The following is a 72,089-nucleotide window of genomic DNA, read 5'->3' on the forward strand; positions in this document are numbered from 1 at the left end:
TGCCAGCGCAAGAGCGTTTATACTTAAAGGCTTTGTTCTCATATTTAGTAATTTCTTCCATATTCCTGTCTGTGTACTAGTATATTTAAGTTCATAAGTTTTAAGTTTTTCCCTATCCTGATATTCGTTTTGGCCAAACCATTTAAAATTGTTTTCGAAATCGAACATTAAACATGTGAAAGTATAAAGTTTAAAACAAGCCGTCGTTCCAGCAGTTGAAGCGTGGTCTCACTTTAATGCATTGCATTCCAACCCGCAATTTATCAGGGTCAGTTCGCGGCCAGTAAAATAATCGTTATATAATATAGACGCTATCGCGTGAACTAGGTGAACTGGAATTTTCTTTATTCCAGAAATATGTTTAATGAAGAAATTCAGCGATATAATTATGGTATGTCAATAATAGATTCTAAATGATGTTTTCAACAATACCATGATAAATAATATTTTTGATTAATTTAACAAGAATTATTCCACCATATTGACTAATGTATTAAGCATGAGCGCGATTATCTCGATACTGTTAATAGTCGAATCAAATAGCAATGCCCGACAAACCACTAAAACATGTTTGTTCGAAGAACGCGCGTATAAATATTTAACATATGTACGGTTGACTCATATGTTTGAATTTAACTTCCATTCTTCTTTTGGTTTTTTGTTTTGTATCTATAGGTTTATGGCCAGCAATATGTGATAATGTAAAAAAAGTCGCGAACACTCCGCGTAACATCCCGTACTGAGTGTGATACAGCTAAGAACTGCCAGAAAAAGACATTCACTATCTTTGATCTCATTAATTGAACTCTTTACCTTTCACAAACACCAACCACAATCAATGCCGTATATCTTTTTTAAAATATATTTCTTGTTATATTATAAGTTCCATTTGCTACTCGAATGTCCATTGTTTAATAGTCTTAGAAAACAGTATATACACAGATATTATTGGAATCACACAAGTATGATCAAATGTAACGAATTCTTACAAACTGATAACGTCAAAACAATTAAAATCTTGTAACATTTTTAAGCAGCTTAAATGAGAATTGAATTAAATTATCAATAGTTTCTTTCCATATGTAACTGTCAATTTTAGTCATAGCAATAATATCTATATGCATACACATTCTTAGAACATTCAGGATTATTTGATACGACTCTACAAAATGCATATTATATATTACCTTACCTTAAATTAGTACGTACCAGTGAACTGTGCTATATATATTTTTATATAGATACATGATAAACATAGCTGTTTAATTTAAATATGCATGTCTATAGAGTTGACAATTATTTTATGATACGTTTTTAAATCTATATTGTTTAAATAGTATATTTGTATACCTGTATGCCAGTGATCATTGTTGATTATACTGTATAGTATATGAATGACGTATATTGATTATTGTGTTAGTTGTTTTGTTTTTATATGATCTAATAATTATTGACATATGGACCGGGTATGAGGAAATGGTCCTATTGCCCTATGCGACCGACGTAGCTCCAGACCAGCCTGTGCTATTCGAGGTCTCGTTTGCAGACAGCGTAGCTCCTAACCAGACTCCGCGAATGTACAGGCTTGTTTGGGACTATTCTGGCCGCGTATGACATACAACCCATTTTCGCATGGCGCAGGTCATATTGTTTAGTCTGTATTAGTGGGTTAATAACAATACAAATTCATTTATTTGGCTGTTTAAATGTGTTAAGTGTGATGAGGAAGACATTTTGTTAAATCAATTTAGAAAGTTATAATAATTTTTTGGTTTAGTCACGTTCACTCACAAAACTGCTGACAATACAATTTCATATGAAAGTTATCTTTCAGGCTCATTGTATTGTACAATGAATTCTTATGTTAACTCTTTTAGTGCTGGAACCGAATTTTGAAGGCCTTTGCAAACAGTTTGGATCCAGATGAGACACCACAGAACGTGGCGTCTTATCAGGATCCAAACTGTTTGCTATTCTGATAGTATTCTTGGAAAAAAATGAAGAAAATGCTAATTTTAGAAATTTTGTAGACGACATTTGAGCAGACGACAAATTTCCCAGCATGCAAAGGGTTAATGACAATTGCTTCAAATTTTCGACCAATCCGTATACAGGAGTTTTTTATTATTAAAATGTCAATCTTTTTCACTGTTAACAAAGAAATTAAATATTATCTTTATATTCACAATATTTTAATTCATAAAACAAACATTAATTGTACACAGCATTGAAAACGTGGGCGTTTTTAATTCCATTAAAAAACTGTAGTGCAGGTAAAACAGATCTTGATATGTGTACAAGCGTTTGGAAACGTTATTTGACAAATTGATTGAAGAATTTGCGCACCCGATGTGAATCTTTATTTTAAGAACATATTTAATAAACTGAAAGGTGTCAGTATGACAGAATGCGATGCAACTATATATTGTCGACTTCTAGTTGAGCAACCCTAAATAGAAGAGACCCCTTTCAATTAAATGCTTAGATATTAACCCATTTATGTCTAGCGTCTAGAAAAAAAGGCCTTGACAAACAGCTTAGATCCAGATGAGACGCCGCCTGATGCGGCGTCTCATCAGGGTCAGCGCTGTTTGCTTAAAGCAATTTCTGTAAGAAATATTCTAAATATAGAAATAAATATACTAGACATCCCTAATCTAGTTTTAGAAATAAATTGATCCAATTTAGAAGGATGGGAGAATCCACTAGGCATACACGGGTTAATATACGGATTGGATTATGTTTATTGCAATACACAAGCTGTCGTAGTGGTGTCTGTCACGGGCGTTTTGGTAGATGTGACAGTCAATGTGCACAATTTGCAAACATCTGTTTTATACAACAGTAAGTAAATGAAAAGAGTGTATTTCCCTATACGATTTCCAACCAACAACATGGATAAAATAAACATTGAGATACAATTCGGAGACGCACGACATAAAACGTATTCAACAATTGAGAAACATCTTATCCCGAAAAATGTCTATGACTGTGATATAGAATCAATTGGAATCTGTGATATATACTATTTGAATGAAAACGTTTCCATATTTGCAATAATATTTAATTTTATTAAGCCTCATGTTTGGTAATGTTATACATTTTTGTTAATATTGATTTAGTTGTCGGGTTGAGACAAAACGCTAGATACTTCACATGTTTTCTCTCAATCAAACATCAAAACATATGAGTGAACGTTAGATCATATAACAACTTGATCACTCTTTTCCGTATTTTTTATGGACCCCATTGGAAATAAGCTCTCAGCTTAATGGGTTGTCCATAGGTTAAATATAGCATTTCAATTGAAAACTAATTTGTACAACTGTTATAAAGATATAGATCTAACCTATATAAATATTCATATACTATTTGATTATAACAGCTGTCAGAATGAAATTGGTGTAACTATGTTTTTATGTATTGTGATATTGTTTTATACGTTTGACCTAGAATGTAAATAAATAAATACACAAGGCAAAAGACGGATTAGTTTAAACCTAATTAGTATAGCTCTTATTTGAAACGCTCTCGAGTCCGTTTCCTTGGCATAGAACCAGTACTTGGTGTCTGTTAGGGAGATCTAAAGAATGCGTCCAAAGTGGAGATCAAGCCGACCTTCCGGTCGCACCGAAATCGCACCTGACACGTTTTACACACACTCACGTCATCATAAATACAATTTGAAGAAATACAAGAACATGAAGTGTCGTGACGTCGAAAAGCTTATCAAAAAAAGACAGTCTTCTACTGATCAACCTATGTATGTAACTATAGAAGATACTTTATATGTTTTCAAAAAGGCTCACATAGCTACTGGGCATTGAGGGCAGAGACAGAATGCTGAAACATTTAAACGTGAAATACACCAACATAACCAAAGATTCAGTTGTACTATTCAAGGCATACTGTCAAATCTACCAAAAGAATAAAACAGGCTAAAAGACGAAAGGATGGAGGGGTCAAACCAATTCTTACTAGAGAATTCGACGCCCGTAGCCCGGTAAATCTGAAAGACATAAAGTCTTCCCAACAAGGTAAGCTCAAATGGATATGCTACTACTGCCAACCAAACGGCAACAAGAACTACCACCAACCAGCCCCCATCAACTTCTATCCCCAACCAGCCAACCCAAACTAGCACTGCAATTACCAGCCAGCCACTGCCACATATTAATGTTGTTATCAACCAGCCACTGTCACATATCACTGCTATCACTAATATGCTACTGCCACATATCACTGCTATTACCAACCAGACACTGTCACATATCACTGACACTGCAAACCAGCCACTGCCACATATCACTGCTATTACCAACTTGCCACTGCCACATATCACTGCTATTACCATCCAGCTACTGCCATCATATTACTGCTATTACCACATTGCTACTGCCACATATCACTGCTATTACCAACGATCCACTGCCACATATCACTGCTATTATCAAATCAGCCACTGCCACATATCACTGCTGTTACCAACCAGTCACTGTCACATATCACTGCTATTACCAACCAGTCACTGCCACATATCACTGCTGTTACCAACCAGTCACTGTCACATATCACTGCTATTACCAACCAGTCACTGCCACATATAACTGCTATTACCAACCAGCCACTGTCACATATCACTGCTTTTACCAACCAGTCATTGCCACATATCACTGCTGTTACCAACCTGCTATTGTCACATATCACTGCTATTACCAACCAGCAACTGTCACATACCACTGCTTCCTCCGACCGGCCACTGCCACATATCACTGCTATTACCAACCAGTCACTGCCACATATCACTGATCTTACCAATCATCCACTGTCACATATCACTGCTATTACCAATCATCCACTTTCACATATAATTGCTATTACAAACCAGTCACTGCCACATATCACTGATGTTACCAATCATCCATTACCACATATCACTGCTATTACCAACCAGCCACTGCCACATATCACTGCTATTACCAACCAGTCACTGCCACATATCACTGCTATTACCAACCAGTCATTGCCACATATCACTGATGTTACCAACCTGCTATTGCCACATATCACTGCTATTACCAACCAGCAACTGTCACATACCACTGCTTCTACCGACCAGCCACTGCCACATATCACTGCTATTACCAATCAGTCACTGTCACATATCACTGCTATTACCAATCATCCACTTTCACATATCACTGCTATTACCAACCAGTCACTGTCACATATCACTGATGTTACCAATCATCCACTGCCACATATCACTGCTATTACCAACCAGCCACTGCCACATATCACTGCTATTACCAACCAGTCACTGACACATATCACTGCTATTACCAACCAGCCACTGCCACATATCACTGCTACTACCGACCAGCCACTGTCACATATCACTGCTATTACCAACCTGCCACTGCCACATATCACTGCTATTACCAACCAGCAACTGCCACATATCACTGCTTATATCAACCAGCCACTGCCACATATCACTGCTATTACCAACCTGCCACTGCCACATATCACTGCTTATATCAACCAGCCACTGACACATATCACTGCTATTACCAACTAGCCGCTGCCACATATCACTGCTGTTATCAAACGTCCACTGCTACATATCAATGCCATTTCCAACCAGCCACTGCCACATATCACTGCTGTTATCAAACGTCCACTGCCACATATCAATGCCATTTCCAACCAGCCACTGCCACATAGTACTGCTGTTATCAAACATTCGCTGCCACATATCAATGCAATTACCAACCATCAACTGACACATATCACTGCTGTCACTAACCAGCAACTGCCACATATCACTGCTATAACCAACCTGCCACTGCCACATATCACTGATTTTACCAACCAGCCACTGCAACATATCACTGCTAGTACCAACCAGCCACTGCCACATATCACTGCTTCTATCAACCAGCCACTGCCACATATCACTGCTGTTATCAACCAGCCACTGCCTCATATCGCTGCAATTACCAACCAGCCATTGCCACAAATCGCTGCTATAAATAACCAGCCACTGCCACATATCACTGCTATTACCAAACAGCCATTGCCACATATCAGTGCTTCTATCAACCATCCACTGACACATATCACTGCAATTACGAACCAGTCAATGCCACTTATCACTGCTAGTACCAAACAGCGACTGCCACATATCAGTGCTTCTATTAACCAGCCACTGCCACATATCACAGCTGATATCAACCAGCCACTGTCAATTACTTCAACCAGCCACTGTCAATTACTTCACTTCACGACATCAACGACAACTGGCCATCAGAGAACGACGTTAACAAAGAGAGCCACAACCATCTCAAGCCCAAAGAATGGTCAATCCTGACTAGAGCAAAACGAAGGTGAAATTGGGGATCGCGTTGCGCTTCCGATACCTGTAGTTGACATAGACAAATGCGATTATAGAAACATTGTTGGTGTTATTGTTGACCAGGATTAAAATGACAGTAAAATCCGGTATAACTATAAATGTTCGGACACTTAAAATTAATTACGTTTTTTCGTTTCCGAAAATGTAGATACGTAAAATATTAAACAATTACAGGTGTCATAAAATTTAGAGACACAAATTTAGTATCCGAAAAGTATAAATACAAATGTATATTGATATAAAATCAATTACTCAATAACGCACAATCGTGTTTCTACTTTGCAATAATTACAACTTCACAGCTTTGCTTAATCTTGCCCTAAATAATATAGAACATAAAAGTACAAACATTAAACATACTGCTTCCTGAATAGGAAAATAACATTTAAAATGCTGTTGGGTGAAGCGATTGTTTTCTACCGGTATACATGGTTATTTACTCGATTAAGGAAATGTTATGGTCAATTGGCCTCAGGCATGCGTCTCCTAGGTGTTGCATGATGGCCAATGACATGTAAGGAAGGGTCAAAGGGCTGGTACAAGCCATACAATAACTCTACGGATACGCCAGCAGCGCAGTACTTCTAAATGGACAGAAAGGGACTTCTCAAGGGCATAAGTGGGCGTCCGCCAAAGATGTCTGCTCTCATCTGTCCTCTTTAACTATTTCATTTATGATGACGAACTCCTCTTTACCGGTAAGGCAACTGTCAACCCGGTTTACATACGCCGGGAACGGGGATTAAGCTTGGGTCACATAGGTGAGAAGCATGTGCAACATGTGGTCTATCTCTAATACGACTGAGGTAGTATGCAAACTACAATTTAGTAAAACAAGACAAGAGGGGGCGTTTTCATGTATAGCATTTTTTGTTAATACCGTGTAAATGGTTTAACAACAATACAAATATTCGACATTTCTTCATTATTTCTAAATGAATGAATGTCTTACGGATATCGTTTACGGCAACCAGTACTTTTGCTTCAAAACAAGTGTTATAAAATGGGTTTCAGCTCCTTTAAAATATCCATAGGTAAACAAATAATATTGTATTAATGTTGTGTTATTTTGGGGCGTTGAATCTGTTGAGTCGCTAAGTTTAATTAGCTACTTGACCTTATATCACATAGTGATAGTATGTGTATGAAGGACTAGTTGCCAGTAAAGTACCCTCCACTCATGAAAATTGAAACTACAGCAAAAAGCCACACATAACACGTAGAACAAAAATGAATATGTAATACGAGGAATGTTTCTAAAGTCACTGTTAAATGCCAACGTTTACATTTGATCTGTAAGTTTGACTTAAACCTGTAAGGTATGGAGACGGATTTAACACGCAACAAGTCATCCGCTAATGGTTTAAATTTTTGCCAAGTAATTTATAATATATATCTGTGTATTGTGAATGTATTGCTGAGAAAAGATCTTTACAGCTGGTTTATGGCCAAATGTTACCTTTATATTGACCTTGACCCTTAAGTGTGGAGACGGGTGTTACTCAATTTTCGAAGAACATCCGGACACAGGCGTACAGTGCGACACGACAGCAAAATCCGTTATACTGAGCAATATTGCTCTAATTATTAACAACACTGACTACAAATAAATAAGACATACGTTGCGTAAGAAAATAAATACGCTTACTTACTTTTAAAATACATTCAACATGCACAAAAGAAAAGAAATGTTAGAATAAAACATGACTGTTATATACTTGGTTTTATTCAATAGCAACTTGTTAATTAAAATTAAACGAATAAAACTGCTGCACAAGTATTACTTGTAAGTTGTCATTTCAACATATTGTTTGTATTGTCATAGAAAACTATAATGTTTAAGTATAAAATACAAATAATAGGCGAAAACATATACATGATTTGTAATTGGGAGTAAAACGTAATCTACAGAAATAGTCATTAACATTAATATAATGTCCCTTTAATACTCATTACTGCCATATTCTACCAAAGTCAGTTATGCTAACCGTGGGATACAATTGTGAAATATGGAATTGTGAATGGCCTTATGTAATTAAGACAATCCAATACTTGTGCAAACAGCATATTATTGATATCATATCAATGTATATTTTATAGTAATATACGATGTAGCGTAACACAAATATTAACAAGCGTACGATTTCATACAAATATACATGTTCATTTTACATATTTTTATCATAAACCTTATAAAAAGCGTAACTCTCAAATTTTGTATCTTAAAGTGATATTATGCGCATTTTTCACTGTTGAATTGAGCTGAAAAGAATTAACAGGTAAAAATAGTTAGTTAAAACGTGGTAACTGACCACTTTTCTATAACTCATCTTGCTATCAGATGTTTATAAAAAATATATATTATAATCGATATTTTACATGACTCACCCAGTCATCTAAGCCGAAAAGATCCGTAAAACAAAATTATGTCATTGTGTCCAATGAACGAATCTGCATAAAAACTACATTTAGACTCACATCGTAGATCGAATCATTTCTGTCGTCAGTTGTCAAAACGAAAGTACGGTTGATATTCAAATGAATTATTTTTCTATTTCCGAGATATTGTTTTAGTTTGTTGATGCTGCATTAACAAATATACGTGTTAATGAAGTGAAAACACCAAAAATAAACAAGGTTTGCGATAGACACCTATCAACATAGCATATACTGTAAGATGCCCACAATATCACCTTAATTAAAATGAATAATTTTAAGACCAACGCATTTACAACAGATATTCAGTACACCGTTAAATGTTATTTCTACCAAAACTGTTCACATATGTACACATTGTATGATATAAACGTTTGCAGTTACAGAATTTCAAAAGAAATTAAAGCTGCATATGCATAAAAGTGCGATCAATAAGAATTCGGAGTACACATTCATATTCTTGATTAAGCAATCTATAACATCACTCGATGCAACGATATTTAAACTCAATAGAACTATTAATCGTACATGAGACAGTTTATATGATAAACTGACAGCAGTTTATGTTACTACAATTCAAAATTAATTGACGGTTACTATTTGATAGTATAATTATCTTGCAATTTATAAATTGCACATTGAATGCTTGCCAATACAAGCTATGCATTCGTCAAGTTTGAAAATGACATTGTAAATGATAAACCATGTCATGGCATGGGACATGTAACAGAACAACACAATTAAGACAAACTCACATTTGTAGACCATTTATCAAAAATCTATGTTTGAAAAGTAGCACTCAGCCTAATTTCATATGCAATGAATTCATTCAAATAGCGCATTTTATATTTTGCACACATATATAAATGTAAAAGGTACACTTTCCCCAAACTAATTAAAATGTGTAACCAATTCAACTAACGCACACAGAGAACTCTAGACACTATAATTTATTTAAGTACATACTTGCTTAAGCAATACTTATAGATAGACAAGCGCATCATTTCAGAACTATTAGTACAGTACTTCTTATTTTGTGCCATGATTGTTGTCTAGTATTTTTTGCGAGATTGTTTTTTGTATATTGTTGTATGTGGCCAAAGCCATTAATATATTTATTCTGCCAATAAACTGAAAAATGTTTAATCAAATAGTACGGAACATTTATTTATAAAAAATCTGACTAGAAGCGACTGCTGAGTTCATGGATATTTGACGAATTCCGAACATTTTTATGATTGAATAAATGTTACTGTTAGCATCAGTCGACTACATGAGGAAGGCTAGACATTACAGTGCTATGTACATAATGCATATATATAGTAACATAAACATTTTATCACACAATTTGAATATCAATAATGATAGCGTGTGTTTTATATGTTCATAATATACACAATTTTTACAATAGTTTCACATAGTAAAACAGACGACGTTCAGGTCAGTGAAGAACATACATTATACATATAAATATATATATTAATGACGAAATTCGAAAAATAATAATGTAAACATTACATTCCACTAGAAAAGAGCTTCTGTATTCAAACCTAATGTATATATCTTTATCATTCTACAACAAGAGAACAATTACAAGTGCAATTCAGCACCTATAACATGTGCGGGAAATATATTACATAAGCGAAATTACGTACTATGCTTGCAATATTCATTTCCCAAAACCCGATACCAATTTTGATTTAATTACATAAGCCTTGTGAAGGTAAAACATAATACCCATTCATGCCATACTGTTTAAATAATTAGTCAAAATAAAACATTGACGTAATTTTACCAAAGAATATTAATACATATTGTACATATTACTAAATTAGGAATCGTTATCAACATCGATAGTTTTGTGATATCTGTATAAATTCAGATGAACAATATTTTCAAAATTTCTACAAACATGTTACAAACAAAACTGAACAAACTATAAACTGTTTATATATATATATATATATATATATATATATATATATATATATATATATATATATATATATATATATATAATTTACAGAATGTTATGTAAAAGACATATTAACTATACAGACATAACAATTTTACACGCGCAACAAATAAAGAAAGCTTATGTTTGAGATATCAACACGGTTCTTGCAGACATGTTGTTGTTGTTAAGCATAAATACATAGGTAAAAGTACATAACGCACCAAAACCTTTTATATGTATTATCCAACAAATATGATGTTAAATTTATCCAAGGACTTTAGGTGTGTGTATTTGTTACCGGCAGACAGCTGTGCAGTAAATTGATTAATATAATACCTCCGCAAATTTACTTTATTAGCACGTTGATCATTTAGAGGATGCTTGATGCTATTGAGACTCAATCTGCCGTTTTAGGCTCAATATCCCTATACTCCTTTAGGATAGATTTCAAAGAGTTAAACACTGCCAATTTCCATCGATATCTTTATTTTGGACATAGCAAGTGGCAATGTATAAGATCGCAATTCAGAAACATATGTATGGGAATCTTTGCAACAGGCAACCTCAGGCGCCTTAAATCTAAAATCCAAACGCGAACCCTTAAATTCAATTGAACATTCCGCTGCATTAAGTGATATGCGTTGCAATATAGAAGACTGGTGTATTGTTCATCAATAACAATAAGTCTTCCACAAAATACAACCTTTGAAATTTAATGAAACATATCTTTGATGGTTAAATGGCATACTGATACGTTCTCAAGGTTCAACAATCAACACATTGCAGAGCCACTCAGATGATCATTCGAATTCATACAATGATATGCATTGCAATGGCGCAGGCAGCTGTGAAGTGCCTCGCTCACTATACGTTCCCCACAATAAAAGCTTTGTAAATGTCTAAAGAATGTACATAATTACTCCTGCTAATAAGGCACAATCTGCCGTTGTCAGGTCCAGGATCCCTATGTTTGTATCAAGTAACACATTAATAACAGTTCAACAATACAATTTTTCATCATAGTGTTCAATCAGGGACATATCAAGTGACAGGCAGCTGTAAAGAACATCGCTCATTAAGTCCACCAAACAATAGCTTTGTTAATTTATTGAGAGTGTAAAGAATCTTTGATGCTAATGATGCAAACTCTGCTGTTTTTAGCGTCAGGATTTATATGTTTGTACCCAGCAAATTTTAAACAGCTCATTACAGCTGTTTACCACAAATACTTAAAATCTGTTCATGTGATGTCACGTGACAATATATGACATCGAAAATCAGATGTATATATTAAGAAACCATTTTCACGTACGTCTCTAAATGGCTGAAATACGACATCCATTAATTCACTCTCTACCGAATGAACTAATGGAGAAAGCGCGATCAAAAAGCTGCACAGCTACTCAGCTAAACATTAAACTGTCTACAGTGATACATGTATGCATTGCAATTTAGCAGGCAGTGGTCAAGTGCCCATATCAAACACAAAACTTAAGCTCTGTTCACTGCCTGAGCGTGTAGAAAATCTTTGATGCTGATGATGAACAGTCGGCTGTTTTCAGGTCCAGGATCCAAATTGTTGAACCACGAACTAACTCAAACCGTTCAGCACTTCCATGTTTAACAATAATTTGAATATAGGACATGTAACGTGACAGTATTTCAGATCGCTATCATATATATGTGTTTGAGAATCGTCTCCATAGTCTTCAGCACATGGCTGTAATAGAATATCCCACAGCTCACACCGTACAGAATGGTGTAATGAAGAAAGAGCGATCAACAAGCTGCAGAGCCACTCAGCTGAACATTCAACTTTTTGCAATGATATGCATTGCAATGTCTCAGGCAGCTGTAAAGTAAATCGCCCACTAAAAGTTCCCCGCAAATGAAGCTTTGTTAAATTCTTGAAAGTGTACAGAATCTTCGACGCATATGAGGCACACTTTACATTGCTCAGGGACATAATTCCTATACCTGTATCACGCAATATTTCAAACAGGTCAACACTTCAATTTTCCACCAAAATTGTCATGTGTGTCATATTAAGTGCCAGTATTTCAGATCGCAAATCAGATACATGTGTTTGGGAATCTCCTCCGCAAGAGTATTCAAATGACTGCAATACAACATCATACATCTCACACTGTACAGATTTATCTAATGAAGAAAGCTGCAAAGCCACTCAGATGATCATTTAACTTTCTGCAATAATATGCATTTCAATGTCTTAGGCAGCTGTACAGTACATCGCTCACTGTAAGTCCCCCACAAAAAAGCTTTGTCAATTTCTTAAGAGTACACATAATCCTTGACGCAGATGAGGCACAATCTTCCGTTCTCAGTACCAGGATCCCTATACTGGTATCACGCAATATTTCAAACAGTTCAACACTGCCATTTTCCACATCAATTGGCATGTGTGTCATATCAAGTGACGGCATTTCAGATCGTAAATCAGATACATGTGTTTGGGAATCTCCTCCGGATGAATATTCCCAAGGCTGCAATACAACATCCAAATAATGACAACGTACAAAATGATCTAATGAAGACAGCGCAATCAACAAGCTGCACAGCCTATCAGCTGAACATTCAACTTTCTGCAATGATATGCATTCCAATGTCTTAGGCAGCTGTACAGTACATCGCTCACTGTAAGTCCCCCACAAAATAAGCTTTTTTAATTTCTTGAGAGTGTACATAATCTTTGATGCTAATGAGACGCAATCTGCCGTTAACAGATTCAAAGTCCCAATATTTGTATCAGGTAAGATTTCAAACAGTTCAACACTGCCATTTTTTACAAAAATTGTCATGTTGGACATATCAAATGACATCATTTCTAATCGCAAATCAGATATTTGTGTTTTTGAATCGTCTCCGCAAGAGAATTCACATGGCTGCAATACAACATCACACAGCTCACACTCTACATAATGTTCTAATGAAGAAAGCGAGATCAACAAGCTGCACAGCCACTCAGCTGAACATTCAACTTCCTGCAATGATATGCATTGTAATGTATCAGGCAGCTGTAAAGTGCATCGCCCACTATAAATCCCCCACAAAACAAGCTTTGTCAATTACTTCAGAGTATGCAGAATCTGTGATGCTTATGATGCACAATCGGTCGATTTTAGCGTCAGTATTCCTATATTTGTACCTCGAAAGATTTCAAACAGTTCATTACTGCCATTTTTACCAATATTGTAGTTTGAGACATATCAAGTAACACCATTTCAGATCTCAAATCAGATACGTGTATTTGGCAATCGCCTCCATACTCATCTTCACATGGCTGCAATACAGCATCCCACAGCTCACACTCTACAGAATGATCTAATGAAGAAAGCGCGATCAACAAACTGCACAGCCAATCAGCTGAACATTCAAATTTGTGCAATGATATGCATTGTTATGTAGCAGGCAGTTGTAAAGTGCATCGCTCACTGTAAGTCCCCCACAAAATAAGCTTTTTTTATTTCTTGAGAGTGTACAGAATCTTTGATGCTAATGAGGCGCAATCTGCCGTAAACAGATTCAAAGTCCCTATATTTGTATCACGTAAAATTTCAAACAGTTCAACACTGCCATTTTGTACAAAAATTGTCATGTTGGACATATCAAATGACACCATTTCTAATCGCAAATCAGAGAAATGTGTTTTTGAATCGTCTCCGCAAGAGAATTTACATGGCTGCAATACAACATCCCACAACTCACACTCTACAGAATGATCTAATGAGGAAAGTGCAATCAACAAGCTGCACAGCCACTCAGCTGAACATTCAACTACCCGCAATGATATGCATTGTAATGTAGCAGGCAGTTGTAAAGTACATCGCTCACTATAAGTACCCCACAAATAAAGTTTTGTCAATTTCTTGAGAGTATACAGAATCTTTGATGCTTAAGATGCTCACACAGCTGTTTTCAGCTTCAAGATTCCTATGTTTGTACCTCGACATATTTCAAACAGTTCAAAACTGCCATTATTCAAATATATTTCAATTAGTGACATGTCACATGAGAGTATTTCAGACCGCAAATCAGATACATGTACATGGGAATCGTATCCAGAGGCGTCTTCACATGACTGCAATACAACATCATACAGCTCACACTGTACAGAATGATCTAATGAAGAAAGCGAGATCAACAAGCTGCACAGCCACTCAGCTGAACATTCAACTTCCTGCAATGATATGCATTGTAATGTATCAGGCAGCTGTAAAGTGCATCGCCCACTATAAGTCCCCCACAAAACAAGCTTTGTCAATTTCTTCAGAGTATGCAGAATCTGTGATGCTAATGATGCACAATCGGTCGATTTTAGCGTCAGTATTCCTATATTTGTACCTCGAAAGATTTCAAACAGTTCACTACTGCCATTTTTTACCAATATTGCAGTTTGAGACATATCAAGTGACGCCATTTCAGATCTCAAATCAGGTACGTGTGTTTGGGAATCGTCACCACACTCTTCTGCACATGGCTGCAATACAACATCCCACAGCTCACACTTTACAGAATGATCTAATGAAGAAAGCGCAATCAACAAGCTGCAGAGCCACTCAGCTGAACATTCAACTGTCTGCAGGGATATGCATTGTAATGTAGCAGGCAGTTGTAAAGTACATCGCTCTCTATAAGTACCCCTCAAATAAAGTTTTGTCAATTTCTTGAGAGTATACAGAATCTGTCAAGCTAAAGATGCACACTCGGCTGTTATCAGATTCAAGATTCCTATATTTGTACCTCGAAATATTTCAAACAGTTCAACACTGCCATTTTTCAAATATATTTCAATTAGTGACATGTCACATGAAAGTATTTCAGACCGCAAATCAGATACATGTACATGGGAATCGTCTCCAGAGCCGTCTTCACATGGCTGCAATACAACATTCCACAGCGCACATTTTACAGAATGATCTAATGAAGAAAGCGCGATCAACAAGCTGCACAGCCACTCAGCTGAACATTCAACTTCCTGCAATGATATGCATTGTAATGTAGCAGGCAGTTGTAAAGTACATCGCTCACTATAAGTACCCCACAAATTAAGTGTTGTCAATTTCTTTAGACTATACAGAATCGTTGATGCTAAAGATGCACACTCGGCTGTTATCAGATTCAAGGTTCCAATAGTTGTACCTCGAAATATTTCAAACAGTTCAACACTGCCATTATTCAAATATATTTCAATTAGTGACATGTCACATGAGAGTATTTCAGACCGCAAATCAGATACATGTACATGGGAATCGTCTCCAGAGGCGTCTTCACATGGCTGCAATACAACATCCCACAGCACAAACTTTACAGAATGATCTAATGAAGAAAGCGCAATTAACAAGCTGTACAGCCATTCAGCTGTACATTCAACTCTCTGCAAGGATATGAATTGTAATGTAGCAGGCAGTTGTAAAGTACATCGCTCACTATAAGTACCCCACAAATAAAGTTTTGTCAATTTCTTGAGAGTATACAGAATCTTTGAGGCTAAAGATGCACACTCGGCTGTTTGCAGCTTCAAGATTCCTATAGTTGTACCTCGAAATATTTCAAACAGTTCAACACTGCCATTTTCCACCAATACCTCAATTTCAGACATGTCATGTAACGGTATTTCAGACCGAGAATCAGATATCCTTGCTTGGGAATCGTCTCCACACTCTTCTGCACATGACTGCAATACAACATCATACAGCTCACACTCTACAGAATGATCTAATGAAGAAAGCGCAATCAACAAGCTGCACAGCCACTCAGCTGAACATTCAACTTGCTGCAATGATATGCATTGTAATGTAGCAGGCAGTTGTAAAGAACATCGCTCATTATAAGTTCCCCATAAAACAAGCTTTGTCAATTTCTTCAGAGTATGCAGAATCTGTGATGATAATGATGCACAATCGGCCGATTTTAGCGTCAGTATTCCTATATTTGTACCTCGAAAGATTTCAAACAGTTTATTACTGCCATTTTGTACCAATATTGTAGTTTGCGACATATCAAGTGACACCATTTCAGATCGCAAATCAGATACATGTGTTTGGGAATCGCCTCCAGACTCATCTTCACATGGTTGCAATACAACATCATACAGCTTACACTCTACAGAATGATCTAATGAAGAAAGCGCAATCAACAAGCTGCACAGCCACTCAGCTGAACATTCAACTTCCTGCAAGGATATGCATTGTAATGTAGCAGGCAGTTGTAAAGTACATCGCTCACTATAACTACCACACAAAGAAAGTTTTGTCAATTTCTTGAGAGTATACAGAATCTTTGATGCTAAAGATGCACACTCGGCTGTTTTCAGATTCAAGATTCCTATATTTGTACCTCGAAATATTTCAAACAGTTCAACACTGCCATTATTCAAATATATTTCAATTAGTGACATGTCACATGAGAGTATTTCAGACCGCATATCAGATACATGTACATGGGAATCGTCTCCAGAGGCGTCTCCACATAACTGCAATACAACATCATATAGCTCACACTTTACAGAATGATCTAATGAAGAAAGCGCAATCAACAAGCTGCACAGCCACTCAGCTGAAAATTCAACTGCCTGCAAGCATATGCGTTGTAATGTAACAGGCAGTTGTAAAGTACATCGCTCACTATAAGTACCCCGCAAATAAAGTTTTGTCAATTTCTTGAGTGTATACAGAATCTTTGAGGCTAAAGATGCACACTCGGCTGTATTGAGCTTCAAGATTCCTATATTTGTACCTCGAAATATTTCAAAAAGTTCAACACTGCCATTTTTCACAAAGAGCTCAATTTCAGACATGTCATGTAACGGTATTTTAGACCGCGAATCAGATATCCTTGCTTGGGAATCGTCTCCACACTCTTCTGCACATGGCTGCAATACAACATCATACAGCTTACACTCTACAGAATGATCTAATGAAGAAAGCGAGATCAAGAAGCTGCAGAGCCACTCAGCTGAACATTCAACTGTCTGCAGGGATATGCATTGTAATGTAGCAGGCAGTTGTAAAGTACATCGCTCACTATAAGTACCCCACAAAGAAAGTTTTGTCAATTTCTTGAGAGTATACATAATCTTTGATGCTAAAGATGCACAGTCGGCTGTTATCAGATTCAAGATTCCTATATTTGTACCTCGAAATATTTCAAACAGTTCAACACTGCCATTATTCAAATATATTTCAATTAGTGACATGTCACATGAGAGTATTTCAGACCGCAAATCAGATACATGTACATGGGAATCGTCTACAGAGGCGTCTTCACATGGCTGCAATACAACATCACAAAGCTCACACTCTACAGAATGATCTAATGAAGAAAGCGCAATCAACAAGCTGCACAGCCACTCATCTGAACATTCAACTGTCTGCAAGGATATGCATTGTAATGTAGCAGGCAGTTGTAAAGTACATCGCTCTCTATAAGTACCCCTCAAATAAAGTTTTGTCAATTTCTTGAGAGTATACAGAATCTGTGAGGCTAAAGATGCACACTCGGCTGTTATCAGATTCAAGATTCCTATATTTGTACCTCGAAATATTTCAAACAGTTCAACACTGCCATTTTTCAAATATATTTCAATTAGTGACATGTCACATGAGAGTATTTCAGACCGCAAATCAGATACATGTACATGGGAATCGTCTTCAGAAGCATCTTCACATGGCTGCAATACAAAATTCAACAGCGCACATTTTACAGAATGATCTAATGAAGAAAGCGCGATCAACAAGCTGCACAGCCACTCAGCTGAACATTCAACTTCCTGCAATGATATGCATTGTAATGTAGCAGGCAGTTGTAAAGTACATCGCTCACTATAAGTACCCCACAAATTAAGTGTTGTCACTTTCTTTAGAGTATACAGAATCGTTGATGCTAAAGATGCACACTCGGCTGTTATCAGATTCAAGATTCCCATAGTTGTACCTCGAAATATTTCAAACAGTTCAACACTGCCATTATTCAAATATATTTCAATTAGTGACATGTCACATGAGAGTATTTCAGACCGCAAATCAGATACATGTACATGGGAATCGTCTCCAGAGGCGTCTTCACATGGCTGCAATACAACATCATATAGCTCACAGTTTACAGAATGATCTAATGAAGAAAGCGCGATCAACAAGCCGCACAGCCACTCAGCTGAACATTCAACTTTCTGCAATGATATGCATTGTAATGTAGCAGGCAGTTGTAAAGTACATCGCTCGCTATAAGTACCCCACAAATAAAGTTTTGTCAATTTCTTAAGAGTATACAGAATCTTTGATGCTAAAGATGCACTCTCAGCTGTATTCAGCTTCAAGATTCCTATATTTGTACCTCGAAATATTTCAAACAGTTCAACACTGCCATTTACCACCAATACCTCAATTTCAGACATGTCATGTAACGGTATTTCAGACCGAGAATCAGATATCCTTGCTTGGGAATCGTCTCCACACTCTTCTGCACATGGCTGCAATACAACATCCCACAGCTCACACTTTACAGGAACGGCCACCGGAAAAACTTTGCGAAACCGAAATTTCGCAAACTTAAGTACCCTTTTTCTTGAAGGTTTGCTTATTTGTGATAAAGTATAAGATAAAAGTCTAACTTGTGATTAATAATTGGTTATTTTTGCTTGTTAAATGCGTTTTCTTCACTATGAACTTTATTAGCAAAGTTGGGGATCCCATGGGATTTTTGTATTTTCCCATGGGATTTTTCATTATCCCATGGGAATTTTGGTTTCTCCCATGGGATTTTTCTCCAGCTTTTTTTATGGGAGAAAAAATCCCATGGGATTTTCAAAAACATAAAACACGTTCGTTTGTGCTTAGTTATCGATTTTAAGCATTGTTAAAGCATTTGTGCTTATTTTCGTTCACTTAACTTTGATAGAAAAAAAATCCCATTTTTTTATGGGAAAAAAAAATCCCATGGGATTTTTTTTCTGATTTTTAGAGATTTATTCATGTAACCTTCAGAAACACTACCTTTTAACAAATGATGAGCATTTCTTGCGATTTCAACGCGTTAAATCGTGTTTAAAAAAAATAAAAAAATCCCATGGGATTTTTTTGTCCCATGGGATTTTTTATCCCATGGGATTTTTTATCCCATGGGATTTTTTATCCCATGGGATTTTTTTCCAATTGGATTTTTTTTAAGGTATAAGTTTCTAAAAGCTATATAATAATAATAATAATAATAATAATAATAATAATAATAATAATAATAATAATAATAATAATAATAATAATAATAATAATAATAATAATCGTGCTCAATATGATGAATTTGTACTTTTAAGCGACTAACATTTTTATTCGAGCCGATCGTCGAGTCCGAATGGTGAGTATAAGAGCAATTTACCAGTACAAATAAATCTCACTTGTTTAGAGAACGCTACCGTACTATAAAATAATCTTGATAATAAGTCATATCATTTTTCGACAGAAAATGAAAACAGTATCCATATTGATGTCAGAAATGTCCCCTGCTATGATAAATATTGACAAAATGAAAAACCTTGACAATAATTCCGTGTCGAATACGCATTAGATTATAGCAATCAAATTCATATAAGCATTGATAAGATAATATGCGAAAATGGGTCTTATGTCAAATACGGCCAGCGTAGCTCCATTCCATAATGTCCGGTATTAAGTCACGTCAAGTTTCGTGGTCGAATTATAGCATAATAATCATTTTCACATTACGCGAATCATATGAGTTTCCCTACATATATTGTGTTAAAATTTATGTTACACTAATGTGCGATGATGAAAAGGGGATTTCGGTAATTCTACATTCGCCCGCCTAGTACCGAAATCCCCATATTTACGCCTTAAAGGGTCAATAGGTCATCGGTATGAATGGTTTTTGACTTCACATGAATGTTAAGGTGCAAAAAAATGATATTAATTTTAATTATTAAGCACTCTTGACAGCATTAAGTTGCCTCTCAGTGGGGATTTCGGTAATTCTACACTAGAACTTAAACGCGCGCCGGTACCGAAATCCTGCTGTACAAAAGTGTCAACAAAATTATTATTGTGTTTTTTTTCATTAGCAACCAGTGACATGTATTATCTCCCATTCGGTTACTTCTTTTGGAAAATAATTAGCGGGGATTTCGGTACTGCTACATTCGTACGCCCAGAGCCGAAATCACCCATGTTTACGCCAATCCCCCATATTACGCCTTAAAGGGTCTATATGTCATTATGTTTGGGTTTTGGCTTTGCATTAATGTTGATTTGTACACAATCATATTAGTGTTAATCATTTAAACACTCTTATCAGAATATTTTTTCCATTATTAAATAGTTTATTAATGTGAAAAATGTGTAAACGAATGTAAAAAAGGTAAAATGTACATTTAAAACATTGGTTACACAAAAGTATATGTAAATATAACATGACATAGTAATAATAAGTCTTCAGAAAGTATTTTCCAAACAAATCTGATGAAACAAATGATATCGTACTACCTTATTTACAATATGCTATACACTTTTGCAATTTAGTTATCAATGTTTAATCAAAGCATAAATCAGCATATGTTGCCTCTTAGCGGGGATTTCGGTAATTCTTAACAAGCACATAAACCCGCGCCGGTACCGAAATCCCCGCTGTACAAACCTTCAAGTGTAAAAAAAATACTGATTTAGGTTTAAATAAAGGGAACAATAGTATTTTTGGCCACCAAAAAGCACTTCCGCGTCAACAAAAAGATTGAAATTATGTCAGAAACCCAGCTTTTCATTGTATATATTGCAATACACCATCGGCCGCCGAGAGCGTAATACTGCGCTTGGCCGCGAAACAATGTAGATTGCATCAAATTAAATGTCAATTTTCGATTTTATTACAAAAATAAACACTGCCTTTTTATAAATATGTCAAGCACGTACACTTAACAAAAAAATCGATATATCTTTATGTAATGTAGAAAAGTAAAGCGCTTTATATATAACAATGTTTTATAATGTCTCTCTGGTTGAGAAAAAAAACTAAACAAAACCATGTAGAACATATAATATGTTTTCATAATTTAAAAAAATACTTAATGATGCACGTGATGTTTTATAATTGATATAAGTTCACGTGTCATTGAACGAGTTAAGGGAGAGATGCGAATTAAATTACACGTAATTAAAAACTGATACTATACTGTCAGCTTGATTTATAAATTGTGTTCCATCGCGCCAATATATTCATTGTTCCATGAAATTGTGTATAAAAGCAAAACGATTGAAATTATGTCAGAAATCCTGCTTTTCACATTAAATGATCTTTAACACTTTATTTATACCAATCAGGAAAATAACAAATACAATAATAGGGGAAGTCTATACTGTGTATTAGAAACTTGTTGTGGTGATCCCTATCTTATCCGCTCAATACACATCCCCCTGGCTACTGTACAGAAAAAATTAGATTTACTTTCAAAATAACTGATTTCATTAATTGCTAACTTGTTGTCTACATTTTAAATTAACAACGATAATGGATCAACATCACCGTTGCACAATTATTAAGTTCACAGTAATCTGTACTTTAAATAGAGCCTAATTAAAGACGGTGCTAATAAAGAACAAAGCGTGAATGTGGATATTAAGAAATTAGATCCTTTTTTGCATGACACTGGCAGTATATCATTTTATCTTATATAAATAAGCGACATTTAAGACATGGATAAAATTAAAATAAGACACATTTGCATCTTTCATTTCTTGAAAAAAAAATAAGCACGCAGTCACATATAAATAAGATACATTGAAGACACAGAAAAAAATAAATAAGACACATTTGCATCTTTCACTAAATTTTCTTAAAACATGTGAAACTGAAGAAAAACATTTATTACTGACACATTATTCTAAAAGTCGACTGACAACTTAAGTTCAAAGAGGGATTTACAATTAAATAAGATCCATTTTCGCATGATGCTGGTTGTAGAGCAAGCAATACATTTCTTTCTGACACATTATTCTAAAAGTCGACAGGCAACATTAATTCAAAGAGGGAACCACAATTAAATAAGATCAATTTTCGCATGATACTGGTTGTATAGCAAGTACATGTAGTCACATATTAATTACATCTTGCATTAGTTGCAATAATTTTGTTAAGTGCGCGTGCTTCTGAACGTTGCGTTAAGCGAGAGTGTTGTCATTTTGTTATTTTTATATTTTGGTATTATGTATGATTATTGCTTGTTTTGAATTTGAAATAAACGCTTTCTGGCAAATAAGCATCGTCTTAATTTTAATACAAATAATGAACATTTGACATACAAAATGTCCAATAACATACCGGCAATAACATTATATATATGTTAATTTCTTTGCATGTTTATACCGAAATTATAGCCGACATCGGCAGTTAGGGAAATTTTGTGACACACTTTAACACATCAAACATGCATGATAGTTCTTTTTTCATATGATATTCCCCTGGTTGCTTACCGGTGTATTGGTGCAGTTGATAACCCCGCCGGGACTACATTAGGTTACTAATACACACGTGTATCGTGTTCAATAAACTCGTCTTAATTTTAATACAAATAATGAACATTTGACATACAAAATGTCCAATAACATATCGGCAATAACATTATATATATGTTAATTTCTTTGCATGTTTATACCGAAATTATAGCCGACATCGGCAGTTAGGGAAATTTTGTGACACACTTTAACAAATCAAACATGCATGATAGTTCTTTTTCCATATGATATTCCCCTGGTTGCTTACCGGTGTATTGGTGCAGTTGATAACCCCGCCGGGACTACAGTAGGGTGCTAATACACACGTGTATCGTGTTCAATACCCGATCCATGCTACAACGTGTAAGAACGGGAATTTCGGTAATTCTACCTTTTTAAGCTTGCGTACCTCTAATGGGCACATATCCAAATATAATTTAATTAATTATTTTCCTAATCAGCATCATTTCACTAAACTACATGCAAATTTGTAGGTAGGCTTTCCATGCTTAAAAAAAAATAAACCGATTTTTTCAAAACCACCCTCACGCTCGGCTTTTGTCCAGTTTATTTTCACCCCTGGGGTATATAAAAGTTCCATAATTCATTCAAATTTCCAAATATGGGCATGCAGTTGGTGTGTACAGATGCAGTAAAGGTGTTTAAAGTTTAAACAAGATGAAATAAGTATTCTTTTACAGACATTTATTTTTTACAAATTTTAATCTATGGAATAGCGCCATGAAATGTAAGTGATTTCAGCCAAGTAAAAATTGGGTCGGTTAAAAACAAAGTGTCATAAAATTCAAAATAGTATCATTTAAGTTATATTTTAAACTAAGTTTTTATAGAAACACTATATACAGCAAAAATACAAAAAAATAGACAAATTTACCGTTTACTTTTTTAAATAAAAATAAAAATGCAACATGCATCATTCGTATTTTCAGCAGTAAATTAATCAATTTAGCCATAACGTTGTTTTAATTTTAAAATTGAAGGATGTGCATACAAATTTCAACATATTTAACAATAAACATAGCTTATGTGCTATATTAAATCAAATTACGTTAGAAAAGAAATAAAACGCGTCGCAAAAAGTATGCGATGTCGGCAGGAATCGAACCTGCGCGGGAAAATCCCAAAATATTTCTAATTCATCGCCTTACCTACTCGGCCACGACAACTTCACATCTGTGTAAACTTAAATTAGATATATATAAGTAAACAGGTAAAAAGGCTCGCTCGATCTTTGAAGAAATCGCGAAATCGTATTTTTCAGATGATAATTGGATCAAAGTCAATATTTATAGTGAAAATAATGTAATCTAAATGAATAAGTTAAACATATATCAAAATTCGAAGCTTGAAACAAATAAAATGCATCTCTCGGAAATAAGCGATCATTGAAGATCGGCAATGGCTTATGTATGAAGTGAAAGGACAGTTGAAAGTTTCCATTTTGCACGTTAATGATTCTGATAATATGGTGACAAAGGCAGCAGTCATATGTAGTATTGTGTTTGACCGGAGAGTAGCGTGATCTGTGTCGGTGTTGGGCGCTCTGAGGGCGCAATCCGGCTACATAGGTACATAGGAACCTCTAGTGGCTATAGTCCATGGATCGGGTTCGGCAGACAGGGAACATGTAAATTTTTATATGTATGTTTTATATCTTAATTACCTAAACGTACATTTATCCTGGTTACTTATTTACTGAGGTTTGAGTTAGTCGCAATAATTGTAGATACGTTGTACTATATTTAGTAAGTATTTGGAGGACGAGTGGCACGGGCACGCGCTTTATTATCACTTATGCAAGGAACGCGTTTTGTTTATATACGTATTTTTGATATTCCGATAGGCTTAAGGGAGGTAACTTATTCAAGTAAAACGCGATATTTTTTGCGATGCCTTTTTATAACTCTTGTTTAATTAATTACATACGAATATACAGCTAAATTTAAGATGATTTTTACCAGAAAAAAAATTTCGGAGAAAGATATATTGAGATTTTGATATTCCATAGAATGCGAGTCTCCATATATATTTTCTATTGCAGGGGAGGTAATTTAAAGAATTTAAAGTCTCCGAATTGGTCTTTGTTGTATCTATTTACGTTTATTTTCAAGCTTATGGCGATTAAATAATTAATTATTATTAGTATGTGCTCACATGGATATTGGTACGGATATATCGTGTTCATATAACTGTTACTTCATCCATTTCATTTATCATTCAGGTCGGGCTACATAAATCTCGTGAAGAGGCCAGTAGGACCTGTAAACAAACTCTCATACAAACACTCTTCACTCATCGTGGCGCTCTCGCATGTCATATATAATACTGTATTCGCTGGTATTTTCGGTTGATATGTTTGATTGCTTAGGACGCAATGAATATAGTGTATTTATATTTAATCGAAGTGAGCTCATTGTTGTTTCTGGCGGTATTCAATTTCTGGTAATAGTTTCGCGATTAAAGGCGTCGGTTCTCGGTTAGGTGTGGAATGTTCTTATTTGTTAATGTGCCAAGTGCTTAAAGGCGGTTTATCGCACTTTATTAGTCGGCGTTTCAAGAGAATGGGTAATAAATGCAAATCAGTAGGTGCTTAGAAGACTTAAGTACGGCAAGAACCACAACTCACTCTGCTAGGAACGATTACCACTGCCTGTCTGCAGCAGACGACAAATGATTCTGCTCTAGCAGTGAATGTATATACCAGCTTGTAAACGCCATTGGCCAGTCTAGTGTTTATCATTAAAATATGCACATATTGGCTGCTTTCATGGAAAACGAGGCTTAATGCACGTCAAATAAGATTAGCCTGTGCACAATGATAAGCATATGCAATGCGAACAAGCTAATCAAGGACGACAACAGCGAACAACTTCAGTGCCTTCAGCGCTTTGATTTATAATATACATTATGTCCTATGTTATATGGCGTATAGCTACTTATATATGTGCGTATAAAATATGTTAACCGTCTTTTTTTTTTAAATAAATGAAATCATACTGAAACTCTCCGAATGAGGATTTACATGTTTTGATGAGCTGTCAAAGATTATTACAAACAACAATTATTATCTTTTTTAATGCAGACACTTTAAAAGACTGTGGGTGCGGACCCAGGATCCTGCGATAAATCAAAAGGAAAGGTACTTTAGGTACTTAAGCTACGTTGAAGAAACTCGGACATTGTTGACAGTCTTCAATAAATACTGTTTTTGAGTGAGGTAAAACTTACAAATGTATTTGTTAGCCAATTGACGTTTATCGTGGTATTTTGAAATTATTTTTAAAATAACTGGACTAAGCATTGGGTTTCGGTAGAAAAGTACTGCAACAATTTCGCTAGATTTGAACACATTTTAACACTCCGCATTATGATATTTTGATTCAATTTTTCATATTTATACCAAGTGAGTTTTCATTTGACCGCCTTGCGGATACAGATCCATTAGCATGTGCTTGTGTATTATAATAACAATTAATGAGTTAATATACTACTTACAGTATCGTTATTTTCATCAACATCATAGTTTTCATCGTTATCATCATCATCATCATCAACATAGTCATCATCTCATCATTATCATCATCATCATCATCATCATCATCATCATCATCATCATCATCATCATCATCATCATCATCATCATCATCATCATCATCATCATCATCATCATCATCATCATCATCATCATCATCATCATCATCATCATCATCATCATCATCATCATCATCATCATCATCATCATCATCATCAACATCATCATCATCATCATCATCATCATCATCATCGTCATCATCATCGTCATCATCATCGTCATCATCATCATCATCATCATCATCATCATCATCATCATCATCATCGTCGTCGTCGTCGTCTTCGTCGTCGTCGCCCTCGTCCTCGTCCTCGTCCTGCTCCTCCGCCTCCACCGCATCATCAGCAGCAGCATCGTCATCAGCAACAGCAGCAGCATTATCGTCACTATCACCAACAACATCGTTATGGTCGCCATCGTCGTGATCATCATCATCAGTGTCATCATCATCATCATCATCGTCATTGTTATCGTCGTTGTTCTTCTCCTCGTCGTCGTCATCGTCATCATCGTCGTCATCGTCATTCTCATCATGAACAATTTCAACAATCGTAAAACCTATCGCTCAGCTCATTTTTGCTGTGAATTCGGATGTTATATCAAATTTTTTTGATTAATAGAGTTTGCTGCATAATGTATTAATAACTAAATAATAATGTTGATAATATTGAAAATAAATGGTTTCAATTTTATTTATCCGTTTAAGATGCAGTATTTGACCAAGTCAATTTGTCGCTAAAAGTATTCATTACACATTCAATCCAAAAAGCGTTACGAGTTGCTATTGAAACTATAATCGCATTCCGATAAAAATGGTGTCTGTATTAGGGCCTGTTTAATTTCTACGCTTCATTGCAATTCATAAAAATATTTTTAAGGGTACCGGTATATCTAGACACACTCTGTTATCCAAACAATCCTTGTGATCATAAACAAATAAACAATGAAATATAAATAAAATTAGATGATAAAAAATGGTATCTTCCTTTTTGCTGTTGCTAGTTATCAACAGAGTAGCAAAACTTTTAAATATAAATTATATTCAATTCATAGCACGCTTAAAGATTTGAAGTTTATCTAAATCTATAAGCACAAACATATTTATGTTTGTTAATACAAAGCTGTAGCAGTTTTCTGATTGCGCTTGAAAAGATGTGATTGTTGTTGTTGCATTAATAGTATCATTTGTTTGTATTTCCAGATTAGGTATTCCACCATACATTTTGTTTTTAATCAGATGTCTTATAATTGGCATTGCAATATTTCAATAACGAGTAATCAACACAATTGACTTTATGTATCTTTAATTGTTTATCCATATTATCATTAACACTTGAGGGAAAAATAAGCTGTGTCATTTTTTATTTTTTATTTTACTTATGGTTCAGACAACTCTGCTTTTACTCTATGCCGTAATAATTATAAGTTTCCGTTCACTTAAAGATATTGTTTTCCGTGTTGGAAAATTTAAATACGAAAAATATTTAGAGACAAGTGTGTTATGTTTGTTTGTCAATTATTTGATTGAAGTAGAAATAATACATCAGTGTACATAATTTTATTGTGTTGTTCCCTTCGTTCTTTACTTTAAAAATACAACTTAACAGCTTTGCAATCAACTGAAATAATATATAAAAAGTAAAAACAATAAACGTTTGGCTTTCTTAATACGATATCATTTCAAACGCTGTTGGAAGGAACCATTGCTTATTAGAGGTTTACAAGGTAATTTACCCAAGTACGCAAATGTAATGGTCGATTGCCCTTAGGCATGATTCTGTTTTATTACTTTAATCCGGTTGTAAAAATGCATGACCGAAGGGTCATCAGATAAGCAAAAACAGGGCAAAAATCTGATAAAATAGCGCTGTTTAGCTGACTGTACGAAAATCCGTATGTCCGAAAATTTAGAATCATGAAAACATAAATATTTTGGCTTAAAAAGGAAATGTAAGAAAATTTAGAATGTAAGAGAAAATACGGTGGTTTTATGGTGTTTAAATCGATTAGAAATAGCAAAACCTAAAGACATTATCTCAAGTGTGATTTTCAAATGATTTTATATGAATGTACACACACGGTAAAACTAGTCTATTAAAATGCAATACCTTCATTGGTTCTCATGTTTTTAATATTTATTAAACATAGGTATTTGTGAACACTTGTTGTTATATAATATTGAAATGTACACGCATACTGAACATAAAATCATTAGCATAACGGCTAAGTTGGTTTTTACTAAGATTGCAATAGTGTTTATTTTATTATTATGAATCTTATGAGGATAATTTTGAAAGTATGACACAGAGTATCTGAAGAAGATATATACATAATCACATATGTTGTTGTTGTTGTGGTTATTGTTTCAATATTTTTATGAGTATCATACATTCAATGACGAATAGCTATTAATTTGTCATACAAACACCATAATTATTATTGGATTGCGGAGATTAAACAAATCGATTCCCTTGTAACTGATATAACTGATACATTTTTTGAGCGACAATTTGAAACTAAATCTAGTATTATTTAAATTTGATTATTTTAATTGCAGACTTTTTTATTAACCCAAATTAATGTGTACGCAACGTTTCTTTTATTTAAATCGCTGAGTACGAAGCATCAAGCTATTTTTTAAATAATTGACAGTGATCTTTAATGTATGTCATAATATATATTGAAATCAATCTTAATTAAAGCTTGAGTGGTTGGTTTGTAATAAGTTTTGTAAATGTTGCTGTAGGATATGTATGCACAATAAATACTAACGCTCTGGCATATTGTGATGGTGATATGATTATATATTGCACAATAAATATGTTCTTGTGATAATATTGAGGCTATAATTAGTTTTTGAATTAAGCTAGCTAATTTCAAATAAGATACAAACACATCCCAATCCTAAAATTATCAGTAAGTTATAGTATTGTTTGCCTCTAGGCGCATAATTAATTGAAGGCCTAGTTTAACTGTTAATCCTCGCCCCATGTGGTGTCCCAGTGGGTACACTGATATTAATACACGATATATTGGTCCACAATTAAATCTTTTATAAAAACATGTCTCTCAGGTGACTGAAAAATGGCTGTGTAGATACAACAAATACTACTACAACGGAGACTAAGATAACACATGTTACAATTAATTTGTCTTCCTTGCGTTCTTCTTATACGACAAACACTTCTAAAACAAAAAAGCAAAAAGCCGCTACTGCTACTGCTTCGGCTACTCTTACTGCTACTGCTACTGCTTACTGCTACTGCTGCCGCTGCCGCTGCCGCTGCCGCTGCCACTGCCGCTGCCGCTGCCACTGCCACTGCCGCTGCCGCTGCCACTGCCACTGCCGCTGCCACTGCCGCTGCCAGTGCTGCTGCTGCTGCTACTGCTAGTGCTACTGCTATTGCTACTGCCACTGCTGCTGCCACTGCCGCTGCCACTGCCGCTGCTGCTGCTACTGATAGTGCTACTGCTACTGCTGCTGCTGCTGCTGCTTCTGCTGCTTCTGCTGCTGTTGCTACTGCTACTGTTACTGCTACTGATACGGCTACTGATACGGCTACTGCTACTTCTACTGCTACTTCTACTGCTAGTGCTACTGCTACTGCTACTGCTACTGCTACTGATTCTGCTACTGCTACTGCTGCTGCTGCTGCTGCTACTGCTGCTGCTGCTACTACTGCTGCTGCTGCTGCTACTGCTACTAATGATAATAATTCTCCTTCTACTTCTCTTTCTACTATTGCTAGCGATGCTTCATAATTTATTTTTAAATGTATCATTTTGTTAAAACAGGAAAGAACTGTTATATATATTTTCTTAAAGGTGTAAAGAATCTAAACTTTTCTGCGATTAAAGTTTTATTTAACTGGATTAGTATAGGCCACATAACAGACGCTATTGTACTGATTTGTACTAAACAACATTTTGTCATAATCAACAGTTTTAACATGCCGCAGTTTCCTTGGAAGTTAACCTTTGATTGGAGTTATGTATAAAACATTTACAAGGTATTTGTTGACAGTTTGTCCTGTCACAATTATATATTAGTTGAGCCAAACGTGTGATAAAGATCCCTTTTGGGGTGGCGATAAATACTATTTATATTGTTCAACAGTGGGAGACTGAGAAAACATATGTTACAATTAATTTGTCTACTTTGCCTGCTTCTTCTTTATATATTTTTCTTGCTAATCGTTTAGTTTTAGTAAAGTAGGTATATCAATTTACATTTTTTGATAGATATTTATTTGGATAGTAATAGTATGTTTTATTTGACTTGACATCATTGAACCGGTTTATTCATTGATAAGATCGGGATCTCCACAGGTGTTTAATCTCGATTGTTAGGTGGGGAGAAGGGTCCGAATGATAATGTTGTCGTCGGCTTACGAATCACATTTCACAAGTTTTAGACAAATATGCATACGTTATAAACCTAATTTAAGTATTACATAGATAATAACTTATCTTTATTTTGATGAACTACGTTTAAGGTATAAAACTATAATTATCTATGTGTTGTGTGCCGCATACATACCATCTTGCTTTTTTAAATTTGATCACAACGGTCCGAAGTCATAAACATTCATTATGCATGGTTGCTAAAGCACAGTGTATACTAACTAACCTATGTTTATTGTTGTTTGCTAGGGTTATTATTTTTTATTTTTATTTTTTTTATTTGGGGGGGGGGGGGAGGGCTTTTATAGAAGATTTCAACTAGTCCTTCAATTAACGAAAAAAAATATTGGTATAGGAAATATAAAAGAGTAATAGACAGCTTCATTCATGCTGTTCTATTATGGTGTTTTAACGCATATAATTATGTATGGTTGATGAAGCACATTGTATGCTACCGATGTTTATTGTTGTTTGATGATGATGTTAAGTTGGTGTTGCTGTTGTTGTTAATGATGATGATGAGGAGGAGGAGGAAGAAGAAGAAGAAGATGATGATGATGATGGTGGTGGTAGTAGTGACGACGACGACGATGATGATGATTTTGATAATGATAATGAGATTTGAATTAAATTAATGCGCAAAGATTTTTCTTTTTAGCGGCCAAGTGCAGATATCTGCGCTCGGCCGCTGTAAGGGTTATGTAATATTTGCAATCTACATAGGAGTCAATAGCAGATACCAAGCACCATATGCTTATGAGAAACAAAAGCAAAATATTGGCAATCGCTGAAATCTCGAATATGACTTAATCATTTTATTAAATGAAAACCGGTAACTATTTTAAACGGTTATTACATTGCAACAACTTAGCGTTGTTTATCCAAAAGACCATTGTTATAATTACAGGGACGTCAATAGGCCAAACTATTCAGGAAATATGATTTGAGTCGTCAAGGATAGATTTTGAGATCAATGTACGTCCGATGAGATTTAAAGGGAGTTGGAGGCGTAGGGACAGATTCGTTCGAGTACGCGATCATTTGAGAACAAATAATGTTGAAGCTTTATCGGAATTCCGGAAATTTGCGATCGGTACCGATTTTTCCAGGTTCTTTTTTATTGATTCTGATAAGTTAGCGGCCGGCACGGACATGAATATTAACTGACGAAAACCTCTTCGCTACTTTCCGAAAATATTCGACATGTTGCAAATATCCGTAATATTCCGCATTGTACTCACCAGAAATTGCAACTAGAAAGACTACAATAAATCAATTAGCTACGGCTCGGGCGGGGATTTACCTTTTATCCCTGTTAGGGACCTAATGCCCCAGATTACCGGCTATTTTTTCCGGAATTCGAACTTGATACACTTGAAGTAACTTGCATTCTGCTTACTGCCTGTTGCTAACTGCCGTTTTTAATGACGTTTAGTGGCAAAACCGATTATGACTGGTTTCAGGAATAATGAACACACAAACATTGGATAGTCACCAAGCATGTTGAAACAATCATCAAGTATAACCGATAGAGAACAAGCATGTTGGAACTGTCATGAAGCATGTTAGAATAAACATCACGCATAATGTAAATATTCATCATGAATGATGTAATGTTGCAGCAATCATCAAGTTTAAACGAATAGACAACAAGCATGTTGGAATTGTCATAAAGCAAATTAGAATAAGCATCAGTCATAATGTAAATATTCACCACGAATGATGTTACTTTTACCTAAATATCCTTCCATAGACATGTGTTGTTACTAAAATAGACATAGAGATTTGAGCATTGGGAGTGACCTAATCATACTATGCTTTAGCAGTATTACGGAATACCGTTAGTGCCATCGTGGTTACACATTAAAATCCAGAGGGCGAGAACGCGAGAACGCGATAGTACGATGGCGACAATGTGACAATACGATGATGACAGGGTGACAATACGATGTCGACAATGCGATAGTACGATGGCGACAATGCGAGAACGCGATAATACGATGACGACAATCAGATAGTGCGATGACGACAGTGCGACAATACGATGGCGACAGTGAGATAGTACGATGGCGACAATACTACAGTTCGATAGTGCGATAATACGATGACGACAGTGCGAAAATACGATGACGACAGTGCGACAATACGATGGCGATAGCCGACAGTGCGATAGTACGATGGTGCCAATGCGATAACGCGATAGTATGATGGCGGCAATTCGAAAATGCGATGGCGACAGTGCGACAATACGATGGCGACAATGCGATAGAACGATGGCGACATTGCGATGATACCACGGCGAAAGTACGATATGACTATCGCATTGTCGCCCCCGTACTATCGTACTGCCGCCATTGTATTGTCGCACTGTCGCATTGTCGTCATCGTACTAGCGCGTTTTCGCAATCGTACGAACGCATTGTCGCCATCGTATTGTCGCACTGTCGTCATCGTACTTTCGCGTTCTCGCATTCTCGCCCTCTGGATTTTAATGAGTAACCACGGTGGCCCTAACGGTATTTTGTACAGTAAAGTGCGTAAAATCTGGAATAACAATTTATATGCCGAAAACAGATGTTGAAAACCCGACTTTGTTTTATAAGTAGTAGTCTAAATATACAATGAGTTTTCCGAGCATTAAATAAACATATTAAAATAAAATTCATGTTCGTATCGGTTGAAGTTCGTGTTAATAGTAGAAGCAAAGAACACAATAAAACGCTGATTGGGCTTACTAATTTGAGGCAAGAAAAAACACATCGCGCTATTTTATATAACATATAACGCGCATCCGCAAAGTTCGAGCGCCCGTCTCGGTGCCGTCGTTTCCGGTGAAAGTTTCGCACAGGAGCTACCGAGTTTGGATATGAGACCACGAATCATGGCTTGACTTGATATATCAGTCAGCGTAGAACCTGACCAGACTGCGCGGTTGGACAAGCTAGGATGGACCAACTTTGGCCGCATATGACATAAGACCCATTTTCGCATGACGCGGGTCATCTGACCTTTATAATGTGTATATAGCTTTGAATGGAATTTGCACATAGTTTTTGGCATGGACTTATTGTTATGTTAATGTGTTGCACGCTTTCAAAAGCAGAGGGCATATATAAGATCAATTATACTACGGAGTTCATTTTCTGTTGCAAAATGAAATGCAATAAAGATTGTTACTCAGCGGTGTGTACAGTATGACAGCGTTGTCTGTCTGCGATGCATTTATACTGGTTCTAAGCTGGCATACTCACCAATTGGACTCAACCATCTGCTCGAACAAGAAATGATAAGTTCTACTAGCATAAACCTTTAATTGTAACTCATTTAAAAAATATTCATGTTATTTATATTATTCAATTTATTATTCAAAATTATAATTATTATTTCCTTTATTGTTGTTTTTCGCATTAAGAAACTTATTCGGCTTACGAAACTGAAAAATCCCATTGGAAAAAAATCCCATGGAATAAAAAATCCCATGGGATAAAAAAATCCCATGGGATGAAAAATCCCATGGGATAAAAAGTCCCATGGGATTTAAAAATCCCATGGGATTTTTGTTTTTTTTTTAAACACGACTAAACGCATTAAAATATCGTAGTTGTTCATCATTTCATAAAAGATGATGTTTCTGAAAGTTTCATGAATAAATCTCTCAAAATAAGAAAAAAATCCCATGGGATTTTTTTCTCCCATTTAAAAATGGGATTTTTTTATTACTATATATTTATATATATAATTGGCATAAAACCAATATACAGTCCTTAAATAACGTTAAAATACTTGCAAACGCAAATAAAACACGTTTTTTAAAATGTTCAAAATCCCATGGGATTTTTCTCCCATTTGCAAATTATGGGAGAAAAAAAATCCCATGGGAGAAAAAATCCCATGGGAAAATCGAAAATCCCATGGGAAAATGCAAAAATCCCATGGGAACCCCAACTTTGCTTATAAATTTCATATTGAAGAAAACGCGTTTTTTGAGTAAAAATAACCAATTATTAATCAACGATAAGACTTTTATCGCATACTATGTCTCAAAGTAGCAAATCTTTAAGAAAAAGGGTACTTAAGTTTGCGAAATTTCGGTTTCGCAAAGTTTTTCCGGTGGCCGTTCAGAATGATCTAATGAAGAAAGCGCGATCAACAAGCCGCACAGCCACTCAGCTGAACATTCAACTTTCTGCAATGATATGCATTGTAATGTAGCAGGCAGTTGTAAAGTACATCGCTCGCTATAAGTACCCCGCAAATAAAGTTTTGTCAATTTCTTGAGAGTGTACATAATCTTTGACGCTAATGAGACATCACCAATAGTATGCAGGGACAGTTCTCCGATAGATGTACAACGCAGTGTATCATATAAAGCATGATTGCCGTGTTCAATACTTAGTTTGATATTTGTCATATCGCTTAACAATAATTCTGACAGGAAAATTTGCGTATTGGGATTCGTAACAGTTACAGCTTCCAAATACAAGTTAACACCATGTTGTACTGATACTAAATACACGAGTAGGCGATGAAGAAACACTGCCGAACAAGTACATTTTAGCAAATAAACATCTTCTATTGTGCCAGGAAGAACTGTTTGTTCAAAAAGAGTTGAGTCTTCTATTGATAAAAACATTAAGTTAGACAAAGACGGAAGAACATTTGAAAATGGTGATTCGTCAATTTGTCCGATAACATATAGTTCCTGTATGTTCAAATTATGTAAGGCTTTATAAATTTCCGAGGTCACTGTAGTCTTTAAACGTTGAAGACTATGCTTTGACTGTTGCATGACTGACAGTAATTCGCTTGATTCCAAAACATTGCTTTCTAATATGAGTGACCGAACATTTGACTTGTTGAAACTAAGCAGTTCCTTTAATGCACTTGTCTCCGAATCAAGTAGATATGTATTAAATGTGAAATCCATACAATATAGAAAGATGTCCTTCTGACCACTGATTTTTGCCTCATTGAAACCAGCTATAACCATGTGCTGGAACAAGACTGATATTGCAAGACAACGTGCATCGTAATTCATATCATTACGTTTTGATTTTAGAACGGTTTCCTTTGTATATTTGTCTATCTGAAATGCTGATAAGTTTTCCGAATAGTGCTTCATGTACAAACTCAGTCCGTTACTTATGTCGTTGAAGAATTCGTCGTCTACTAAACGGTTTAGTAGTTTATTAGCTGTCTCGCACTGAAGTCCGTACAGATAAATAATCGTCTGGCTCATTTCTAACACACTATATTTATGTTCAGGTTTGAAATTTGCTATCAGGTCTTGCTGTGAATTTGCTATATGAAATGCTGCCAGAAACTCATGGACTGTTTCGTGCGTAAATGAATATTTCGAACCCTGTGCAACTTTTACGGAATGGAACCTTGCTGTTAAGACACCAGCCTTGAGGCAAAACTGCAATTGTTTTTTAGATAAATATTTCCTTAATTCCTGTTCACTGAACGTTAGAGATGTGTTCGATGAAAATGTAAATTGAAACGCAGCATTTGCAAGTGCATCAAATATTTTCATTTGTTTCTTTATATATCTCGTACTTGATAAACACTCAATCGAGTACCCGTTTTTAAAAGATCCCTCTGTCGCATTGGCATTCTTAAATAGTGAGTCTAGAAGAATACAATTTATTTCACACAATGAGCCTTTAACATCCGTTTTGCTCATCCATACATTGACTATCAACTCCTGCAGCCAGGGCGACGTAAAAAAATGCATAAAGTGATGTTCGTTAACGTATGTCATAAAATCAGTGTGTGTCATTTTATTAGCAGTCTGAAGACTGACTATTAATTGCTTTGTTAGCTTTTCTGAATCTGTTATGCCTTCAATTTCTAGTAGTCTGTCAATAACAGAAACTTTGATCCGCTCGTCCGCCATTTTCCATGGTCGTGTTGTTATTAGCGAAACGCAGTTTGTATGAGAGCTTGGTATTCTAGGTACAACGTGCTGATTCAAATGATCAGTCCACTCGTTAAGTCCATCCATAGTTACGAGGCAAGTCTCTCGTTCAAGGATTTGGTGTAAAAGCTCAAATGCTTTCGTTTGTTTAGCACCCGTGAAAATGTTGTCAATTATTTGTGTTTTGATCATTTCTACAACCTCACGTTGACCCTTGGCATCTCGTAGTGAAATGTGAAACAGAAATTGAAAGTCCTTCAAAGTATCAGCATCGCTAAATGTAGCCTTGTTATCAGGATTGCAACAAGAAACTGCGTTGCACCAGTCAATCACAAGTTTAGTTAGGAATGTAGACTTTCCTATTCCGGGGTCTCCTTGAACAAACACACGTTTGAGCTTTATATCATTGTAAAAGAAGTCCTTGTATTGGTAAATCGCTTTGTTTGTTTTATATCGAGATCCATCTTTCTCAATATTGTAAAGACTGAATTTCGGTTGCACAAAAATGTCAAAGATGGGTTTGTCAAGACCCAGCCATAGCGGCAAAACAGACACAGTATTCATCTCCGTCGTATACAACTCAATTAAATGTCCGCGAAAATCTGAAATGTACATGTGCATTTCGTTTTGCAAGAATACAATATTGACGAAAAAACATGAACATCAATAATGCTAATAACCATGATAATATAACAACAGCAATTCATATTATACTACAGCCACTACAGTACTTCTTCTACTACTACTACTACCACTACTATTACTACTACTACTACTACTACTACTACTACTACTACTACTACTACTACTACTACTACTACTACTACTACTACTACTGCTACTACTACTACTACTACTACTACTACTACTACTACTACTACTACTACTACTAAAAAGTTACTAATACTAAATTACTTATACTAAATTAACGAAATTGTCTACAAATATAAGAAATCAGAAAATCCTAATGTATGTTCTGAAAGGCAGTAATTTAACACGCTCCTGTGCATGGACTCAAATATAGAACCTCAAGATCAAAATAGTTAAAGATTAACCACTCCAGATTTTCAAATGTATGTATTAGTGTCTTATGAAAATAATGTGAGTTGATCTTAATTATGTGCACACATTTCAACAATCTAATAGTTCGTCGTTTATATCTAAAATATATTATATACTGAAATTAAAACGCATAAAGAGCTTTCGCACAAAATCCCATATTATTTTGTACTCACAATCGCGTGCCCACAAACAACACTTTGATCGAAAACTACATATTACACAAGAATACTGTAATACTCGTTTTGTAAAAACATAAATAACTAGCAATGTAAGTTGCATTAGAACCAAATTAACCACTGCTTAATTAACCAAATCGTATAGGCATTGCCTTATGCCACGTTTGTTAAAGTTTCGCAACACAACACTGTTTCAATATATACTATTAGTATTTTTAACTCTGTCGAGATATCATAAGGAACAACGCTCTGAGGAAGTTTCATGATGATTCTGCTTAATATTTGACTTCATGGTGTTCATTAGCTCTTTCTTCAATTCGACCGTGTTGCCTTGTTTTTCATCCCAAGTGACACAGTTTATAACCCGGTTTATAACCCGGAAATACAATTGGAAATAATATTCTGGCCATGTTTGTTCAAAGGCTGGGCATTCAAGCAAAATGTTGACGAAGAACGGACAAACGATGATCATAAAAGCTCACTGGTCAATAAATGTACGAATATGTGTATGTGTCATATTTGTTTGTATGGCGCACTTCTTCGGTTAAATTTATATAGGTATCTTATAAAGAACAAAGTTCAGAGGCGCATTTTTGTGCACACAGTCAATCATCGTATGGATGTAGACAAACATTAAAACACATACAGTTAAAATGTCAGTCGGCAATCATACATACATACCTGCGTTAACACTGAGATTTAATTGGTCTCATTTCGGCTCCATCGTTTATATTTGTTGTACTTTTAAAAATAGGAATTATTATTTAATGCCTTTCATTTTATTGTTATTGCAAAATACTTAATTTAAATAGATAAATCAGACTTATGTTTAAAACAAATGCTCAAAAGTGGGCGATTTTTCAAAAAGAATATTCAACGTTATTTCAAGATCCATACATATACGTTTGCAAGTTCAAAAGCATATCTGTCAGAATATTAGCGTGTGTGTAGTCTATTTACAGCTGTTTTGTGTAAATACATGTTTTACCTAGTTGTATGGCATACGGTTGACCGTTATTCAAGGTTAAATTGTGGTTATGTATCTGAACATTTTTTTTCACGAAGCTACAAACGTCAATCGTAGTTTTTTTTAATTCGTCGACCAGTAAAATCAACAACGTTTCACTTAAAATTTCAAACACGTGTGTGATGCTTTAATTCGGAAATAAACGGACACGCTGTGCTAATCCGTCAACAGATGCTATGTTCTATTACGTTTTAAAAACCTATGTCAAATGTTTACAAAGTTGTCCCTCAATACAGGTATTCAATAACAATACTATTGATGAAGTGAACAGTGCTTTACATTGTAAATATCAATAGCTTAATAATATGTCATTGAAATTAATCATGTTGAAAGAACTCTCCTCGGGGTGCAATTATTACTATAACGTTTAACTGCATATGATATACAAATATTTTTTACGCTTTCGGCTCATAAAACGATCACCAAAAACAACCGACTTGCATGTCTTAATCGGTGTTAAAATTAGTCCGAAGTATTTTCTGATTTTGCTCGACAGAATTATTTGAACGTTTAAATTGTTACATCTCTTAAAAGTTGTTTGTCTGTAATTAAAGCAACTTTACAAGTTACTGATCCTTATCAATTCTGTCGATCTGTGTGTCTATATACTCCTGTTTCATGACTCTGGAATACGCTAACAAACATTAAGAACTGAAATTGCGTTGTGTGCTGTCCTTCGAGCTTGAACTTTTTACATGAACAGAGCATATCATGGAATGCACAAGGGAAACATTGGGTAAATGTAGTGAATTTGTTTTCTAGTAAGGCTAAATGCGCGATACTTAACAATTCCAATCAGAAAAATCTAATACACGAGTTTTATACGCATAACTGAATTTTCAACAGACAACACTATAGTATATACGAATGTTTTTATGTTTGCCCATAGCGTTCATAATCGCAAAATTGTTTTCAACCCTCAGACTATGATCAAACATACTAACATTTCTTTAAATAGTTTGTTATCAAACAAGCGATTAACTAGCAATGCAAACTGAGATTTAGTAAAGGGTTTAAAAAACGTGATTAATTATACGAAATATACATTCGGAGTTATTAATAGAGAACTTACAGCGAACACAAAATAAGAAATACCTTTACTAGATTGCTCATAGGTCGATTCCAAAGTCTTGATGGCATGATCATCTATATCAGATGTACATTTGGCGGTATGGTCATCAAGTTTCTGTTTACACATGTCTATGTGTGAATTTAGATCCGTTGTACACTGTTCAAGGTACATCTGCATCTCATTAAGAGATTTATCAGCTATGTTTTGAACTTTCTTAAGTGTATCGTTTGCAGCGTCTAGTAAATGAATCATTTCCTCCGTGGTTATCTTTAATGTGTCCTTTTGCAGCTGTATTGGATAAAATGTGTTTAAAATGTGAAAACATCAACAACATATTAAGAATTTAGCAAGTATTACATAAAACCAGTATGTACAACTGTATGAAGAAGTAGTGTCATTGTAATTAGTGTCATATATTGTCTTCATTTTACAGCAGTTATATATAAGTAGTTTAAAATGCCTGATACGTATTCTCATTTTAACTTAGGTTATATATGTCATATCAACGATCTTATAAAATACACATCACCGTGGACAATGATATCAGGAGCAGAAAATGTAGGAGTTTACTTTGACAAGCTGGAAAAATTGGCACGATTTCGATAAATTATGCGGACATTTCACCATAATATGGTTATAGTTTATTTTAATGTTAAATGATTCCATCCTGCACTCTTCATATTTTGGACATTGGTATATTTTCAAAAACGTATAATTAAAGTTGTAAACAAAAACGCGTTTTCGATTTTTACTGTTTATGTTACGGTGATAAATTATAGCGATAAATGAACAGTTTTATGTATTTACTGCAAATCCTTTGTGCTTAAATATTTTATTGCTGAATATAATTTCAGTTCGACCATAATGTTCCTTATAATTCGAATACCAACGGGCACAGCAAACTGGCTTGAAAATGAACACTAATACCTCTGCTAACTTTTTCACAGCCTCCATAGCATTGACGTCATGTGCAAGACTCGTTTGGTCACTAAGCAGGTTAGTCAGTGTTGTGAAGACGTCCTGGAGATCTGGGTCTGTGACTTTACACTGGGACGAGTGACGGACAGTTCTACCAATATCTCGCGCATGTTAAGACACGAAACATGTGTACTTTATATAAGTATTGACTGACGTAGTTGTGCCAACGTTTACATTTAGTAAACGAGTGTTTGAAATGTTTAATGTACTAATTTGAAACATATATACATTTTAAATATGCACGTAAAATAAATGGCAATAAATCAGCCCTGAATTTATTAACAAGGAAATTAACCGGAAAGAAAGTCATAATTTAAGCGTTTATCAATACAAATCTTAAATACTCAGTGGCCGAACAGCAATCACAAAAATTGGAAATGTGCTTTGGGCTTTGTTCACTCATGTGCTTTGACGATAGAAAGATATTCTGACAGAAATGTAGCATTTATGATGTTTTTTTATGATTGTGAAGTTTGATGGTAACATTTGCAATAATTGAATTAATGTTATTGCATTTAGACTCTGTAGAATACATAAGCTGAATAAAAAAGGTATCTTCTAAGAACCCAGTTATAGCTTAATTGATTTCCTTTACTTTACTGTTGATATAACCATTGGGCATTGAATATTTATATTTTAAACAAATACCATTGATTACAGTCACCATAACACATACCCAACTGGACTCGATAGGAAGGCGGGTTATTCAAATTAAATATATTCCTCATCGCAGGCAAATTTATGAAATACATTGAAAATCGTAATTGTTAACTTACCATAGTCAGTAGACACGGAGGACTGTGTTTTCCGGTAGAAATTGGAAAAGAAAACTTGTTGTCGAAGTGTTTGCAGTTCATCATAAAACTGATGATTCCGTTGAAGTCTGTATCTTGGACTGAACACTTTCCAGTATATCCGTCTGGAGGCAAATACGCCTTGGCTATTTGCCATGGATTTGTTGTCCATTGTTCCGCCATTGTATTTTTCCATGAAGGTTTGTTAAACGTATGATGCTTTACAATTTCGTCATGAACTTTATTACACACATTAGCAGGACACTGTCGTGGTTGTTTTGCCGCATTATCATGCATAGATGTGCATGTACTCTGTGGTCCTCGTTTATTGCATACGCCTTGCGTTGGGCATTTCAGCAAGTTTGCAGTAGTACAGCCTATACAGGTGGCTTGCGATGGAATACTTGACCATACATTGTTGTATATATTGGTGTGTACAGTTTTAGCCTCGTTCTCCACGAATTGCTCTAAACCAGACTTAGCAATGTCAACTGCCAGCCACGCCTTTAGCCAGTTCGTCCTTTCTGTCTCAGTGAACACAGCGGATAGACTCGCCATAGTGTTTTATCAGCCACATCCCAACATTCAATAACATATGTGTTTTCGGAGCCAAGAGTTTTCATAAAAGGACCTTGTGAAACATAAACTAGTTGAAAACAAGCATGTATTAAAGTAGACTTCAAATATTTTTCCATATTGAACAGAGGTTAAAATTGACTGATTGTAAAAACTGTTTTGTCATTCAATATTCCCCAACCTTAAAGCAAAAATTATTACATGAAATTTGGGCAATCAGAGTTTTAGAAATTCTGAATGAAAGCTGACAAAAATATTTTAGTAACCTATAGCGCTTAATAAATGTTTTATTGCGTTAGTCATTTTTTCATCGAAACTTTGATGTCACAATGCAATTATAATTATATCAAAAGGGCAAAAGGCGAACTTAAGTTCTGAAGATTCCGTACTGCTTTAAGAAGCTTTTCTAATGTTTGTACTATAAATGTTGCTTCTGACCTTGCGTTTTACTCTGAATCATTTATTATCTTTGCTAAGATGTCATTTAAACAAAATAAATGTGTCACCGCCTGGTGGCCATGTGCTTCAAAAGAACAAATTATTTCATGAACTCAGCCAAAATATAATCAAAAATATATGTCTCATCAAGTTTGAATAAGAATGGAAACATTAGGGCCATAAAGATCCTGAAGTGCTTTCCTTGACCTCAAATATTAAGTGACAATAAGTTCACACCCATGCTATGACTGCACTTAAAGGGGCCTTTTAACAGATTTTGGCATATTTTAAAGTTTGTCATTAAATGCTTTATATTGATAAATGTAAACATTGGATCTTAAAAGCTCCAGTAAAAAATCAAGAATAAAATTAAAAAAGGAAAAAAGTAGCCAGTACCAGGGCTCGAACCAGTGACCCCCGAAGTCCTGGAGTTGGTCTAAACTAAAAACGCATTTGCCCTCTCGGCTATTCCGCCAGGTACACACAGCAGTCTTCGTTGTTTCGTAAATTTAGACGACAACAACAGAACTCTCCAAATTATTCAATCGTTTCGCGTTGGAACGCTTTATACTTTTTAGGTTTTCAAATCGTTAAAAGATACATGGTAAATGTTCAGTAATACTGTTTCCTCACAAATACCATAACTAAAACGAAAATTTAAGAATCTGAAACATCTTTTTCGGCGTAAGCTGCATAAGCCAGCTTTTGACCTTAGCCTGACCTTTGTAAGTGTCCAATAAAATTCCAATAAAATTTCCCGCGGCTAGGTACGAATGAATACACTACATTTATTCCATTGGCTGATTTGAGTATACCACCAGAACATTGGAAACATATCCGCGTCTTTGTAACACTGTTTTACTGTATGAAACAATTTTATCTCGAATGAAAAGGCTTAATAGATAGAACAGTTTTACACTCAATTCTCGACATCAATACAGTTTGTGCGTACACCTTTTATTTTCAGAGTATTACCAGCGCAAGAGCGTTTATACTTAAAAGGCTATGTTCTCATATTTAGTACTTACTTCCTTATTCCTGTCAACATGTTAACATGTAAAAGTATAAAGAGCAATGGAAGCGAGGCCTCACTTTAAAGCATTGCATTTCAACCCGCGAGGTATATCGGGTCAATTCGCGGACATTCAGAGTTTATATACAGGTCATCACCGGAGTTGGCGGCCAGTAAAATAATCGTTATATAATAAAGACGCTATCCGTGAACTAGGTGACCTGGAATTTTCTTTAGACCAGAAATATGTTAAATGAAGATATTCAGCAATATAATTATGGTATGTAAATAATAGATTCTTAATGTGTTTTCAACAATACAATGATAAATATTATTGTTGATAAATTTAACAATAATTATTCGTCCATATTGCCTAATGTACTAAAGTGATATTATGAGCATGTAACAGTTTATAGGTGTCTATCGCAACCGTTGATTATTTTTGATGTTTCTACTTCATATACACTTAAATTAATTAATGCAGCATCATCATACTAAAACAATATACCAGAAAGAGAAAAATAATGCATTTGAATATCAACCGTACTTTCGTTTGACAACTGATCATGCGTTTACGAGTTGAACCTAAATTTAGTTTTAGTGCAGATTTGTTCATACGACACAAAGACACGAAATTGTTTTACGGATCATTTCAGCTTACAGGACTGGGTGGGTCACGTAAGAATATCGAATATAAAATATATTTTTATAAACAACTGGTAGCAAGGTGAGTTGCAGATAATTAATCAGTAACCACATTTTAACTAACTATTTTGACCTGTTAATTCTTTTCAGCTCAATTCAACAGTGCAAAATGCCCATAATATCACTTTAAGCATTAGCACGATGATAATTGATACTGTTAATAATCGAATCAAATAGCAATGCCCGACAAACCACTAAAACAGGTTTGTTCGAAGAACGCGCCTATAAATACGGATACTTCTCGTGTGGCCGGTTGACTCATATGTTTAAATTTCACTTCCATTCTTCTTTTGGTTTTCTGTTTTGTATCTATAGGTTTATGACCAGCAATATGTTATAATGTAAAATAAGCCGCGAAAACTCCCCGTAACATCCCGTACTGCGTGTGATGCAGCTAAGAACTGCACAGAAAAAGACATTCGCTATACTTGATCTCATTCATTAAATTATTTACGCCGTATATCTTTTTTAAAGATATTTCTTGTTTCAATTTCGTCAATTTACCGAACCGTGAAAAGATCTCTTTAAGCCAGCTACGAACAAAGTTTAAGTGAAATACTTAAATATATAAATGTGAAACTCCAGCTTTGGAGCAGTTTTGCATTCTCATTATATAAAATTCGTTGGTCCTTTATATAAGGCAAGTGACCAAATGCCTAAACAGAACAAAACAGCACAATACAAAACAACATAAACACATAAAGGAATAAAGCTTGGGTCACCGCCTTGGAACGGTCAATGCTAAACATTGGGGGTTTAAACCGGTTTTAGACCGCTCGACCTAACACTTGATCCAGCAATATTCATGATACATATAAGTGTAAATAAAATTTAACCTCATAGCATTTTAACTCAAATTAAACAAATATAAAAGGGAATTAAAACAAATTCAATTTAATTACCATTTGATTACTCGATTGTAGGAAAGAGACCAGAGCAACAGAGTTACAACGTGTTTGGGAACGATGAAATGAAACTACGGACGAGTGTCAACTACATCCCTTCTTTTTAGAAAAAAGATTCAAGAATATACATTATAAAGTCAATATTTCAGATCATCATCGCGCATATACAGGAAGAAGCAGCAAAAATGGTTGTAAAGGATCCATATTACATAGCTTGGTTGTTTACGTGACTGCTAAAAAATAAAAAATAAATCAATCAATCAAACAAGAAACACCCGTAAGAGAGAAAATGTTAATACAATTTTACGCTTTAAACCCGATGACCTATGCATGTAGACTAAAACAGTGACAGTGTGTCGTATGAAGCAATATAGAAGCGATGATGTCAAAAATGCAATGCAGCCGAGAACAGTGAAATAGTATCTAATGACGTAATTGAGAAGCGATGACACGATGAGGCAAAAAAATCCAGGTGCAGTAATGTAAAATAAAAATAAAAATATTAAAGGGGCGGTACTGTAAAATCGCAATACCAATAAAACCAGCTTAGGTGATTGAATATTTAAGAATCAAACATATACAATGGTAAATCCAATGATAATTCCAAATTTTAAGAGAATAAAAATATAGTGAATCGAAAACCAACAAGCAAGTGTTTTTAAGTACGTTAACATCATTTCCCTTTGATAAAAATGAGTTAATTAAAACGATGGGTGTGAAATTCTATTAGTTAGATGAAATGTTAATGAAACATTTTAATTTGAAATTAAATCACCATACTTTGACAGAAATTTAGCGGATTTACTTCCTAGGTTATGATAAAAAAAACTTATTTTAGCAATTTCTTCGGTAATGTACGATTACGATCATTTAAATCTTTAATACATGAACATGCTCTGGCATAACGTACCAACTGCGAAATGTAAATACCATAGGATGGACCTTTAGGGATGGAACCATCTAGAAACGGAAAATTCACAATTTCAAAGTTGAAGTCGTCCCGTTTGGTGTATACACCTGTCTTAATCATAGTATTATTAATAGTAAGATGTAAGTCTAAATACGCAGCATCTGTATTGGATTGACACGATCTATTTAACGCTATTTCGTTCGGGTAGAGTTTGTGGATAAATATTGATCAAAGAATGGATTATCTAAATTAAGTATATCATGAATGTACCTACTTGTAAGGTTAAAACGTTGAATCAAATCTAGTTGTTTAGTTTTAGATAATTCTAACATAAACACGCTTTCATAACAATATAAAAATAGATCAGCTATAAGTGGCGCACAATTAGTACCCATAGGTACGCCGAAAGTATAATTCAATATATTGAGCGAATATTATTTTGCTTATTATTTTATAACAACCATTGATCAGAACTCAACATGCCCGAAATGCAACTCCTAGCTAGGTCTCACAAGCAGGCCTGACAAACGTGTAGCATTAACATTATTAGTAATGGCTTTAACTGCTACGGGCCTGTATTTATAACACATACTTGATGTGCAAGTACGAGCGTTTTTTTTCTTTCTCTCACTAAAGTCTAAATTGGGAAAAGTGCCGGTAACAGTTAAACATGTAAACACATGTAAAAGATAACAATTGTTTTGCTGGGAAGACCTTTCAAAGTTTCGTATGTGTGTCAGTACGTTGTAAGCATCAATGACACCCATTCTGCATAGTAAGTATTTCGCACTCGACATACACAGCGATAGTTTACGTGTAAATTACTGAAATCACCAAAGTGTGTACCTTTTGTTGTGAATGACAGCTGGTTTAGCTGATTCCCACTCACTCAATAAGTATAACCAGTGGTCACCAACCACAGTTATTTCTCTTGGCAATGAAAAATACATGATGTTCAAAACTATTAGTAGATTGTTGGATGAATCCAAAATTAAAATAATTCGTGTTATTAATGCTTATTGAAAATACTTTGATTAATGGTTTACATGATTTGGAAACTGAATATCTTCAAATAATGATAATAATTGAACAGACAATTGAATGTGGAATGATACCGTTTTAAAGTACGTAATTTATGTAGAGAATAAACGACGAAGAGCAAATATACGTAACAGGTGAATACATTGAATAAACACTATAGCCTTTTATCTTTAAGACTTCAAACAAATAATGCGTATTAAAGAAATAGCAGACCGAGATTGTCAGTCATGTAAGCCCAGTTGTAAATAAGTGCTATTGTTAATACGTCTTTTTTAATGTGCTGTCAGGCATTTTTCTTTGAAATTGTAGTCTCAAATACCTGCTATCATATGGTGGTGAACTAATGTAAAAAAGAATAGGCTAACACATTGTATTGATATGAGTGTTGTTTTCGTGTTACACGGCCCTGCGACCTTAACCTCAGACTGGTTCACTTCTTTATTTCCTAATAAGTTGCCAGAAACATAACTTCGATGATATTTTGTCAAATAAAAGTTTAGAACAAACAATTTCAAGACCTTTATAGAGTCCAACATATTTTCAGAAGCCAGTCAAGGAAAATGGTGAAATATAATGCTTTTGGCGGCTGGCTATAGTCAGGTGAAAACTTTTTAGAACGTAGGCCAGCTGTAATATCATTATCTTTCAAAGAAACAAATACTAAGGGCTTGGAATTATTTTTGGTTCGAAAACATCATTTTAATTGGAACACCCGTAGCTAAGCACAACTTATCCTGAATAAGTAAATCGTTTTAGGAAAAAAAAACATATTTAAAACCATAGATAATCATTCTTATTTTGTCAAAACTCGACCAGTTTCACAAATTTGATTCGTTCTTCTAATGTGAGGTACTTGCGTTTGAAACTCATTTTTAATTCATGATTGATAAATTCTTTCGAAGGAAAAATTAACATGAACTTTGAATGATTACCTTAACGTTGTTAATTAGCGATCATATAATCTGCGATAATAATTAAAAAGTTGTTACATACATATTTGTTAAGATATCCGAAAACGTATCCCATAAAACAAACCTTCTAAACATCCCTTAATTAGTTATATTACAGCGGACAGCAATTATTATATTTAGGGCTGTTACGGCTGGATGATTATTGAACCATACAATAGACGCTATGACGTCAGTGGGAAGAAACAACAATGTAGATCGATTTTAGTGTTTACTTTTCTCTCTTCGAATGACTGCCTTGGGACCGCCTAACACGGGCTGAAGAATGACTCGTTGTGAAATATACTTGTCACTGGCCTTTAAAATAGGTTGCCGTTATAACCAGGTTTTATAAAGACAGATTTTCGCGTGTGGGGGATCGAGACTGACCGCTTACACTTGGTGATGATTTAACTCGGGTGAACTCAAAGTCATGCTGTACTGTTGTCTTAAATGCAATTAGACAAAGGAAAAAAAATACTACAAACGTTTGGCGTAGCATGTGTCACGTAATTACAATTACGTATTGTTCGTGGAAAAGACACAGTAACCAACAAAGTTCATTTCTGATTTCTTTGCGTTTTATTTCTGCTTATTAACACAACACAAGATACAAGATACATGCGAAGCCCGCAATGGGCCCATCCCGCGAAAGCCAGCAATAATGCGACTTGTATGTTCGGCCGTTTAAGTAAGACTGTCTATAAATATAGATATAAACAACGAAAGCTTTGATAATTGTTATGTGTACAATTCTGATTGGCTGTGTAACGTCACGTGTCTACATGTACAATTCTGATTGGCCGTTTGTTAAGTCACGTGTCTGCAACCTAAATATACGTATGCAACGGACACCTAACGAATACATACGGAAATGACCGAAGATAAGCACATACGGTAAGCAAATATTCGTGTCCGGTAATTATAACCCGAGGCTAATGATTTGTTGATCCAGATGGCTGCCTATTTAAGATTGTATGAAATGTGATCCAAATTTCGATCATTATATAAATCCAACAATGCCCCAAATGTGCGTTTTGTGTTCGTTATGTTACACAACTTTCCCCCTTAATTTGATTTTTTTATATTTTATGATTTAAAAAAAATCTTTTAAAATTTTACTATTGAATTACTAATTAAATAACAAAAACTACATTCATATAAACACACTCAAATGATGGAAAATATGCGGATAACAATATTATTTCCTTGACAAGCATCTCTGCTGAAATAAATAACATTAGTAATTGATATACAATTTAAATGTCAATCGAAATGTTGTGTAGAACATCATATGTTGATCGTTGGCCATCTGTACATCTGGTGTCGTCCATGTTGTCTTGAAGTTGTAGCTCGCGGCGAATACGATGTTTCATTGAAGTCATTGCCGCCGTCATGAAGATAAGCCGATTGTGGATTCGCCCGTGGCAATTGGAATGCGTTTGTTGATTCAGCTCTGCTTTCCGATGTTTGTTCGTGGAAAAGACACAGTAACCAACAAAGTTCATTTCTGATTTCTTTGCGTTTTATTTCTGCTTATTAACACAACACAACGTTTCCAAAATGTTTGTCAAATACAAGATACATGCGAAGCCCGCAATGGGCCCATCCCGCGAAAGCCAGCAATAATGCGACTTGTATGTTCGGCCGTTTAAGTAAGACTGTCTATAAATATAGATATAAACAACGAAAGCTTTGATAATTGTTATGTGTACAATTCTGATTGGCTGTGTAACGTCACGTGTCTACATGTACAATTCTGATTGGCCGTTTGTTAAGTCACGTGTCTGCAACCTAAATATACGTATGCAACGGACACCTAACGAATACATACGGAAATGACCGAAGATTGGCACATACGGTAAGCAAATATTCGTGTCCGGTAATTATAACCCGAGGCTAATGATTTGTTGATCCAGATGGCTGCCTATTTAAGATTGTATGAAATGTGATACAAATTTCGATCATTATATAAATCCAACAATGCCCCAAATGTGCGTTTTGTGTGCGTTATGTTACACAACTTTCCCCCTTAATTTGATTTTTTTATATTTTATGATTTAAAAAAAATCTTTTAAAATTTTACTATTGAATTACTAATTAAATAACAAAAACTACATTCATATAAACACACTCAAATGATGGAAAATATGCGGATAACAATATTATTTCCTTGACAAGCATCTCTGCTGAAATAAATAACATTAGTAATTGATATACAATTTAAATGTCAATCGAAATGTTGTGTAGAACATCATATGTTGATCGTTGGCCATCTGTACATCTGGTGTCGTCCATGTTGTCTTGAAGTTGTAGCTCGCGGCGAATACGATGTTTCATTGAAGTCATTGCCGCCGTCATGAAGATAAGCCGATTGTGGATTCGCCTGTGGCAATTGGAATGCGTTTGTTGATTCAGCTCTGCTTTCCGATCTTTAACTTGCGTCGTCGATTGTCGTTTCCGTTGTATTCATCGTTGTTGTTGTTTTCGTTGTCGTTTGTACTTTTGTTGATGGCCCCAGCGTCTTCATTTCTCTCGGGACATTAAGATCTTTTATTGGCCATAATGCTCACGAGGTATTAACTATAGCAGTGTTCTCCTTGATGTCTTAGGCCTCGGAAGTTTCATTCCAAATGCGTTATCTACGCACGTCAAACAGTTGAACGGCTGCATCTACTCTATAGTGTTTAACGTCACAAGTATTGTGTCCAGTGTTGCGTCACTTGTTGTCCTTCGAAATCTTCTGGCGTTGGTCTTCTTTTAGCGATAGAACCAGGTATTCACTTTGAGAGTAAACGCCGTGATGTTCCATTCTAATTACTAGTATGTTGTTTGTTTCTTCTATTCGTTGTGGAAGGCGTTGTCTCGCGAAGTCGCTCTTCTTCGGCCTTGTCTTCAAATCTCGATATTTTTATCTGCGTCGTGGTGTTTCAAGTATCAGTTGTTCAAAATCATGGCAAACATTTATAAATATCCACTAAGTAATTGTTAAATATCGTCATGACAACTTACTGTGATATCTTATTCAAAAAAAAATAAATTCTTTACAACGAAAAAATATTAGTCAATTCCTCAAAACATACTTCGGATAAGTACATGACAGTTTGACATCTGACAAGCCATTTACTTAATATGACTTGTGTACCGCCTTAGGCATAATATCATTACTATTTCGACTATTTGGTATTTTGTCATTTTACGCACGTGCAGCCAGTAAATTTTTGACAGGTGCGCGCCACTTTATTGCCCTAGAGAAATGGGTAATGATAGACGTACCTGTTCATATCATGGTTTCATAAACCTCATCTTTATCACTATAGTTTTGCCGTTGGGCATAGATTTATTGACATGTTTGACCTGTGCACTTGTAAAAATGCGCAAATATGACAAGGCAGATTTTTATATATATGCATTCATAATATAAGAACACGTATCGGTATACTTCAAAATTCAGGTCTTTGCTCCTAATCGAACAACTCAAATAATTCTTATGCGACATCGAATCTTCTGTCCATAGCGTAATTTGCTTCGATGGCACAGGGATAAATTCTCTTACTCATGAGGACGCTAAGGTTATCAGAACCTCGGGCTCGGTATGTCCGAACGCTGATCAGTCAGCCGTGCTCATAAAATATAATTGTAACCCTTACACAATTATATTAGAAATTTAATGCGTACATATCGTTATATTTTCACTGCGCTATACGCGTCAGATCGCATTAAATTCTTACTTAAAATTACTCAAGACCTTCAATATTACCGATATCCTACATATATTTGCATCAACACAATGACGTATATACATATTTACATAATATTTTTTTTGTGTCTGCCCTATTCATATTCGCAATCAACATTATTTTTCTTATTTCATATTTTCTTTCTTTTACAATTCGGAAAACTATTTTTAAATTTTCCAATATTTTTATTTATTCGTCCTCTTTAATTTTCTTTATCATTCTAATAAACAAAACCTGCCTTATTTTCTTTATTAAAATAATAAACGAAACTGTCTTAAATAATCTAAATTCCTAAATTCTTAATTCCGTAAATGTAAAATTCTAGGTAAATTCTTTGAATATGTGTATTATCTCCGAGTTTTCCTATTATATTAACAAATAAAACCACCACCAAAGTTTCTTTATTAAAATAATAAACAAAACTATATAAGATATTATTATTTCCTTGTACGTTTTAATTAAATGGAATTTTACAAAAAATACCAACAATTTAAAATGGATTTGTGCGCAAAAACGCACGTTCGTATACAATCTATATTATAATCATACACAATTTATTCAAAATTCTTTAAATATTCTCAATGATTTGTTCGCCTCTAATTTCATTATTTCTATAACTCAGAAAATTCTGTAAATTTAAATTACTTTCTTTTTTATTAATTTTATTCTTAATTTCCCGATATTTTAGAAAAACTACAGATCAATGAAAAACTGTATGATTTTGATACTTGCATAATTTTTTCGTACATGATTAATGATCATCATTATTATTTTTAACATCTAACTACATAAAATTCTTTAAAACAATTCTTAAAAATTTCGTTGTCATGACGCCTTTTACTTTCATTTTCTACTTAATAAATTTTGAAATTCCCTCTCCAAGTTTGCCATAATTGTTTTAAACAACTGACCTGAATTCATGTCGCGTTGTGGTTGTGATGTTTTCATTTTTTCGGCACGTGATCGCACTTGTGATCGTACTTCGGTCGTATCCATGGTACACGGCTCCATAAAATGTACTGTGTTACGTAATTACAATTACGTATTGTTCGTGGAAAAGACACAGTAACCAACAAAATTCATTTCTGATTTCTTTGCGTTTTATTTCTGCTTATTAACACAACACAACGTTTCCAAAATGTTTGTCAAATACAAGATACATGCGAAGCCCGCAATGGGCCCATCCCGCGAAAGCCAGCAATAATGCGACTTGTATGTTCGGCCGTTTAAGTAAGACTGTCTATAAATATAGATATAAACAACGAAAGCTTTGATAATTGTTATGTGTACAATTCTGATTGGCTGTGTAACGTCACGTGTCTACATGTACAATTCTGATTGGCCGTTTGTTAAGTCACGTGTCTGCAACCTAAATATACGTATGCAACGGACACCTAACGAATACATACGGAAATGACCGAAGATTAGCACATACGGTAAGCAAATATTCGTGTCCGGTAATTATAACCCGAGGCTAATGATTTGTTGATCCAGATGGCTGCCTATTTAAGATTGTATGAAATGTGATACAAATTTCGATCATTATATAAATCCAACAATGCCCCAAATGTGCGTTTTGTGTGCGTTATGTTACACATGAATTCCGTCTTTACCAATCATCCTAGAACATATAAAATAAAATGGACACCAGCATTAAAACTTTGAGCAAAATCCGCCCAACAGTTAAAGAGATGAGCACACAATTATTTATAATATGATGTTTCGAACTGCAAACTATGCTGTATAAAACTTGTTTTTCATACATGCATTGAACAGCTTATGATACATAAATCATGGGTACCATACTTGTTCAAAGATAACATCACTATGTATGCACGTGAAGTTGTAGTGTTTTTCCCAGGTAGGCAAATGGACATGGCGCAATAAATTCAAAATAGGAATTTTTACGAGAGGTATATTCAAAAAGGGCAAATTGTAGCACGCAAAACTGGTTGTGTTCGCAAATATATTCCGCGTTAGTGGAAGTTTGGGGAAAACATTTAGAAATATAAGCAAACACATTACAGAGTTATTGATATATTTCACTAATTTAATTACTATTAATGTGCACCATTCAAAATCTTCCAGTTCAGTCTCATGCTGTTTCAACAACTGTACAGCATGACAAACATTAAGTTTTTTGGGAGTATAAGAAAGAAAAAAAAAGAAATACACATACACAACTCAAGACAAAAATAGTATTCCGATTTATTTATTGTACGATCTTACTTTATGATTTTCCCAAAACAAGGCCCTGAGCAATAAATACGCGAATGTTTGTGAATCAGTCATGCGTGAATTACTCCGTTTCACACTATCAGTCGCAAGTTTCAGGGGTTTTGAGGAGGTTTGTTGGCTATGTTATACGTACAACACTACTTAGCTCCTCCACTATACAACCGTGGCCAGTAACCAAGGAGACTGATTATGGCAACCGGGTGTAATAATCGCGGAAATAGTGCATTGGTATATTTGGATCAACATTACTTCTTTGCGAATACCCGTATAACCGGGGTAAATATGACCTACTTTGGTCCAAAATTAAATATTTTCCCCTGAAAGGTCACAGGGGAAGGTCAGCACATAAGGTAGTCGTGAAGACTCGAGGTCGCCTTGGTATAATGGATAAGGTGTCTGCCTAGCGACTGGGTGGTCATGTGTTCGATCACCACTGTGTGAGCGTTCTTTATATTTCCCCCAAAGACACCATGTACTGGTTCTAGACCCAGTAAACGGACTCGAGGGCGTTTCAATAAGCCTGAGGCTTTTAATGCAATCGAGCTAATATAAATAAGTTTAAACTAACATCACCTCTGCCAGTTGTCAATGTAAATTTCAATGCCCATGAGTATGTCGCTTACTGTACCGCATATTGATTTATTCAAGAAATCGTCTGCTGATTCAGAGTGGTAGTTTAATATGTAGTTAAACCAAAGATCTTTGGTTAACGTTACTTTAAGATTTTATAGCTTAATAGACACGTCTTCCAACCGCGTCCATTAACCGATAACCCAATTTAATCACGGTTTCTATGATCAAACCGATATATGACCAATTTTGTCTATAAATGTGTTCAAGAATTTCACAAACACAAACGTCCGCCGTTCTTCACAATAAACAAAGTGAATTGTGGGATTTTAAAAATCGAATCGAACAGGCGTAACACACGTAACGCGATGTGTAAGCATCGAGCTCTGTTTATATGTAGTAACAGCGATCAATGTATTGCATAAACATTATAAAATGGCAAAGCACAATAAATAATATCGTCATGGAGAAGTACAAAGTCAACATAATATACAACACAGTATTTAGCATCACATTTATAACTATAATGATGAAGCATTATACATATAGTATTCGTTAATGAAAAGTGAGATTGTTTCATACTAGCGAAAAAAGTATATAAAGAGTGTCTTTATAATTATTCAGACTCTATTCTTAATTTCTCGACATTATATATAATTTTGGCAATTTGATATAAGATGGTACTAAATGTTGATTTTTGAAGCAATTTAAATTTAGTTAGGGTAGACCAGTGACAGAAATAATTTTTTTTTCATTCTGATCTCCTTATACTTTGGCAAGACAGGAAACCATGGTATTATGTTTCAATTTGGTTGATGTTACAGGATCGGCAGGTTCGTTCATTCACGGAAATGTTCGTGTATCTGCCGATTTCAATAGCAAGTTTATGCAAGGAAAATCAACAATGGCAACTCGCTGGGCAATTCACCCCATAACGGAGTATATTAAATAAATGATGTTTGTGCTTTGACATATAGTAGAATGCTGTAATCAAATGACAACTGAATGTTGCATTATGATAGGGGATACTATGTTATATATTATCTTTAAATGAATGACAAATGCAATCTTTAATATTTTTATACGAGTACAAGTTTTAGCCCTCTACATTTGACACCGATAACAATAAAGAAGTCAATGAAAATACCAAATGATTTTTTATTGTATGCTTTCCAGTGGTTTGTAGAGAAATATCAGTTTTTAATTTACGGTTTCAAACAGTGAAAACTAACAATGAAAATTATTGATAATTTACATTAATTGACCGCAACTATTTATTTTTTAATTTGTTCGGTTTCCCCATTGTGACTCCCAATTTTACCATTAGCGACTACTCTGCATTGAATGTGTATAACAGCATACGGATTACTAGTATCTTCCATTGAACATTCATGAGATTAAATTTCGGGGCGCCCAACATATAGTCCGGAATGGCATAAATACACAAATAATTATTTATAAGCACAAAATAAAAAGATAATTACTTGGATATTTGAGATGATCACTCGTGAAGTAATATCGATATTCCACCGAATCAAACAAATATCCTCTATATAGTTGTAAACTTAAAGTTTAAAAAGCTCATTTCATTGCTCAAAGTCAATAACCATACTCCACATATTATACATCACAGTTTAATTTTTCAACTAAATAAGAATTGGTACAGAAAAAGTGGTACAAGTTAACAAATTTTATTATTATAATGATGATTTATAAAAAAGTTAACATACCTGCGCACCAAACACTCCTTTACGAAAAACGATTTATACCCGATCGTCTACCACTATTGAATGCAGTGAGCCCGGACAAATGCCACATTAAATTGAAGTCGTGAAATATAAGAACGCATTGCTCTAGGTTTGTATATTTGAAAGAGGCCTTCAAATGATACAAAGGAGTGGGTAGGTTTAAAAGAACCGTATAAATTTACAAAGCATTTATTCAAAAAAGCAAAAATGTTTAGGCATTTATTTGGTTTGCGGTAAGTATTTTGCTTTACTTAATCGTCCCTAGCTCGAAGCAATATGAACCATATCGATTTTACCATATCGTAACCTTCATATCAAAGGTTTATCAAAGGGAGTGTTGAATTGAATGACTTGACATTTTATTTCATAATAAAATATGTTTCTTATAGTTCTAGACTTCGAAATATATGAAGAAAAAAACGAGTTTTTTCATGATTGCGTGTGCACAAACACGCTTATTGGGGATCCAATCACATTGTTGCTTTAAAGGACTTGCTCATATAATAAATATACAACTTAAACTACATAACATACTACGAAATGCACAATGACTGAAGTTATAAAATACAAAGGTACTCCAAATACGCAACACAAATCATTAAATGATAGAGTAGACTATATTTGTTAAAACCATGGTTTTAAGTAGCAGCAACCGGAATAGGTTGTTTACCACGAGAGACATATTTTTAAGTCCTTTAAATTTATTTGAAATATATATGTTTTTCATGTACATGGAATTCTTCAACGAATACAATTTTTAATAAGACCTAAATAATTAAATAGTTGGTTCGTGTTTATTCAAATATTGTATCAATTTATATCTGCCTTCAAATACTTATATTCGCAATCTGCAAACATGTCAATTTGTTCCTTCAAACGGACATTCAACGTCTTAAAACAATTAAGGTATGTGAAATGTTCATAATAAATTGTTTCTGAAACTTACACAACATCTAACTTTATTTTAAGTTTTAATGTTGATCCAATAACCATGTCCCGTTAAATAGCTCGAACATACACAGGAATGTTTAAGAATTGCATTTGAAGCGAATTAATCGATACCGCTGCGTGAAGAGAATTGAGTGCTATTCAACAAGACCGCCGCTTTTGTTAGATAAATATCAGCTATTAGTATTAAATATAATATTCGATGTTTGAAATTGATTGAATGAGGCGAACGTTACTTTTTCTTCAGTATGTATTTGCCACTAGGGGGCGCGGTACAAGCACGAGGATATTCGTGCATGAGTGAACAGTAGTCAGTTTTTGTCATTCAGCCTTGGGACCGCGAATAGTTTACATGTTATTTTTTATAGTAATTTGTGACAATTTCAGATTATTCAAATTATAAATAGAATTGAACAGTTGATATAGGTATCGAACCAAATTGATAGGATGATACTGTATGATGACTGAGAAAAGATTGTATTATCATGCGTGCTATTATTTGATGTATATTTTACGATGGTTGTTAGGATGTTATGTTTAATTATAAACGGACAGCCGGTATGTGAGTCCCAGCGGCTTTTACTAATAAACAGTGTTGTCTTTGTTTGTGGTATCGACAAGATATGTTTACCTGATATGCAAAATAATATCAAAACATATTGAAAATTACTTGTAAATCAAAGTTTACAAATAAATCGGAAAGTACGTGCAAGTATCATTTACAAATGCAAGCCACTCCGTTAAGGAACGTATTGAATTATAATTTGAAAGTATTCTAACTTACTTAATTAATTAATTACCTATCTGCTGGCATATGCACGTGTAGCCAACAATCCCGATAATCCTTTAAACTATTAATGATCAGTACGCGTTTACGTACAATATTGTTTTCTTCTCCGAATCTTTAGAGACACTTTAACAATATTGCATTGTCGGTCGGATACGGTTTCGCACTATTCATAACGGCCATTATATTTACGACTTATATCACGTGCTTATAAAATACCACGCCGTATGGTTGACATTACTTATATAATTATATACTTGCACTTTATTAACAACACTTTAACATACCCATTTTTGGTGCCGAACGTGTCTCCGAGTGTTTTTTTTACCAACGGGTTCGGCGTTTTGAGATTAAAGAGGGGTTGTGTGAGTTTACTAAAGGCATATGTAGGATTTATAGAATAATTACAATGTTTTTGTTGATCCTTAACACGCTTGTGATTTACATATGTGATGCCTATATGCAAATCGAATTAACATAATTTAAAACGATTCGACATGTTACAAAACATTTATCTCGAAACAATACAAATAATCATACAATATGAAATATCATTTATATCAAGCAATTAATTTCGAAATATTATATCTCCCACATTACCGTTTGTAGCGCAGTAGACACGATCAAGCCATAGAGAATGGATATATTTGGATCAAGAGAAGCACTCGCTTGTGTTGCTGACCAGTGCGGAAATGCGTCAAATATGCTGTCGCTGCAGGCATCACCATTTCCGGTTTTAACGCCTGTATAACAAGCCCTTGAGTATCAATCGTATGTGTATAAAAAGCGTCAGTGTACCAAGCGCATGTTGAGCAAGAGCATTCTAATCAAGCACATGTGTATCAAGAAAATGTGTATCGAGCACATGTGTGTCAAGCGTTTATGTAACAAGAGTATGTGGTATAATCACTTGTGTATCAATCGCATGTGTATCACTTTTTAACACAATCTGAAAGATAGAAGAAAACACAAACATGTGTATTCAGTTTGCCTAGAATCTCGTATATATTTACTCATTGTCTTTTCATGCCACATAGTGTGATGCTTTTTCGAAATTGTTTTGCTTTGCGAGCCTTCGAGAACTGACAAGAGAAGCTCCTAGTCGAGATCAGGCCTATTCAAAATATCAAATGACAACAAATGTTAGTTGTTTATGTAAAGCATGAAAAACCTTTAAAGTAACTCTCAACTTTTCGAAAAAACTACAACAACGGAACACGCTATACATTATATATTTTAACAAAACTTATACTTTATTTGCGTAAACAAATAAAACAATACCATTGTATAGTTTACACTTTGAAAAAAAAAATTCATTAGGAGCAGTATATAAACATAAATGAATGCCTAATATTCATTTGGCTGTTTCATAAAATAAAATTAATGTGTCGTGTTATTGGAAAACAAGTCTTTATGCGTGTGTGTAAGTTGTCGATCGCACAGGCTAATTTAGAACGCTCTTTCCGCTTTATTGAATTGTATGCTTCTTCTTCCCAGATCAAGGCTTAACTATTTTTAGTAAAGTATTTATTTTGTTAACTATTTTATTAAAGTATTGGTTTTGTTATAAGTTTAAATAATTGACGACGGTAAACAATAATTAAATATGTAATAACAATTAGCAAACGTCTTATCTGAATCAATACCAGAACAAGCACTCGCAAGTCAAACGAGCACGGTTGAATACTATTTCAGGGAAGGTGGTTAAGGATTTTGCGCATAGAATATCCCACAACTATAATAGTGTGTTCTCGAATGCGAGGACTCGCGTTAAGATACGGCATCAAATGATTCGATAAAAATAGTTCTTTGGGTTGACCCACAACAACAGATTGCAGTCTTTTCAGGTTCTTTGGATCACTTTAGGGCGTTCTCGGTATATGATAGCGAATTACACTACATGTGTCTCTCTCTATATATTTAACACCTAACGATTCAATCTATTTATATCTTAATCAATAGCATGTGTTTGCTATATATTAATATTAATTTATTAACTTTAGTAAATACTCTATAGATATTCAACACCTAACGATTCAATCTACAATTGTGTTACTAATAAAATTATATTATTTTGAATCATTCAATTGAGAACGAAATTAAATTCACTGTCAAATGCTTTCGAATGTGAATTTTATTTTAACTTCATAAACACAATAGCATATTTCTAAAATAAAACATCGTCAACATACGATAACATAAACCCAAATAAGGAGTAAGAAACACATCACATTATAAAGTGCCGTAAATCATGGTTATAAAACTACTCACAGCTTCATAAAATTAGCATGGTAAAATACAGCGATATTAGACACAAAAAGACTAGACCAGAGTTATACAATTATTTTTATTTCAGGATTGTGTGTGTAATTTAATCAATATTTATAACTTAAATTATTGTTTGAATATGCCAGTGTTCATTTTAAAATCTGAGATTTAAAAACAATCCACCAATATGTCCGTATTCGATATTCGACCGTTTATTAAAATAAAATGAAACCTCTTATGTGATGAAACTGTGTTTATGTGATATTTGAGTAAAATCCTATAATATCATTTATCTAAATTATCGTGACAAAAATTGGGGTTAATTTGTTAAATTACTTGTTTATTTTCGTGAGTTTTGGTGTGTTCGAACTAAACATGGAATATCCAATACTTTCGAGTTATCAACTTTCACATACTTAAAGCTAAACTATTAATACATGCTCATCGTGAAAAGTATTTATCCGTACGTGCTTATACCACTATATCACAGCATAAAACGGTTCATAATAGTATGTTACTAGATGTTACGAATATGTTAAGTACGATACGGATCTTCTATGTATTGCTTATGTTCCATGCATTTATCATTTTAAAAATCTGCTTCCAAAACAATTGTGTGTATTTGATTGATCGAAATTAGATCAGCATTATAACCTGAAGGTTTCAACATTTAGTAATTATATTAGAGAAAATAAATAAAATACACATATAAACTATTGATTAATGTTTGTTCACGCAAATATTACTCGCGTCATGCGAAAATGTGTCTTATGTCATATGCGACGAACGTAGCTCCAGACAAGTCTATAGTTGTATCACGTGAGTGGTATCTTGTTTGATGATATCATAAATGTTGTCCTCAACACGGCGAGTTTAACATGCCACAGACAATATACAGATGTACTAGTAATTCCACATAAAAAAGTATAGTTTTAATAATCGTTTTGCCTGATCCTTACTGTTTTGATCGTTCGCTTTTAATTTGTATACTTTCAGTAAAATATATAAAGTACATTCATGAACGAAGCTACAGTTTACTAAACTAAAAATACATAATGTAAATGAATTCAGATTAATCTGTGTTAAAAGTGGTCTACGTGGCGTCACAAACACATCAGAGACGTTCTAGTTAAACACATTTGTCTGTGGTGACATTCGCTTCGGCTTAAATGTGACTCTTGCTACGCCACTGGATGTCATAATGAGCGCATATTATAATCGCCTTTCTTTATTTGTTTACATATCTGTATTTTGAAACCCCTGATAAAATATGTGTATAACTTATTACAATATTAGCTACCAATTATCTTATTTATATTTTGGTGTGGAAATGGTTTTATAAATGTTATTAATGTAACAATAATAAAAGGTCAGGCCGTAAGATGCATGATATAAATTGGCCGCAAATTGTTTGGGCGCACATAAAATAAAATGTACTTAATAAAATACATAAATAAACTGATATAATTTCATACCATAGATTAACTTGTGTTTATTTTTGAAATTCATAACGCATACCACTACGTATTCTAAGCATTTTCCAAATACTGACAAATTTACTCGTATCTGTTACCGAACCTTTTAAAGTTGTGTCTCCGTCATTACAACAAATCTTCAAAAAAATAGTGGGGATTTCCCTACTTTGATCCAACAGTTCAAAATGAAATGCAATGGCATTTAACTCTAATGTTCGGTACAATTTCGCCTGATCTTTATTCTTGTGTGTAATATATCAATTTGTTCGTTCGTAAGACGATTCGAGAAATGGAATAAGGGAGATCTTATCGATTCTTATGTTACAAAGCACTACCTATCGATACGATCTTGATCCTTTTTGCAAAGAATAGTTCGAGAAAGTAGAATGTGTAAAATGGTATTTAAAACACACTCCTTGATTTGCTGAACTTGTGTTCCGCATGTTCCTTCTATTTTGGTGATTTTCCTTTCTTTCTAATACGCATGCAGCGTCTAGATTCTTAAATAGTACACAGCGCGTCCGTAGTTTACATATTTTACACAGTCTTTAAATACTCAGAAAATAATACTTCTTATACCAAAACAAAATCGAACTGAATGAATTTAGTTTTGACACACTTATTCCATATTTGTCCGACAGTATTTTATTTTGATAATTATCCTTCCTTTTTTTATTTTATTGTTTATACCTCACACGTAACAAATTTGCAAGGTAGGATGGATAGGTATCTCAGTTATCAAAAGTTTAGCACACACGAAGCGTTACTATGTACATAATGTATGTACACAGTTATTGTCTTCAGTTAATTTGCATTTTTGATTTTTGTCTAGTACTAGTAAAGGCATCACATTAAACCCTTTTATGTATAAATATTGCAGGGACTCAGAACCTTAATTCTGGCTTCAATATGTGCAATGATATTACGTGTTATTAATGCGATCGCTAAAAAGATTACGTCAACCACGTAAGCATTCTATGAAAATATGAAATGTATTCACATACAGACGTGTATATACAAACACGCATTCGATGCAGATCCCCAGATCAGAATCCATGTGATTATAGTTGGCGAAAGGACATCCTTTTACCGATTACTGTAGCATCAAATGTTGCTTTAGCTAAACTAAATACGCTTGTCTTGATAGCATGATGGTGTACAAGCGCTAACCAATGTCCAATATTTTGATGCTCATGCAATCAAGTGCAAGTACCATGTAGTATGTTTTGTGCTTGTTAAAAGGTTTAGGTTGATATAATACAATGCAACACTTATCAGACAAACATACGCGTTAGATACCTTACTTTGTCGCAGACAAAGGGCAGATGGAGAATTATAGCTTATTGCGTTATGTAATTGTTGGCATCAAAGACAATCATATGAACTAAACTAATATTTAGATCAGAAAATCAATATATGCTTGACGACAACTCAAAACATGAGCTAAACTATTATTCATATTTTTTTCTACCATGATGTATGAAAAAAGGGTGACCTGATTATGTTCTTGATAAACAGAGTTTGAATAATACATATTATAGTGTTTCGATTGATATATAATGTGCTTTATGACATATATTACACCGGTATATTTTCGTAAAACAAATCATACTTTTGGATGAGTTGCTGTTACTGTATACAAAGATAATATGACTTTTCTCGAATGGTCAGGATTATGTCGATATGTTCTTGTTATACTATACTCTGCGTATGTATTGTTGAAATTCATTTGATCGAACACTTATTTCACTCTTAATTGCTACGTTAATGTAATATTCTTCCATATTCATTAGTATAAAAAAATGATACAACTTTCGTTTTTGATGCAATCATTGAGCAGCAATCTTGATTCTGGCAGCCATTTTGGACGCCATCATCATTTTTTATTTACAAATGTTTTCACATCTTTATTTAAATTGAACATGAATTACAATCTGAAATGACATTATAATAAATAAAATAATACATATCTATATGTTTTAACAAATAACACTGAAAACGGCCGCCATCTTGGACGCCATCTTGATTTTCTAACAAAAACACAACAAAGATACCAGCCCGGCATCATTTTGATTCTTCATCAGTTACATGTCCCCTAACAAAAACACTTTAATATTTACTATAAACCTCAATTTCAGGTGAAACATTGCCATTTTAGGCATTTACGAGCAAACGCGAGATTGACTTCGGGCAGCGTCGGAAGCACGACGTAGTTCCCATGAGATTTCCGAAGTCAATCCAGTGTTCGCACGTAAATAATCGGATATCGCCGCGTAATATATTGTCACAAAATAAAATAAAAACGAGCATTTTGTATCTCTTTAAATCTATGTTACTAAACCACACCTAGCGTTGAAATTGTGGCTATTGCTAAAATGAACAACGATGTATAATGTGTAAGCTTTAGTTTACGAAATATTTTACGAAATATTCGTTGATTTTGAGTATTTATGTGGCTTTAAGATTTTAACTAACAAGAATATGTGTAATGTATGAATGTGAATAAAAGCTTCATAATGAAAAAAAACTTATTTTCCAGTTGGTCGAAAGTCGGCGATCACGATCAGGGAGATCACGTGCTACAATTGTATGGGAGGAGCGTGCAACGATGACACGCTTGATCTTAACCATGCGTCCGTCACGCAGATAAGCGGATGTAAAGCTTGTATGAAAAGGTAAGCCGGACCACGTTACGTTACATTTTTTCGGCGTAAGCTGCATAAGCCAGCTTTTCACCTTTGCCTGACCTTTGTAAGTGTCCAATAAAATTCCAATAAAATTTCCCGCGGCTAGGTACGAATGAATACACTTCATTTATTCTATTGGCTGATTTGAGTATTCCACCAGAACATTGGAAACATATCCGCGTCTTTGTAACACTGTTTTACTGTATGAAACAATTTTATCTCGAATGAAAAGGCTCAATAGATAGAACAGTTTTACACTCAATTCTCGACATTAATACAGTTTGTGCGTACACCTTTTATTTTCAGAGTATTACCAGCGCAATAGCGTTTATACTTAAAAGGCTATGTTCTCATATTTAGTACTTACTTCCTTATTCCTGTCAACATGTTAACATGTAAAAGTATAAAGAGCAATGGAAGCGAGGCCTCACTTTAAAGCATTGCATTTCAACCCGCGAGGTATATCGGGTCAATTCGCGGACATTCAGAGTTTATATACAGGTCATCACCGGAGTTGGCGGCCAGTAAAATAATCGTTATATAATAAAGACGCTATCCGTGAACTAGGTGACCTGGAATTTTCTTTAGACCAGAAATATTTTAAATGAAGATATTCAGCAATATAATTATGGTATGTAAATAATAGATTCTTAATGTGTTTTCAACAATACAATGATAAATATTATTGTTGATAAATTTAACAATAATTATTCGTCCATATTGCCTAATGTACTAAAGTGATATTATGAGCATGTAACAGTTTATAGGTGTCTATCGCAACCGTTGATTATTTTTGATGTTTCTACTTCATATACACTTATATTAATTAATGCAGCATCATCATACTAAAACAATATACCAGAAAGAGAAAAATAATGCATTTGAATATCAACCGTACTTTCGTTTGACAACTGATCATGCGTTTACGAGTTGAACCTAAATTTAGTTTTAGTGCAGATTTGTTCATACGACACAAAGACACGAAATTGTTTTACGGATCATTTCAGCTTACAGAACTGGGTGGGTCACGTAAGAATATCGAATATAAAATATATTTTTATAAACAACTGGTAGCAAGGTGAATTGCAGATAATTAATCAGTAACCACATTTTAACTAACTATTTTGACCTGTTAATTCTTTTCAGCTCAATTCAACAGTGCAAAATGCCCATAATATCACTTTAAGCATTAGCACGATGATAATTGATACTGTTAACAATCGAATCAAATAGCAATGCCCAACAAACCACTAAAACAGGTTTGTTCGAAGAACGCGCCTATAAATACGGATACTTCTCGTGTGGCCGGTTGACTCATATGTTTAAATTTCACTTCCATTCTTCTTTTGGTTTTCTGTTTTGTATCTATAAGTTTATGACCAGCAATATGTTATAATGTTAAATAAGCCGCGAAAACTCCCCGTAACATCCCGTACTGCGTGTGATGCAGCTAAGAACTGCACAGAAAAAGACATTCGCTATACTTGATCTCATTCATTAAACTATTTACGCCGTATATCTTTTTTAAAGATATTTCTTGTTAATAATGATATTAGTTCGAGCTATGGGAATAAAGTGCCGTCCGAGATTAGCCTGAGCAGTCCGCACAGGGAAATCAGGGACAACACTTAAAGGGGCCTTTCACGTTTTGGTAAATTGACAAAATAAAAAATTGATTTACCATGCTCTAAAATATCCTTTATATGCATCTCTCTGACGATTTAAAAACCTGAAAATTATAGAGCGTTGCTTAATTATAAGGCGTAGATTAAGTGTACAACCTAATACTATTGTTAGAAAACAGTAAGCATAAATAATTTCATTTACCTCGATCTCTTCATAGATTGTTATTTTAAAAACGACGCCATGTTTTTCCTGAACAATTCAATGAAGCTTGATTTTGTTAGAGCACTAAAGCAGAGATGGGTTGACTTTAAATAAATACACGAATATATGTCTGCGCTTAAAATGAATGTATATGTTCACATGTTTCACTTTAATTGATGTTGTCTGTAGGAAAAGCGTTCAAAGCCGAAATATTATTTTTTAATGAACACATATTACTTGATCAAAGGTCACCGCTTCCAAGGACGAGTTTTCCAAAGGCTGAGCGCTTATTGAAACTCTGTCGAGTCCTTATGACCTGTAAAACTCTTACTCCCAATGTTTCGTATTAATAAATAAATCACGCTTCACGTTGTGAAGTACTGTGGTGTTTGTAATAAGAATACATCGCAGAATGAGTTTGATTTTTATTCATTAACATGGAGGAATGCGTTTTACGAAACCGGCAGAAGTATTGACGCGTTTATTGCATGACACTATATCACCATCTGGAGTAGGGACGCCATGTGGCCATTTAACGTACACCTTGTGAATGTACGGGAGTCGTAATGGTAATCTACGTACCATCGTGCAGTCGCTGTACGGGCGCAATGTTGTGACTGTATTGTCACCATGTGCCCATCTTTCTGCCCACTTACGGGTATAAAAACAAATACACATATGTACATACAATTAAGGTCAATACAGGACATACTTCATCCTTTCAGTTAGTGTTGAACGGGAATGTGTGTATACGGCTCAGTCAAACGGTTGTGTGGAGGTGTCTGTCTTCGTCTATACCGTTACCGACTACTACTGTAACAACGACCTCTGTAACAGCGCTGGGCATGTGCTCGTCTCCATGACAACGGCTGTTTGATTTCCTGTCTGTACATTCCTGCTTCTGTGAAACCGATCTCAGTAATAGCGCCAGTCACGTTATCGTCTACATAGCAACGGTTGTTGGATTTGATGTCTAAACCTTTCACCAGATGAATATTTTCAGAAATATGTAAACGTTTGTATTACGTTTCCCAAAATTGCTATAGCATTATTGGACTGTTGCGTTATCGTCGTGGCTATCGAATTAGGTGCGGATAAAAATGCAAATAAAGTTAACTGTCATAAATCTGTATTGAAGGAACTACATGTTTGTTTTAAGGCCGAGCTTTTATGGCGTTAGTAAGTTCAATGCCGAAAGTGGCAAATGTGTAAGTATCATGCCATAGGCGGATGGATATAGTGTTTGCGTTGTCCGTCCGTTCGTCCTTCCGTCCGAAAACGTTAGTGTCCGGATCCATACATCGGCACTGCTTGAGCCGATGTAATTTAAACTTGATATGAGTGTATATATTGGTAGGAGGATGATGCCCATAAAATTGCGACACAAATTTTTTGTCAATAACTGAGTTTTGGCCCTTTTTGACTTGAAAATACCCTTTTTATATTTTCTGTCTTGATCTTTTTCTCATATAGCATATAAGACACAGCCATGAAACTAACCACAGTTGTTCTCAAACAGTTGCTGCTCAGTCACATGCAAGACCTATCTTCGAAGAGATAAGATCAAGGTCACACAATGAGGTAAAATATCACACATTTGATGAATTATTCATATTTCAGCAAATGCTTCACTATGCATCAAGGATTGCTGTAATATTTTTCTTCAATTGTTTCTTGTTATGTGTGACAGGTAAGACTCAGGTTCTAGATTAATGTCAACGTCACATGAGCCGTCTTTAATCTTAGTCCCTAAACAATTGTTGAGAACAATCTAACCTCCATCGGTAGACGGTTCTCATTGCCGGAGAGCAGTTATGAGCCCCTTAACATATACACCAGGATTCGCTTCAACTGGCGACGTTTGCTCTAAACTGGATGATATTATTTACCCATTTAAATCTGCATTCAGATTACATCCGTAAATGTGTAAATGTCTTTAGTGATGAAGAAACGAGACCCTATCAATCTGAGGTGCCTATGCTGTCTGTATTGCATTAAATAAATGTGGACTCTGTTTTATCTGCGTCCATACAATCGTCTCAAGTTCATAACCGATTTTAAATGCGATTGCGATGGAGAACTATTGATACCTAATTAATCTGCGTCCAGAAATACTTCATAGGATTCTTTTGTGGTAAAGTGCATGTTTTTTGTAAGCGACCCCAATTAATCAGCAAACGGTCATGTGCCCTTAGAAGCAATGGACTAATAATAGTGTTTAATAGTGTTTACCCTGCCTATATTGCAAACAGTGACACAATAAAGCAGTGGCCGCATAAATTAGTTGATCTCCGGCAGTAGATCACGTGACCGTGATCTGCCGTTTAAACGTACTCCTACGCGTCGGTTAACATGTTCGTGTATTTGACCTTTAAATTTATTAAGACGCATCATGAATGTCACAACGCTCTGCCGTATGTTAATATAAAATATCCTTTTTTTATTCTTCTTTAAAATATTACAGAACCAGCTTTCCGTAATTTATTTTCATTCACCTGATTACGCAATTTATGAAACATCTCGCGTGACGTCATTTCTGCAACGAAACATCTTAGGGACAATAATTTAAACGTGTTTCTCTTACAGTATAATATTTGTTTAAAATCAAACGAATCCAAAACTGGATAGTGTGTTTATCGTGCATTATTGTAAAGTTCGAAAGCAATTAAAATAAAAATTAATTTTGTTTAAAATGGATTTCGATAAATGGATGGAAGAACAGTGTATATCGTCGAAACTTTAGCTACAAGATAAGTATTGATGCAAAGCATCAAAGGGCGTCGGGAATTTCAGTGTTAAAGGCACCCAATGAAGCTACATGGAACGATTTTTTTTCTACTGTAAATATAAATATATTGGTCGATTATTTTAAACAAAATAGAACAAGATACTGGTATATCCATTATCTATGATTGTGTGTTATAACCCCCAAATAACCATTATCTACGATGTTGTGTTATAACCTCCAAATAACCATTATCTATGATTTTGTGTTGTAACCCCCAAATATTTCATAAGTCATTTCATTTACATTGATTTCCTTTTTTTACTGGCATCCGTGTAAAGTTTTCATTAATGGAACAGAACTGTTTATGTTAAAAAAAATTCTGCTTCATCTTATAAGCGTAATTTCATATTTTTCTCAACTTCAAGGGGAGATGATTCTGAACTTATTCTTACGTTGCTGATTTACGCTAGAGGTTGAGTACTCATTGATATGAAAACACTGTAAAAGTTTCAATGTGTTTACGAACCCTCCCCCCCCCCACCACCACCACCCTCACACACATATATTTCATGAGCATAATAACAACAAAAAATGGTTACAATAAAACAGCATATTTATTTAAACTAAAATGTCTACATCAAAACAAAAAAAATAACATAAAACGCAAATAAAATAATTCTACTGGGGCTCGAACCTTGGGCCTCTCACATGTAAAGTGAGCGAGTAACCACTACACTACGGAACCGCTTGAAAAATCACCTTCTAACTAAGATATTAATAAGTGACTGTAGTGTTACGGTTATCAATAGAGCAATAAACCGTGAAATCGCTGTTGTCTTGTAAAATTGAAGAAAAAACGCGTTAACCAAAACTCGAACAGCAAAAGTATGCGCTATTGTTAGAAAAACCACATAATAAAAGTATTTTGATTATGTTTTGGTTTTTATACAAAACCAGAAAGTTTTTTCCGGTTCGCGTATTTTCCCAGTCCATGTGATCTTTTATTTTTGCCCAGTCCCTGTGATCAGTTATTATTATTTAAAAGAATTAGCTTTGCATTATTGACAATAAATGGTGTGGTAAATGTAATAGGCACAAATGCAGTACTTATTTACACTAATTTACACAAAAAATCACCACTATGCAAGATATTCTGGCAACAAAAATATATACATTGTTTCGTAAAATAACTTCTTCTCCCATAAGCGAAAAAAAAGTATTACACGCAAGTCACCGCACTTCAGTGCGACGCCAATAACTAAAGCATTTGATTAAATTTATCATTGTGGTAAGAGACTGTCGTTTATGATATACTGTGTTTTGTATGACTCCTTCAAAAGCTTAAGTAGTATTATCAATCTAAAGCACAGTTTCAGCTGCAATCGATTCTTTGTTGATTTTGGCTCAATTTTATTTATATCTGTTGAATAAGACTAAATATGCCCGCCATTTTATTCAATTGAATGTTCAAATAAAATTGGGGTTTTGTTTTGCTATCGCTTTTGTTTAAAATTTCTAACAATACATTTATCACATTCTCGATTAGTTTTTTAATTGGATCTCATTTTTCCAATCGGTGGGTAATAAAAGGATGAGTTGAATGTTCAACTTTTTTTAATAACACAGTCGGTACTTATTCGGTCGTAAGGAATGTATCGTTATGTATGAGGATAATTATTTTGCTATGTCAATATATCATTTGTCTTTGGTGAACTTTGTTTACGGCATAATTTAAAATGAAGCAATATGAATCGAATGCATGTTTGGTTCCGAGTTGGAGAACGATTATCAGGTTCGGCCCGAATAAGAAAATAGGACTTGCCAAAGCTCGCCCTATCTTCTTTTTCTAAGTTTCATCGGTTGTCCGGTAAACCGTTATATGGCACTAAATATATAATTGAAACCTATACAATGTTTTAATACAATCTAAGAAATATAGACACAATTGCCAGCTGTTTTTATGTTTTCTGAAATATTTTAATTTTAGTGTGGTACATTAGTGTGGAAAATCCGGAGTACCCGGGAAAACCCACATTTGTCCGGGAGCGTTACCAACAACCAAGCTCAACTGTGCCGGGAGCGCGATATGAGCGCGGGTCGCATAGATGAGAAGCGTGTGTTATACAAATACAAACAACTGACTTGCAACCCTCAATTTAGTACGTATTCGGTT

At 34.7% G+C, this 72,089-nt stretch overlaps 1 protein-coding gene across 1 annotated transcript; it reads right to left on the reverse strand.

Moving 5' to 3' along the window:
• Positions 1-5,620: 5,620 nt before the first annotated feature.
• On the reverse strand, positions 5,621-40,649 carry LOC127835789 (uncharacterized). The gene is made up of 6 exons (XM_052362225.1): positions 40,618-40,649; positions 36,304-37,859; positions 19,210-19,299; positions 17,593-17,703; positions 16,417-16,506; positions 5,621-5,914 (listed from the first exon to the last, which is right to left on the reverse strand). Exons 2-6 carry the CDS (start codon positions 37,819-37,821, stop codon positions 5,621-5,623), a joined length of 2,103 nt encoding a protein of 700 aa, XP_052218185.1. The 5' UTR covers positions 37,822-37,859; positions 40,618-40,649.
• Positions 40,650-72,089: the final 31,440 nt, after the last annotated feature.

Source organism: Dreissena polymorpha, chromosome 6 (genome assembly GCF_020536995.1).
Source record: "Dreissena polymorpha isolate Duluth1 chromosome 6, UMN_Dpol_1.0, whole genome shotgun sequence".
In the NCBI taxonomy this organism is placed as follows: domain Eukaryota; kingdom Metazoa; phylum Mollusca; class Bivalvia; order Myida; family Dreissenidae; genus Dreissena; species Dreissena polymorpha.

Bases quoted from the DNA above. Each gene is read 5' to 3' on its own strand.
- LOC127835789 (XM_052362225.1), bottom strand. From the start codon at position 37,821: ATGAATACTGTGTCTGTTTTGCCGCTATGGCTGGGTCTTGACAAACCC. The intron at 19,300-36,303 runs GCAAAAATCAGT...GTTGTATTGCAG, and splicing joins TTATAGCTGGTTTCAATGAG to CCATGTGCAGAAGAGTGTGG. The intron at 17,704-19,209 runs GTATTGGTGGTA...GTTGTATTGCAG, and splicing joins ATGACATGTCTGAAATTGAG to CCATGTGCAGAAGAGTGTGG.